We start from the raw sequence: 72,089 nt of genomic DNA, 5'->3' as shown, positions 1-72,089 counted from the left end.
AAAATAAATAAATAAACATTAAGAGAAAACATAAATACATTAAAAATAAGAGGTTCTTAGAGTTCTTAACTTTTTAGGGCTCTTATTTGATCTTCTCTCTCTATCTCTCTCTCTCTCTCTCTCTCTCTCTCTCTCTATATATATATATATATATATATATATATATATATATATATATATATATATATATATATATATATATATATATATATCAAGTCTTTAGTCTTCTAAACTTTAGGGTATTCAATATTTTTGTTCAAAGATCTCACTCATAAGCCAAATAATTGTCCATTTCGTTCATTCAACTTATAATCATTCATTCTAGATAGTAAAAAGATTCATGGAACATCAAAACTTCGTGTGGTCACCTTTTTTTTTAGGTATGGTTTACACATACACACTACTGCACTCTTAAATTTATACATTTTGTCTACAGAGGAATTTGAATCCTCAATTTTTGGTTGAGTGACACTTTTATATATATATATATATATATATATATATATATATATATATATATATATATATAAGGTTTGGTTATTTTGTTTTCACTATCTATTGTGTGCATGTATGACTGATTATGGACCAATCATTTTAGTTATTTTAAGAAAGTAATTAATGCATATTACATGTTGAAGATATAATAGATATTAATTACATCTTCAGCATTTAATATGCATTAATTACTTTTTTAAAATAATTAAAATGATTGGTCCAGAATCAATCATACAGGCACACAATAGATAGTAAAAACATTTGAACCTAACTCTCTCTCTCTCTTTCTCTCTCTCTCTCTCTCTCTCTCTCTCTATATATATATATATATATATATATATATATATATATATATATATATATATATATATATATATATATATATATATATATATATATATATATATCAGCTCATATCATCGTTAGGTCAAATGCTTTTTGGTTGGTCTTCTCAGATTAGATAGACCATTGGGACATGTACGTTAGTATCTTTGTCATATTGAACCCTTAGATGTACATGGTCACAGTTATATTGTTTGTTTATGCTAAAGATTTTATCTTCTTAACTTTTAGTTTACAATAGAACCACACAAACAAAACCTTGTAACAAAATTTGGAGACTAGCTCATATTTGTTGTATCTTTCGATCCTAATTTAATTTTACCATCAGTATCTTTTGCAAATTGCAAAACGATTATAGACAAATTTGTGTCTTTTCGACCATGATTATAGATTATTTACAAAACTAGGTGTGATACCCATATGTTATACGGGTTTGATATAATAAAAATTAAATATAAAAGTTTAAACAAAAATTTATTTAAATTTAAAATTTAAAATTTAAAATTTGAATTTAAAAAGAAACATATTAAATACTATATGAGTACTAATATTGTAATTTATTAGTTATTTTCAATTAAGGTAATTATTAATTGAGGTGTAAATATGATGTGTTAATTAAAAAAAGATAAAAAAAAAATAAGAAAATGACAAATGGAATAAATATTTAATCAAAAATACCAAAAAATGACAAGTGTCTAAGTTAATGAGAGAATAATATATGACAAAATGATTTTCATTTATTAAGGAGGATTCTAAGTTGCATCCAAAAAAAGTCAAGTTGACTTTTCTTTCATGCATGCCGTGTGGGACTTGGACAATGTCACCTCATGATAAACATGTTATAATTTTCGTAACCTAAAAAGTCTAAATGGGTAAATCATAAATGGTAAGTTATGAGATCAAAATAGGGTTCGAACTTATTCCTAACTTTTAAGATCCATATTTTCATTTTAAGAGAATATCGTCCGATTTTTAACATATAGTATGAATTGGAACCATATCAATTAAATAATTAGATTCGAAAGTCCAATTACGTTGAAAAGATCGATTTTATTTTAGGATGCATTCAACGCCGACGACGAGGAAAAGAATAAAGGAAATTGCAAGGATTCAACCTCCTTTTTTCTGCATATATATAAACCATTCCCCCAATTCAATCTTAATTCATCGTCTCCTATCATTGCAAACATATAAACAAATCAAATCGATCACTTCATATTCATCAAACATGAATTCCATCTTCAGTTGTTTCGATGCTTTATCTGCGGAAATCATGAGTCAATCTTTGGGTTCCTTTAGAATCAAGAATCCTGGTTCTACCATTCAAGATGATCAAAAGAAGGTGACGCCGGAGACCACCAAGAACGCCGATTGTCACCGGAGTAAAAGGGGTTCCGGTGCTCGTTGGGCGCCGGAATTGGATGGCCTTCATTGCTTTGAGTCTCTGGTTTTTCATTAAGATTTGATCCATTCTGATCTTCTTTCTTTTTCTTGGTTTTTTGAGAAAGATAATTGATTGATATAGTTGTAACGAGTTAGATCATTTGTACTGATTACTGATTGATGCGTATATAATATTTTTTATTTTTCTTTTACTCGATTCGAGCTTGGTTTGTTTGATTAAACTTCATATACCTTTCATCCATCTTGTTATTGTTTGTGTTCTTGAGGGATAAAAGGAGAAACATATGTGGCTTCGGGACAACGTTTTGCTGGCTTTAGGAATTTCGTTCTAAGAATTATTTTATTATGAAAACACAAATAAAATTCGTTTGTAGAAGTTATTATTTAGGGATGTTTATAATAACGAATCGGTAAATGGTAAGTTATAAGATCAAAATTTAGGTTCGAACTTATTGCTCATTATGAAGTTCCATATTTTCATTCTAACATAATATTATCCAATTTTTAACATATTATCAATTCAAATCATATCGATTTTATTTTAATCCATTAAAAAGTTCAATGTAATTTTGTATATTTTTTAAACACTAGGTGTAAGATTCATGTATTATATAGGTTAATTATAAAAAATTAAATATAAATGACTAAATTTTTAAGAACTTTGGGGGTACTATAGATATATCATAGCTCGTTGATTTATAAAAAAAAGTAGACGAACGCTCGCGCGTTGCGAAAAAACACCTATATAGTTGTAGTCTTTATATATATATATATATATATATATATATATATATATATATATATATATATATATATATATATATATATATATATATAACAATAACGTTATTATTAAATTTGATATAATAATTCGTATACTAAATTGATATAATATATTAATTATTTTGAACCATATAATAATATATACATCTATTATAACTGTATAATCTCAATTGTTTGAATAACTTCTACCCGCGAGTAAGACATGAATAAAATTAAATATAATATATGGTTTAATTTTATTTATAGTTGTTATTGTTAATTAATTTTTAAAAATTTATTTGCTTAATGTTTTAATTTCTATCATTATAATTATTTAAAACATCAATTTTTTTTTTTTTAATTTTAAAGGTAACAATATAACCATTTATATAGAGTTATTTTTAAATATTATTATCGTAACTTATTTTAAGCTATTTATTTGAAGAGTTTTAACGATTATAAAAATATCTTTAGGAAATATTTTAGTTAAATTGAGATTACAATTTAGTTTTTGCATTTATCACTATAATTTATCATTTTTAACTATTTACAAAATATTCTTTGTTTTTTTAAATAGAACTGAATTTTATATTTAAGTTGGCACTGTAATGTTATATTTAAATTAACAATTTAAGTATTTTGTCGAAACTGTTTAAAAGTTTTAGCTTTAAACTGATAATGGTTTACATACAACAATATTGTAAATCTAATAAATTAAATATATAATATGTTGAAAGTTAAATACATAACTTTATAAGTAGAAGTAAATATATTATTTTAAAATTAAAATTTAGTTTATTTATGATTACACTTTAGGTTTGATATTTATTTAACCTTATTAACGAACTTATAATCATTATTAGAACGACACTAAAATTTATCATTTTAAACTATTTATAAAATATTATTTGGTTTGTTTAAGTTAAACTAAATTTTTTATTTAAATTAACCCTGTAATGTTATATTTAAATTAATAACTTAAGTACTTTATACAAATTATTCAAAAATTATATTTTAAAAATGATAATGGTTTACATCCAACAATATATTAAAACTAATAAATTAAGTCTAATATGATAAACCTTAAAAAAACATAACTTTATAAGTAGAGGTAAATATATTATTTTAATATTGAAATTTAGTTTATATATGATTACACTTTAGGTTTGATATTTATTTAACCTTATTCACCAACTTATAATTATTATTATAAAGAAATTGAAAAGTCATATGAGTTTCAAATGAATATGGTGAAAAGAAAAATGCATGAGAGTTTCAAATGAAAGTGGTGAAAGAAAAAATGTTTCATTTATAAGTATATATAGATAGATAAGAAAAATAATGATTTAATAAAATTTATTTTTTTATCTTTTAAATTTAAATAAATAAACAAAATAAATAATAAGCTTTAATTTGAGAATTTTGAAATAAAAAGGTAAATCTAAAATTGATATTCATTTATTACTATATTTATTGTAATTATTACATTACCGTATTAAGAAGAATTTCGTATATGCATTTGCTAAACATCAAAATATCATATTTATCCAATCTAATTTCTAAATATCATATATATACTCCTCATAAGCTTTCAAAATATCAAATTTGCCCAAATCCTTATTTTTAATATTTTTAAACATTTTATAATCATTTAAAAATCCTTATTTTTAACTATTTACTATTATACCATCTACCATTCTAATAAAACAATCCTAACTGCCACGTGTAGCTTTAAAAAACAATCCTCCTTCAATGTTAAATTCCTAATTTGCCCTCCTTCATTAATATGCCGATTACATTACATGTGATGTTCATGTGACATTATAACTAATATCCTATTTTATATGATTTTAAAACTTACCATATTTTCACTCTAATAAAGTCTCTCTATAATAATCAACTCCGTCAAAATCCTTTAAAATAAGGAAGTGATAATCTTATAAATAAGGAACTTTATTACTCATTATCGTTTACTTTTCCGTGTTATTTCTTAAATTTACGTATATGCTCCCTATTTCTTTTAATAAGTTTCATAAATGGTCCCTATTCATTAAATAAACAAATTCATTTTCCTAAAATTTGTATGAAATTTCGTGGTTACAAAACAATTTATTCACTCCAATCAACTCACTGAAAATCAGGAAGTGATGACCTTTGGTATCTTATTTTTTTAAATTTAAATTACATTTGAGTTGATTTACTTCCCACTTTTCATCTTAATTCACTTCTATGTAAGATTAAAAATGTTTTGACTATCAATTTACACGAACATTTCTCATTCTTCCTTTGCTGAAAACAAGAGCAAAGGTTCTCCAACATTGTCATCAGTCGGATATGTCTACCAACTGTATGTACTTCTTACTTAAAACCTTTCTATGTTATCCCTTTTGCTCTATTTCTCAATCAAGAAAAAAAATTACTTAAGCTACATATGTGTGTTTTGTTTGAGAATATTTTGTTGTCTTGCAAAACATTTTCCAATTAAACATAAAGTAGAATCCACGTTAATGTATTTATGTTTTGTTCTTTTTTTTAATACAGTGACAATCTATGCCTAGAACATCAATTTCATAAACGAATTGGATAATATGAAAGATGATTACACGTTAAAAGTCTGTATTATTCGTTTGTGGCAATCATTCTCGGATACAAACCCAAATATAGTAAAATCACTAGATATGATCTTGATAGATAGATGAGATGGTAAAATCCACTTTTATAATATTGTTTTAATAAGTTATATTTTGAATTCTAACTTAATTTTTTTATTAAATTTAAATTTTCTTAACTAAATTTTTTTTGTCATATTTGAATAGAGTATAAAAATCCGAGCAAACGTATATCCAATGGATTTTGATAGATTTCAATCAAAACTTAACGTAATTTTTGATATTCAAACAAATATTAATATTCATGTTAAAGAATCAATAAAAAAAAGTCTTTGTAAAATCATAAATGTTATTAATAATTTATTTATTTTATAAATATTTTTCTGGTGGTTTCCAAGGGTTTTTATAATAAATCTATATCTCCATAAACATTTCATAATCACCACTAAACCGCCGCAAATTAACATCGACATACATTCTAACCATTCCCACCTCCACCTCCAGTCACATTTATTGACATTTCCACACAAATTATCACAAATGTTAATTTCCATATAAAGAAACTTCATTCTTTCAAATCTGTAGCGCTTCCTGCAAGTGTATATTTAGAATCTTGGAGATAAAGGTGTCTACTTTCTTAGTTTTGTAATTTCAAGAGAATGTGATCAATTTCATTTTTATACTATTAATTAAATTAGCTTTGCACAAATCATTTGTGAGAAAAACCTTCAGTGAGTGTCCTGCAAAAACTTACCATCCAAACTAACTCGATCCAATAACTCACTGGAAATGGGGCCAACTCACAAGATTGATTACAATGACTTTTGGGAATGAATTTGGTAACAATGCAATTGGAGAATGAACAAGTTCCACTCCAAATCATAATCTCTGAAAATTCAGTTGTAATCAGAACTCTACATATAAATGGATTACTCATGAATACCTACAAAACTACAAAATAAATGGATTGACTTCGATAACTTTTGATGAATTACATAGCTAAAGTTAAAACTCCATAAGAGGATGAACTAATCTGGACATTTCTATCTCTGACAACGAGTCCATGGAGAGAACTTCAAATGATAGCATCACAAACAAGTTTTTCGTAATTCTCGGGCTATCCTGTGAGGATCAGACATTAGGGTTTTCGTGAAGCTTTGTTGTGAGGTGATTTCGGGGCAAAATCATTGAGAATTTGGGTGAGTTTGTGTGGAAATGTCGATAAGTGTCACCGGAGGCGGAACTCAGAGCGGATAAAATGAATGTAGTGTTGATTTGGGGAGACTGAAATTGGATGAAAATTATAATATGTTATGAAGTTATAGATTTATTATAGAAGGGGATTAATAGTAAATTGATAAAAATAAAGATTTTTTAATGATAATAAAATATTTAACAATATGATTTGGGTAAATCTGATATTTTAAATGTTTATAGATGGAAGATATGATATTTATATTTTAGGCTAGACAAATATGATATTTTGATGTTTAAGGAGTGTATATATGAAAATTTTCCAAAGTATTATGTGGAATTTATTAAAATATAAAAATTCATAAAATGACATGTGGAAAAGAAATTAATTCAATATAACCACAAAATGATATTTGATAAATTGAATGAGAGTGTGACATGTGACAAAAAAAAACTTCATTCATTAGCGTCGATTAAAATATTATATTTGTTAATTGTTATTAAAATATTATATTTGTTAATTGTTATGTTTAATATTGGGTTAATCTCATAAAAAACTTATATTTTGTGTTTTTTTATCAGATTAAACTTTAAATTTATCTTTTGTCTGAAAAAAACCTTGTATTTGTTCAGTTTTTCGATTCGACACTTTTAGTTATTTTTCTTCCATAAAAAAGGAAATCTACTACAAAGTCCCATTTTGACCTCATATTCAATTAAATTCTTTTATATATATATATATATATATATATATATATATATATTTCTATATTAAGTATCGAATACCGATAAATATATTTATTTTCATCATTTTCTCAGTTATGAGGTCGTCCCCGCTTTCAAAATTTATATTTTTGGCTCGGTTATAAATTTTATTACAAATTTAGTAAAAATTTTAAACTTTTGGCCTAGCTTTCAAAATTTTGTTACAAATTCATCTTAAATTTAATTTTTTACATATTGTTTTTCAAAATTTTGCTTCAAATATGTTATTTTTTGCTTTATAAATCATATTTGTATAAAAAAAAACATATTTTCACATAAAAATCTTATTTTTTCTCTATAAAATCTTTTTTTTTTAACAAAATAATTTTGTTAAAAAAAAGGTTTTTATATGTGAAAAATATGGTTTTTATATAAAATTTGTCTAATAGGTTTTTCGCGTAGAAGGTTTTGTATTATAAAAAACAAATTTTCACATGAAAAACCTTTTTTTTCAAAATATATTTTTTTTCACATAAAAACGTATTTTGGTTTGTGCACCTATATAATTCGAAAACGAATAACATGTCAAATATATTCACATAGGATGAAATAATTATTTTCACAAATCTTCACATATGGTGAAATTTTTTTTATGCAACTATATAATTCGAAAACGAATAACATGTCAAACAGTATTTTTTGTAAATATCTTGGTTTTTTTATGTGAAAATATGTTTTTTATTTTAGTAAATCGGGGCTCGGATACCAACTTGTAATGTTCCATTTTCACAAACATTTTTTTTTAGTTAAGATAAAAAACACTATTTTCATTAACCCAAGTTAAGAAAACTCATTTGTTTCAAAATATAGTTGTTTGTAATTAGAGTAATATAATAAAAACGAAATCTCCAATGTAGTTGGTGAGTGTGTACAATCACGCCTTTGTGTTCTTATGATCCACAATGGTACCTAAAACATTTAATCCACAACTGCAATCTAAAGCTTAGTGAGTTTCCCCAAAATATCACATACAATACAACATAATAATCAGTTATGGGTTATCAGCAACCATTGGACTATCAATAGTCCTAACGACTATAAACTATCCTACTTACCACGTGCAGCACAATAGTATAAACAGTTATGGATTATCAGCAACCTTGGGACTATCAATACTCATATGGGCTCATAGCGGCCTTATGGGTTATCAGCAACCCTACAGACTATTAGCAGTCCTGGAATCCTCAACAACATCAAAGATACATATAACATAAATCAATGGACAAGAACAACGACACATGCGACTATCTACGCTAGCATACATGTCTACTGCACACTACCATATTACAGACTTTATACATTACTTTACATCACCACTGGCAGATCACTAATGAATGCATAGTTATATGTAATCAGAGGTGAGATAAATAGTCAAATAGGTGATCCCACTCTAAAGCCACAACCAAAAAAGGAACAAACAAAAAAAAGCCTAAATCAAGAGTTCTAAGGCTATCATACATGATTGCATATAGCCCCTAGAGAACTCAACTAGACGATTATCGACATCCTGGTACTCTAATCAACATACCAATACCCCTATGTCAATATAGCAGTTATGAGTTATCAACAAGCCTGGGATTATCAGTAGTCCTAAGGACTATCAACAGTCCTGGAGTTATCAGCAACTCGGTAAATACCCATAACAACCATCAGCTACTAAGACTCAACTAGTTTAGCATGCACCCTACTATGACATAGGTAATATAGTGAGAAAACTCACCCGAATCAAAAACCCACGGAACACATCAACACGCTCACTCACTGCATTGATTGCTCCTGTGAAGCTGACTAAGACCAAACCAAGATAGATCTTTAATCAAAACTTAAGTTCTTCAAGTTTCACCCAAGGTCAAACTGGTCAAAATTCAATGGTCAACCTAGTCAACACCCACCACAACATGGAGACCTCTTGTCCATATCATGAGGACATTAAGACAAAACTATCTCTTATATACACCACGTCCTTCCTGTAAGTCCTTTCGGTCCCACTCCAACTGTATTGGTTGGCACCCGTCTCTTATCATGAATTACAATTTCCATCACAAGTTCTTCACTAATATTAAATCATCAATCATGCAATACGATAGGAAATAAGGAAGCGCCCTGTCATTGTTTCCATTAACTATTTCTATATGTTGGTTTTCACTTCCAATGAGTCTTGAATTCAAAAGATTTTTGCTCATAGCAATTGCATTTTCAATTTGTATGCCTTCTTCAAGTGTGACTTACATAATTTTGGCTTGATTCTTACTTGAATGAAGAAACGACATGTCCCATAAGCAGATAAATTGTTATCCTGATGCTCGGGGTGTTCCAAAAATGATGAGTTTCTAATAGATATCAATCTTTAACAACTCTATAAGCTATTCAAATTACCGAAGAATTCTTATTTGAATTGTATAAATAAACCCAATGCCTATTTATTTATACAATATATAGTTCATAAAAACTAATAACCCGCTGGCTAAAGGCCATGGTTTTCTACAATGCTTTTGAAATCCTAAAGCCTTTTGGATACCAATGCTAAGTAGAAAATGATTGAAATTTGAATACATGAACTAGTCAGCCATTGGAAACTTAAAAAAACCATAACCTTGATGTAATTAATGCATTATATAATGGAAATTGAATACCATGACTTACTAGGTTTTAGTTACATAACATGAGGAATCACATTCAATCTCCAGTCACTTATATTTTAATTAGTTATATGCAAGAAGGTTAGTGATACCACACTGGTTTCCTAGGTCTATGTGATCTTTTTGAATGTTTGAACATAAACTACTATTTCTACAATATACTTATAACATTTTATAAGAAAGAAGCCTCCAAAATATCATCTCTAAACCATCAAAAGACCTGTAGAATAAGTGTTGGGGTGTGGTTTAAATTTGATTACCCTTTGGTGCTGCTCCAGTTTTCAAATTTTTTTGTCACTTAGGGTTGCTCTGTTTCTCGATTTTGCTTAACATTTGGGGCTACTCTGTTTTTCAAAGAGAAAGACCTAAAGAAAATTGGAGCTTTGATTTATCTCATACTTGAATTCCTCCTTTATTCCGACTACATCATCCATCAAATTAAGGGTTTGATTCAAATCTCAATATGTTACAGAAACAGATCGATAAATGATCAAAAATATGCTTAAAGCTCTTTTCTTAAATTTATTACAGAAACAGAACGGTAATTGAAAAAACACACTAAATGGAAAATAATGCTCTTACTTCTAAATGCCAGGATATGTCACAATTCACACGTTAAGATTTACAATTGTAGGTTTCCCTCTTCCTCATGATGCATTAACATTGAAGTCGTCTTCCTTCTTCCTTTGTTGTTTGCAACCACACATATCAGGTAATTGTACTTGGACCCTATTCCTATTCTCCCTCTCTCCAACTTTGTTCATGCTCTTGACTGATTTCTTTCAAATCACTAATTGGAAGCATGGCATGATCTGGAGTTGTCATAGACGTTATTTTTCTTGATTTTGTTACATTCATGTTGTGAGATGTCTTTCTCCCTTTTAATAATTTAGATTTTGACCTTTTTGGCCCTTAAATTGTTGCAAATCAGCCCAATTTTTTGTCAACGCTTTTCACAGATGAAGGTGAGGAAAGACCTTGACTTGTATTGTTCTAATAATTCTATCCTTTCTTTCAATTCAGTCTTTCACTAACGTTTTTTTAGAAGAAAAAAAAGTATTCTTACAAGACCTCCATGATTGCAGGTGTTGAGTTGTATTAGAGGACTACACAGTCAGTCTTTCAGGAAGACGCATTTCTAGAAGCAGCTAATACCTTGTCTCAAGATGCCTCCTTATTATTGTTGATTGGATTTATAGTTGGTAGCAAATTTTTTTTTGACATTATCGATTTGTTATTCTTGATTGGATTCATAAAAAACCTATACTTTGTTTCTTGAGCAACATACTTTGTGGACAAAGGTTTTTTTTTCAACATCATACTTTCTACACAAAGTTTTTTAACAACATACTTTCTAGAAAAACCTTTTTAGCAACATCTTACAACTTGTAATCCATTACTTGAACCTTAGTTAGGAACATTTGTAACTAAAAATAAGAATATTGTCAAAAGGACCAACTATTGTCAAAAGGACCAACTATTTTCATCAGTTTTTTCATGTCTCTTCATGGTGTCCAGACTCATCACATCGCGGACACTTGAGAGGTGATATATAGTATCGATCTTAAATTGTACTCCAGTGCGTGTAGTAATTTAATAAACCCTAATATGGCTGACCTTCTGTATTATATATTCAACTTTAACCGTACTTACAATAACTTTTTCTAGTAATTAATTTTCAGTCTTTAGTCAATGCTATTTGCACAATTACACAACCGTCCCTTCTTAATCTATGTTTCATTGCTCCCCGTTTTCTCAAAAATAATATTATACTTTTATGAAAACATATAAAATTTTGGAGAAGTTCACTCTTGAAGTTACATGAAATCCCTTATATATGTATTTTTGTTGAAATTCAAGATTGGATTTCAAACTTTATCTAATAACGTAATTTTTTCACTTCCTCAATTTAAATCATTAAACCAAAGTTGTCAAATATAAAATCTAATAAAATTACAAAATACCATATTTACACAAATATATATCGTTGTTCATTGTTTGAAAGACCAACTACTAGAAAACGTTTTTTTATGGTATGATAAATCATATCTCTTGTTTCTACCAGGTGATACCCAACTTTGTTTGTAAAAGGATTGACATTTACAACAATCCAAATGGTATAAGATCGTAATATATTTTAAAATTACACTGTAGTAGTTAGTTCATTTGACTTGAAGTATGATAACTAAAGTAATGTTGTTAAACTCTTCAAAAATATATTAAGTGCTCTAATTATGTAGACTCTTGAAAACCAGTTAAATCTATTTAAAGAATAATATGATAGTCTACTATATAAATGAATATGAACATACTATGGATGAGATATGTTATATTCGAAAAAGTAATTTTTGAAATAAACTCACTAAATCAAATTATCTAGGAGATTTTTTTTTCTGATTTTGTATATAGATTCAAGTCATTGTGAAAACATTATTAATAATTAATAAAAATAATAAAAGCTTGGTGAGACGTGCTAAACGAATTCTTGTTTTTAATTTTCAATTAAGCGTAAAAGTAATTAACGAATTAAGATAAAATGAAGAAATCCAATTCAGTTTGTGTGATATAAAAAGAAAATTCCAATTGAAAAAGTTATGTTTGATAATTTTAACTTGATATATGAGAGAAGAATGTTATAAATAACATTTGAAGAATTATACTTAAAATAAAAGTAATTTAAAAAAGTATTCCACTTGCACAATTACACAATGTCATCCCTTCTCTTTCTACTTTTCTTATTATGTTTTCCTTTAGTGAAGCAAAGGTAAATTAAAGACATGATGTTTTCATTTTAACACTACATAAAAGCCCTTAAGTTTTTACAAAAATGTTGGTTTTATCCTTGGACGTGTTTTATGTCCAGTGAAACCTGAAGTTTTGTTTAATTTGTTTATTTTTACCATTATAGCCGGTTTCCAGGTAACCTGGTAACCTACTGGTTACCTAATGCCATTAAAGCACTTTAAATTTCAAAAATGTTCGGATTTACCCTTAAGTTTTTCAAAAATGTTTGGATTTACCCTTACATTGATTGATTGATTGTTGTTGTTGTTGTTATTATTATTATTATTATTATTATTATTATTATTATTATTATTATTATTATTAATACATTTTTAATTGTATAAAAATATTTTATACATACATTTTTAAATGTATAAAAATATTTAATACATTTTTAAATGTATAAAAACATTTTATACACACATTTTTAAATGTATAAAAATATTTTTACTAATATAAATATATTTTTAAAAATATATGTACTTGCCGTTTCAAAAAAAATATATATACATTTGAAAACCCTAAATCTTCATCTATAATTATTGAATCGAACAAAAAAAACTTGATAAAGTAAAAAAATGTCATCAATGACTGATTTTGCAAAAACAAATGCTTCAGATCAATATAAAAATTGATGAATTTCATGATCTTTTTTGTGAACTTACAACAATCATAAATGAAGTTTACACTTGTATTTGACATTTCGTTATCAATTTTTGAGATAAAACACAGTTAATGAATTATTTTCAGTTGATAATACTTAATTTTTACAGTGATCAAGTGTCTTTGTCGAGGTTTTTTTGGATTATATTCTGTATATTTTTCATTTACGAGTGTTATTTGTTGATCATTTATTGTTATCTACTCACTATTAACCTAATATAGTTGAATAATAGAGTTTTTTTTTCAAGTTTTATACTAAGTCGTATCTGTAATCGAGTGTTTTTATTGAGATTTTTTAATTACGAGGGTTTTATGATTGTTACGTTATGTTTTTAATTAATGAATATTTATTTTGCTTATCTATTTAGTATGATGTTTGATAATAAATACATATTTATATTTGGTAATATGTACAAATACATATAATTATATCATTTATATAATATAAACCATATAAATACATATTTTTATATTTATATGTATATAATATATTTTTATATGAAATAAATATATATTTATACTTATACCTACTAAATACAAATAAATACATTTTTAATATATAAATACATTTATATAGGAATACATGGGCTTTCAAATGTATATATAAATATTAAATATAAGTGTATATATTTTTAAAAATATATTTATGTTAGTAAAAATATTTTTATATATTTAAAAATGTGTGTATAAAATATTTTTATACATTTAATAATAATAATAATAATAATAATAATAAGTATAAAAAAATATTAAAACGTATGAAATATTTTTATACATTTAAAAATATATGTATAAAATATTTTTATACATTTAAAAATGTATGTATAAAATATTTTTATACAATTAATAATAATAATAATAATAATAATAATAATAATAATAATAATAATAATAATAATAATAATAATAATAATAACAATCAAGGTAAGAGTAAATTCGAACATTTTTGAAAAACTTAAAGGTAAATCTGAATATTTTTGAAAATTCAAGGCTTTACTGGCCGCAAACACCCACAAGATATTGATTATTCTATTTTACTATTAGACGACGAATGCAAAAATCCCTCCATGTTTGCTTTAAACCCTCTAATCAAAGTTTACTTCAAGAGCTCGGCTCCTGAAAATAGCTTCGATTTCTACAAAAGATTCAAAAATCAAATCTCATAAACCTGATATAATTACACCTTTACGTTCTTGATCATGTCTGATGTGCAGATATTGGATAAGGACTTGGGTTTGGCTGAACATTGGACTGCATTGAAATACGTGTTGGATGAAGACCCACATGTTCAAAGCGGGTTAATTAATAAATTTGTATGCTGAAATGGGTTTTCTTGGGGACTTAAAGACTTGTTTTCTTGACATCCACGACCCAGATTGGTAGCTCTGACAACAATGGAGGTTGCGGGTGTAAGATTAGGAAGTATGGAATTCGCATGCCAGATGTTTGATGAAATTCCCGACCAAGATGTCATTGCCTAAAACGCGATGATAGCAGGGTATGTGATTCACGGAGCCTTAAAAGGGCTAGAATTGTTCAGTATGATGGAAATGAACGGTTTGAAAGTTAAGGAAGCCACAATAGTTTATGTTATTGTGTCATCTGCTCACAAAACGCACACAAATATATTAATAATAAAGGACTACAAATTAACACTAAGGTAGTGTTTGTTTTTTTCTGCAGATCTGCCTGGCCTCTTCTGTCTGCGTTGTGCAGACCACGCGCAGACATTAGCCTTTGCAGACTGTTTGTTTTTTTGAAGACTGCAGACCTAAAAATGTCTGCGCGCCCTCTTCTTGGCTCAAATGTGGACCAGAGTCTTCTAACATCTTCAGACATCTTTTAGCCTAAAAAAACATATATATCTTTATTTTTTTCAAGTTTTTTTTTTAATTTATATTTTCTCCAACTTTATTAATGATAACAATTTGAAAAAAAATACAAAACTTAAAAAAAAAAAAAACTTTTGATGATACAAACATTATATTTTTGACAAATTTATAAATAAAGATTTAATACAACAATAGTCGTTGAACTTGTTTATATAAATATGAAAAAAAAATCATAATATATTCTTATATTTTTTTGCCAAATTTTTTAAAACATTATTTAATACAGTATCGTCAATTTCTCGAGAAAATATTTGTGGTACGTTTTTAATGGATTTAATTGAAAAAATCGAAGTTTATTTCCATCCATTTTTGTATCAAATTCTTTGAGCACTAATTAAAATGTTTAGTTATAATTTTGCAACCAAAGTTGTTGGTTTTTATCAAATATATACGTTAATTCATACCATTTATATTTTTTATACAATAATACATAAAAGTTGATCTAAATTCGTTAATTATTTATAACAAAATCATAAAAATATTAAAAAATCACTTTGAAGTTTAAAAAAATCAGCTTATTTTAGTAGCCCGCAGATGTTAAAAAAACAAACAGTCTTCTTTTTTCAGACTGCAGACGTTTGGTCCACCTCTTCTACTGCAGAGGTCTACAGATGTGGTCCGCAGACTGCATATATTTTGCCTCAGAAAAAACAAACAACACCTAACTCTCGGTAGTGCACTAGTATATATATGTACACAGAGTGTGGGGATATTAACACGACAATGGAAGTTTTTTGGGGGATGAAATATAAGATTTGGTGCACGTGGAGTGGTACCATTGAAGGACTAGTCATATAAAAATATAGTCAAAATTAAAAAAAATGAAAACATAATGTTTTCGTGCACTTTGCCGAAAAAGCAATGTGTCTTTATATAACATTTTTTCATTAATTTATCGATCAAGTTTTTTTCCATTAGACAAAACAAATAAAACTTCTAAAAAGTACATTATGAAGTCAAATAAAATCAAATATATTTGTCTTGTGTTGAAATTCTAGATGAGATGTTACATTTGTGATTAAATTTCGAGTTTTATCTATATGCTGTCTACTTGCTCAATATATATTTTGGAAGTCATATTCACTTGAGGTAATAAATTGATGTGGCATAGTAGCTAAGTCGTTGTGGATATGATATGACTGTTTATTCTCCTTAACATGTAAGCTAAGCTATCTTATACAAACAAGATCAATTCATCAATAATTAAAGTCAAAGTCATCAAATATAATTTCTTATAAAAACACGAATACCATATTTATGTCGACACATATCATATTATAATTGTTTGATAGGGTATTCCCGTTTTTTACGGGCTAGCTCCCACAAACAAGGTTCACCATTTGGTATAGGGGAGCCACTGCCCTAACCAAGCCACCACGTGATAGTTAAACATTGGTTAGATGTTTTAAATGATTTATTATATTTTATGATTTGATTAAACGTAACAATATTTCAATGAATTAAAATGGAAGAAAGAAACTTAATTCTTTTCGTGCGATATAGAAAGAAAATTTCATTTGGAAAAAGAGATGCATGTATAGGATGCATCATACTAACTTTAAATATGAGGAAAGAATGTTAGGGAAAGAATTTTAAAAAAACACTACTTGAAAGCAAAGCAATCTTGAAAAAAAAAGTAAGCTAATTTCTTGAGACGTGCACATGTTAATTAATGCCTCTTCGACCCTCATTTATATTTTCTTTAACGCTAAGGGTTTACATGTCTGCCATTTTTCATTGAATATGGATATCACAAAAGAGAGAGAAGATATGGAAGAGATTAATCATTTTAGTCATAGCCATCCGTTAAAGTTGGTCAACATGGAGGCGATTCTAGGTGTTAATTTCGATAGCCATGGTGGTGGTGGTGGTCAAGAGAAAGAGAAACCAGGTGTAATTGGTTGCTATGCATGTCAAAACCCTATATCAAGTGGCTTTGTATATGGATGCATCCAATGTCATTATTTTATGCATAAAAAATGCTCACAAGTTGCGCCCACTATCAACCTGCCTTCCTTATATGAGCATCCTCTAACAGCATTGGATTTGGAAGTTATACCAGACCTCTCTTGGAGCTGTTTAGTTTGTCGTAATATAAAAAGAGGGGGGTTTTTTTATTCCTATATCAAACCTGAGTACGACATTGTATTTATTGTTTGCATCGATTGTTGTCTTGTTGAGATTGCTCTCAAGGTAGAAGCTGATGCTATCAAGGAGGTGGGAAGGATCAAGATTGAACATGAAGGCCACCCACAACACACTTTAAAACTCAAATTAAGACCTAATGTGGTGTTGTGTGATGCATGCAAAGCTAAGGATGAAGGCTTATTCTATGAGTGTGATAGTTGTGATTTCTGGATCCACAAGACTTGTGCTTCCTTGTCCTCTACCATCAATCTACCCTATCACCATGATCACCCACTGGTTCTTGTCTATTCGTTTCCTGAAAGATTCTTTAAATTTGCATATTATTGTGAATTTTGCAGCATATACATTCGGTGGAATGACTGGCTGTATCATTGTGCCAACTGTAGATATTTTGCCCATATCAAGTGTGCCTTAACAGCAGAACAACCTTCTATTCAAAGGTAAAACTTGGTTTCTTTTTCTTTGTGTTTGTGAATGCTTAATTGTTCTAAACAAGAATATGTGATTTCAGAGATGGTCCGAGTACTTCTACAGTTGTTGAGGATGAAAATGGTTTGCTACATTTTCCCATGTCATATGAATTTATAGATCCGTTGAAACTACAACATCATGAAAAAATGACTCAAGATGATGATGATGAAAAAACTATGATTGAGCATCAGCATTGGAGTCATGAACATCCATTAATCCTTCATGTTCAACCTCAAGCTAACAACATGTCTAGTTGTAGTGATACAATTGAGGTATGTCACGGGTGTGTACGACCCCTCTCCCTTCCATACTATACTTGCAAAGATGGATGTTTGTTCATTCTCCACAAATATTGTGCCGAGTTACCACTCAAATTACAACATGCACTTCATCAAGATCATTCGCTTGACTTGATAAACACAAGGCGACATAAGGACTACTATAAATGCAAATGCACTGGTTGTGATAGCTTTAGCAACACGTTTTTATACAGATGTGAAACTTGTGAGTTCAACATCGATGTCAACTGTGCATTTCTACCCAACACCATCAAACATAAATCCCACAAACATCCACTTATGCAAGTTATCGATCCTCCAGCTCTTTGTAACGCTTGCAACATGTGGTCTGATTATATCAGTTATGCCTGTAAGGCTTGCAACTTCATATTAGACATGTATTGTGCAGTGAGATCGCCAGATTCCCTTGGTCATAGGTATTGCAAAGGACATGAAATTCCATTGACATATCCACCGGTCATGGATCATCTTGAAGATTTCTATTGTGAAATCTGTGAGAAAGAAATGCACCCCAAGTTCCCCCTTTATTATTGTGGCAATTGCAAAAATTCTTTTCACCTTGATTGCATTCGTCGAATCGATGTTTATGCAAACATTTTCCAAGAAGGCACCTTGAATGTTCCGTATCACAAACATCCATTAGCATATGTTCGGAGAAAGAAAACGCCCAAGTATGTGTGTTCTAATTGTAATCAAGATATTAATGATCGTTTGATCCTTGAATGTCGGGCAAGAGTCTGTAATTTCAATATTTGTTATCGGTGCCATCATAGGAATTTAATGAATCCTTAATCATGTAATATGATTATGAACTAAGGAAAGGCATGTCATTGTTTCCATAAATAATAAAATTATATATATGTTGGCTTTCTCTTCTTCTTGTCCTATATTCAAGCACTCCTTTCTCATCATAGCAAATTTGTACATATTTTCAACGGGTATGCCTTCTCCAAGTGTGGCTTAAAGAACCATTGCAAATCAGATAACAATTTGCAATAGTACATCATTCACTTTATATAACAGGCTTTTCAATTAGATATATTACATTCTTGTATTCTAATTGGGAACATGCACCTGACTGAGGAAAAACAAAGAACAATAAGCCACAGGAATTACATCGAGCACCTGGCAGGCAGAAGAGATGACGAAATCACACATCCATAAATAGAGAAGAAAACCACTTATGTCTTTGTAAGCAAGAAAAAATTAACAACCATTGCTAAATTGCTTGTATATAGAGAATAGCTGCATATTTAATCCTCAGTTTCCTGTAAAGGTTTAATTCGAATTATTTGTTTACTCAAAAAAACAAGTACCATCCGCCATTAAAGAACATAACAGTTTATTCGAGCAGCTCCCCCCTAACTCTGTGTTAAACCCCCACTTTATGATTGTATAGCTAATGCTTGTAGGGGACTAACAGGTCAAGAACTACAATTACATATTCATGAATCCGGCAACTAGATAATGAAAATAAACACATAAGCTTCTTCTAATCAACTACAAATATATCTCGAATTGAATTTTTTTTTTTTAACAAAATTCACTTAGGTTTGATAGTTTGAAATTACCTCTGATTACTCTCTTGGATCTCAAATAAACCATGCTCTGTTGTTGTTCTTTCTTCAATACTTTACTTTCTTTCATGTCATCGATCGATTGCAAATCAGAAGCAATCCCTCAAAATGTGCATACACTCTAGTGTGTGTGTGTTCATCATATGGATACCGCCAAGGAGAAATAAATAAAATAATCCATTTGCCAGGTTTAATTATTATGTTTCCCTTAAAAAAATTACAAATAAATTAAGGGTTTGATTATTTATGAAACAGATCGATAATTGGAAAAACACACTAAATGGACAATAATGCCCTTATTTCTAAATGCCAGGATATGTCACAATTCAAACGTTAAGATTTACAATTGCAGGTTTCCCTCTTCCTCATGATGCATTAACACTGAAGTCATCTTCCTTCTTCCCCTGTTGTTTGCAACCACACGCATAAAGTAATTGTACTTGGACCCTATTCCTATTCTCCCTCTCTCCAACTTCGTTCATGCTTTTCACTGATTTCTTTCGAATCACTAATTGGAAATAGGGCATGATCTGGAGTTGTCAAAGACATTATTTTTCTTGATTTTGTTACATTCATATTGTGAGATGGTTTTCTCCCTTTAATTCAAATTTTGACCATTTTCCCCCTTAAACCGTTGCAAATCAGCCCAATTTTTTGGTATCACTTTTCATGGATGAAGGTGAGTCAAGATCTTAACTTTTATCGTTCTAATAATTCTATCTTTTCGTTCACTTTCAGTCTTTCACTAACATATTTACACAAGAAAAAAAAGTATTCTTACAAGACCTCCATGATTGCAGGTGTTGAGTTGTATTGGAGGACTACATAGTCGGTCTTTCAGGAAGACGCATTTCTGGACGGAACTAATACCATGTCTCAAGATGCCTCCTTTTTATTGTTGATTGGATTTAGGGGTGTTTGACTTATCTTTTGAGATGCCAAAAGTTCTTTTTGGAAAAGATAAAATGCAAAAGATGTTTGGTAAAAACATTTTAAAAGCTTCCTTTTGGATTTTGGATATAAGGAAAACTAACTTTTTGGAAAAGTGAGGAAAACCTTACTTTTTGTAACTTTTGCAAAAAGGACATTTGGCTTCCAAAAAGATAAGCCAAACACCCCCTTATAGTTGGTAGCAACATTTTTTTGACATTATCGATTTGTTATTCTGGATTGGATTCATAAAAAACCTATACTTTGTTTCTTGAGCAACATACTTTGTGGACAAAGGTTTTTTTTTTCAACATCTTAATTTCTACACAAAGTTTTTTAACAACCTACTTTCTAGAAAAACCTTTTTAGCAACATCTTACAACTTGTAATCCATTAATTGAACCTTAGTTAGGAACATTTGTAACTAAAAATAAGAATATTGTCAAAAGGACCAACTATTTTTATCAGTTTTTTCACATAGACCCTTACAAAGCTACCACACGATTATGTTTTCTTTCCACGTCTCCTAAAATGAATAAAAAGATTATTTTCATTGTATAAGTATATATGGTTATCTATTAATGAAATAAGACAAAATAAATGGAAGTTTGAGCAACCTTTTAGACGTAGATGTAAGATGTTTCACTTGGATGAATAACTTTGAGATGCGAAATTTTTGCATGTCTCTTCATGGTGTCCAGACTCACCACATTGCGGACACTTGAGAGGTGATATATAGTATTGATCTTAAATTGTACTCCATTGCGTGTAGTAATTTAATAAACCCACGTTGTAATATGACTGACCTTCCATATTATATATTTAACTTCAACCGTACTTAAAATAACTTTTTCTAGTAATTTTCAATCTTAAGTCAATGCTATTTGCACAATTACACAACCGTCCCTTCTCAATCTATGTTTCATTTCTCCCCGTTTTCTCAAAAATAACAGTGCACTGTTATGAAAACATATAATTGTTAGCGTATATTCTAGTTATCTTGTATCTCTGGTGTCCGTTTTGTATTTCCCATATAGCTTAGGGTAGTTTTATGTATTTTATACCTTTTAGTTTTGATTCTCATCGTATATGTATCTTAGAACGTTCCTTCCTCTATAAGTTGTATCAAATTCTTCACAGCAAAAAAAGCTTGAAACCTTTAATCAAATAACTTCATCTTTCTCACATTTTTATGATTTTCATATATATATATATATATATATATATATATATATATATATATATATATATATATATATATATAGAGAGAGAGAGAGAGAGAGAGAGAGTTAGGTTATTTTGTTTTCACTATCTATTGTGTGCATGTATGATTGATTCTGGACCAATCATTTTAGTTATTTTAAGAAAGTAATTAATGCATATTACATGTTGAAGATATAATGGGTATTAATTACATCTTCATCATTTAAACATTGAATCCATCAACATCCATTAATATTTAACGTTGTTCATCAAGTTAACAACATGTGCGGTGTGATCTCTAGTGATCCAATAGAGGTATGCTACGGGTGTGTACGAGCGTCTGCCTTTCATACTATAGTTGCAAAGATGGATATTCATTCACTCTCCACAGATATTACGCCAAGTTATTACTCAAATTACAACATCCACTTCACCCAGATCATTCTGTTGCCTTGATAAACACAACGAGATATCGTAAAAAACTATAAATGCATTGGTTGTTTTAGCTATGGCAACACTTTTTGGTACTACTGTGAAACTTGCAAGTTCTATCTTGATGTCAATTCTGCATTTTTACCCAAAACCATCAAAAAAAAATCCCTCAAGCATCCTCTTATCCAACTTATGGATCCTGAACCTCTTTGTAACGCATGTGACAAATTTTCTAGAGGTATAAGCTACGCTTGTAAGCCTTGCGACTTCATATTAGACATGTTTTGTGCAATGAGGTCGCCACATTCCCTTGCTCATAGATATGGCAAAGGACATAAAATTCCATTGATGTATCGCCCGATCATGGATCATCCAGAAGATTTCTATTGTGATATTTGTGAGAAAGAAATGCACCCTAAGTTGCTACTCTATTATTGTCACAAATGCAAAAAAAAATTCATCTTGATTGCATTAATTGAATTGATTATCAAGAAAACATGTTGTACGAAGGGCACAAGAAATATTTCCTATCATAAATATCCATTAACATATGTTTGCCAAAAAGAAAACGCCCAAGTATGTGTGTTCCATTGGTAATCAAGATATTAATGGTTTTTTGTTCCTTGAATGTCGGGAAAGAGTATATAATTTCAGTATTTGTTATCAATTTCATCCCGAGTAAATCCTCAATTATGTAATATGATTAAGACCTAAGGAAGGGCATGCCATTGTTTCCATAAATTATTTATATATGTTGAATTTCTCTTATTGTGTGTCTTATATCAAGCGATCTGTAACATCCCAAAAGACGACCCAAAAATTTTTCGTTTTAACATTACAAAAAAATCATATACTGAAAGTTATCTCACAAAACCATACGTCAATATCTCAAACAAAAAACAAGTATCATGATAAAAACTGTAACAAACTGTATCAAATCACATCTAAGGTAAAACTGAACAATCTCCTAGGACTAAAAGCTAAAACTGTGGTGTGTTCGATGCCATCATCCCGAGCTCTTCCCTTTGTTTGTGGAAGTACCTGAAACCAAAACTGAAAACCGTAAGCACGAAGCTTAGTGAGCTCCCCCAAACTACCACATACCATACAAACATATAAGAAATGCTCAAAATTTCAAGATTCACACAAGAAATCCTTCTACTCCCTTGGATCTAGCTTCCTTTTTGTCTTCAAAACTTCAAGATTCACACAAGAAATGCTCAAAATGTTCAAGGAATGGTTAGTGTTTGCTAAATGATGCTCTGAGGGTGAAGGAGACGAGTTTGGGGCTCATAACATGGTTTAAATAAGGTTTCTTCCAGACTGGCGGACTCGCCGAGTCCAGGATATGGACTCGCTTAGTTGCCAACTTAAACGTGCTCAATATCTCGTCTCTACTCGGCGAGTCGGGCCTATAACTCGCCGAGTCCCAGCTAAAAATGCAAAAATACTTAGATTGAAATACATACCAGGAACCAGGTGCTACAAATCTCCCCCACTTATTTTAGACTTCGTCCTCGAAGTCTGTCGCTGCTGCATCTGAAAACAACTCTGGATAGTGCTCCCTCATCTCCTCCTCCTCAGCCTCCCACGTCCACTCAGACCCCTTCTAGTGCTGCCACAGCACCTTTACCAGCAGAACCACCTTGTTCCTCAAGGTCTTCGTCTTTCAATCCAAAATCGCAACTGGTCTCTCAATATAATTCAGGCTGCCATCAACCTGAATGTCCTCTAAGGGTACGACTGCTGACTCGTCCACCAAACACTTCCGCAACTGGGAAACATAGAAAGTGTTGTGGATCTGGCTAAGCTCTGCCGGAAGATCCAATCGATAAGCGACCCGACCCACCCGGGCCAAAACCCTAAAAGGACCGATGAACCTAGGGCTCAGCTTGCCCTTCTTCCGAAACCTGATGACACCCTTCCAGGGTGATACCTTCAGAAGGACTATGTCGCCCACCTGAAACTCCAAGTCTGAACGCCTCCTGTCGGCGTAACTCTTCTACCGAATATGCGCAGTCTGCAGTCTACTACGAACCTGCTGGATCGACTCTGTCATCTTGAGCACCACTTCGGTGCTCCTAATGACACGCCGACCGACCTCGCCCTAACAAATCGGGGTCCTGCATTTCCTCCCGTAGAGCATCTCGAAAGGAGGGCGGTCAATTCTCGCATGGTAACTGTTGTTATACGAAAATTCCACTAATGGAAGATACGTATCCCAACTGCCACCGAAGTCTAAGATACATGCTCGAAGCATGTCCTCGAGAGTCTGAATCGTCCTCTCGCTCTGCCCGTCCGTCTGAGGGTGGAAAGCGGTGCTGAAATGGCGACGAGTACCCATCTCATCATGAAACCGCTTCCATAATCTGGAAGTAAAACGGACATCTCGGTCTGACACCACTGAAACAGGCTACATTTTGCCATGGGGCTACATTAGTGATGAAATCCATGGTGATATCTTCCCATTTCCACAATGGAATGTCTAACGGTTACATTTTGCCATGGGGCCTCTGGTGCTCTGCCTTGACCTTCCTGCAGGTCAGGCACCTCTCCACATACCAGACGACATCCTGCTTCATGCAGGGCCACCAATAATCGGGTCGAAGATCCCTATACATCTTCGTCGCCCCTGGATGGATGGAAAATCGAGACTTATGAGCCTCGTCCATCAACACTTGTCGTACTCCGCCCCAGTACAATACCCATACTCTCCGATGAAGGGTCAACAATCCTCGACTATCGTAGTCAAAAGAAGCTACTCGACCCACAATCATCTCACACTTCTGTCTCTCCTCCTTGAGGCCCTCGACCTGAGCCTTTCTGATCTGGTCTAATAATGGAGTAATCAATGTCATCCTCAGACATATGTCCTTGATCGAGGTTGTCACTGCCTTGCGGCTCAGGGCATTGGCTACCACGTTGGCCTTCCCTGGATGATAAAGGATCTCACAATCGTAATCCTTCAAAACATCCAACCATCGCCTCTGCCTCATGTTCAGATTTGGCTGATCCATGAGGTACCTCAGACTCTTGTGATCCGTGTAAATGGTACAACGGAACCCATAGAGGTAATTTCTCCAAATCTTGAGGGAAAATACCACTGCCCCTAGCTCTAAATCATGCGTAGGATAATTAGCCTCATGAGGCTTCAACTGTCTCGAGGCGTAAGCTATCACACGACCTCGCTGCATCAACACTGCTCCCATACCTGTGATCGAAGCATCACAGTATACTACGAAATCCTCCACTCCCTCTGGCAGGGTAACAATCGGTGCCTCGCATATTCTCTGTCTGAGGGTCTCGAATGCTGCCTGCTGCTCAGGCCCCCAGCTAAACACCACCGACTTATAAGTTAGTCGAGTGAGCGGTACAACTATCTTGGAGAAATCCTGGATGAATCTCCTATAGTACCCTGCCAAACCTAGGAAGCTCCGAATCTCAGATGGAGATCTCGGGACCTCCCACTGCATCACAGCCTCTATCTTGGCCGGATCTACTAAAATACCCTTCTGGTTGATGAGGTGTCCAAGGAACTGCACCTCGCGCAACCAAAACTCGCACTTGGAGAACTTGGCGAAAAGGCTCTCATTCCTTAAAATCTCTAGCATCTCTCTCAGGTGCTCTTCGTGCTGCTCCTGAGTCTTGGAATAAATCAAGATGTCATCAATAAATACTATCACCGACCGATCCAACAATGGCCTACAAACGCGGTTCATGAGGTCCATGAACGCGGCTGGAGTGTTGGTGAGCCCAAACGGCATCACCACGAACTCATAGTGACCATACCAGGTCCTGAAAGCAGTCTTCTGCACGTCCTCATCTCTGACTCGCATCTGATGGTACCCAGAGCGTAAATCGATCTTGGAAAACCAAGACGCTCCCTGCAGCTGATCAAACAAATCATCTCTATCCTCGGAAGTGGGTAACGCTTCTTCACCGTTGCCTTATTTAGCTTCCGGTAATCTATGCACATACGGTGCGACCCGTCCTTCTTCTTCACGAACAGAATCGGTTCTCCCCAGGGCGAACTGCTCGGCCTGATAAAACCCTTGTCTAGCAGCTCTTGCAGCTGTGTAGACAACTCCTGCATCTCTGGGGGAGCCAACCGATACGGTACCTTGGCTATCGGGGCCGCACCAGGGGTCAAGTCAATCCTGAACTCGACCTGTCTCTCGGGAGGTATCCCAGGCAACTCCTCTGGAAATACATCCGGGTAGTCTCGCACTACCGGAACATCATCGACTGCAGTCTTGCCCTTCTCCCAGGCATATAAAACATAGGCAATATAACCGACGCAACCCTGCTGGAAATAGCGTCTCGCTCTCGCTGCTGAACATAGAACTGGTCCGCGTTGTGGCCTCTCGTCCTAGATCACTAACTATCCCCCACTGGGAGTGCGAACCCTCACTAGCAGCAGCTCACAATCTATCACCGCCCGATTGGGGCTCAACCAATCCATACCTACTATGACCTTATTCCCTCGTAGGGGAATAGGGACCAAGTCCGCTGGAAACTGCTCATCGAATATCTGTAGGGAACATCCTCTGTGTACTCTTGCAACCCTAACGGTCCTGTCAGCTGCTATCTCTACCTCAAGTGGACAATCTAGCTCCCCTGGAGCTATACTAAACCTCTTGCTAAGTGCAAGAGAGACGAATGATCGGGTAGCCCCCGAATCAAACAATACTGTGGCTGAAATGCCTTTCACTGAGAACGACCCTATACAAAACATATAACCATAAGAAACAATCAATAATAAATGCAAGGATAGGGGAAAAATACATACTCGTCACCACGTCAGGAGTCGCTCGCGCATCCTCTACTGTTAACTGAAAAATCCTACTCCTCGCCACCGGCATCTCAGCTCGGCCCTGACGACCATCTGTAATCCTCAAAGTAGCAGGGGCAGGTGCTGACACCTTTCCTGTAGCGGCTATACTCGGACACTGGGACTTTTTATGTCCCCTCTGATTGCACTGAAAGCAAATCAGATATGATGTTGCAATGTCACTAGTAGTAGCTGTACAATCTCTGCTCATGTGCCCAGTCCGGCCGCACTTATAGCAGCCGACACTCTCTGCCTTGCACGCCCCATCGTGCAATCTCCTACACTTTCCACACCGACTGTGGCTCTACTGACTCCTGGACCTGTGATCTGAAACCTTGGGCTTTTTGCCCGAACTCCCTGTACCCGAAGCCGCCTCCGACTTCCTCTTCTTCTCCATCTTAAGGTCAATCTCTCTCTCTCTCTCTCTCTCATGCCCTAGCAATCATGTCATCCAACGTTTTACAGCTGGACCGGCTCACAAACTGGCGGATATCACTCTACTTTACCTAGATTGGTAATTATGTGTGACTAGTGGGTCTTATGTGCTTATCGAGTTATGCATTGTATATGTGATATGTGTTGTATGTTATGAGATACTTAGATCGGACTGGAGGGTACAACGAATTAGATCGGACCGGATGGTCCAACGTACTATGAGACTCGAGGGTCCTCACTGAGACCGGGCCGGAGGGCCCAACAAGTGTGAGACCTAAGGGTTTTCGCCTAGACCGTACCAGAGGTTCCAATGAGGCAGGGGATTGGAAGGTCCCCCTGAGACACATCGACCGGAAGGTCCTACAGAGTTATAGCCTCGAGTGGCTAATATGTGCATGTGGTATTTTGGGAAACTCACTAAGCTTCATGCTTTCCGTGTTATGTGTTATGTGTTTCAGGTTTTCTCAGGATCACGGGACGGCACCAGCTTGATTGTACACACCAGAGAAGGAATTATGTTTCGAGGATCCTGGATTATTAATTAATTAAACATGGAGTGCGTTTTCTAAATTAAACAAATGAGATTTTACGAAATGTGTTATGAAGATTATATGAATTAAAATGAAAAATTTGTTTGAAAATTTACCTTGTTACAATGTTATCTCTTTAGTTTATTTGACATATAAAGAAGATAGTTGGCAATGGCGTTTGGGAAGTAATGGTATTTATACTGTAGCAGAGACAAGAAGATGGATTGATAAAAAGATTTTACCGAGTGGGTCCACTATGACTAGATGGAATAATATTGTCCCTCGGAAAATGAATATCTTAGTGTGGAGAATTAGATCATATAGATTACCTATGAGAAAAAACCTTGATTAGCGGGGTATAGATATTCCAAATATCTTATGCCCTATTTGTAATTTGGAAGAAGAGCAATTAGATCACTTGTTCGTTAGATGTGAGGTGGCTATCAGAACTTGGAATGCAATTTTTAAATGGTTAGAAATGCATCTCGATCCTTTTCATAATGTTAACGAGCTATTTGATCAAGTGGGAGGGATTAGAGGTAGTGTCATTAAAAGAAGGGTTATAGATGCAATGGCAACACTACTCTTTGGTATCTTTGGAAGTTTCATAATGATGTGGTTTTTAGGGATGGTAAGATAAGGAAAGATATTATTTTTTACTCGATTAGAGAATTCTCTTTTCTTTGTATTAGTAATAGATATAGAAATTTTTTTGTTAATTGGAATTGTTGGATGCAATTCCCTTTAACAACTTGTAATCTCTTTTTGTGTTTCGCTAGTGTCTTGCTAGATTTATTTTCTTTTTAGTATATGTGGCTGGTTATTTCTTAAAAAGTAGGAAAAATAGATGAATAGTAACTTTATCATGTGAAGTTCATATACGTACAAGAAAAGAATGTTTCAATAAAACATTTTAAAAATACTACTTCAAAGCAAAGCAAATATAAAACTAAGTTGATTCCTTGAGTTGTGCACATGTTAATGTTTCGTAATAATTTTCTTTAAAGTTGAGGTTACATGTTTGTTATGTACCATTAAAATTGAATTTACAAGAACAACACAAAAGATAGAAAATATATGGAAGACATTAATCATTTTATCCATAAAAACCATCCATTAAAGCTAGTCAACTCGGAGACGATTGTAGGTGCTAGTTTCGACGGCCATGGTGGTGAGAAACAACGAGTAATCGACTGTTATGCTTGTAAAAAACCCATATCATGTAGCCTTGTATATGGTTGCATCTAATGTTGCCACTTTATGCATAAAGCATGTGCACAACTTCACTTCACTATAAACCGCCCTTCCTTTTATGAGCATCCTCTAACACTATTCGATTTCGGAAATGTGGGAAACCCAATCTGATCTTCTCATGTTTGTCATATTAAAAAAAATTGGGGGTTTTGTTATTTATATGCACAACATCAATATAGTGTTAACTTTACAGCTTGCATTGATTATTGTCTTGTTGAAATTGCACTCAAGAAAGAAGTTGATGTTATAAAGGAGGAGGCAAGGATCAAGATTGAACATGAAGGTCATCCAAATCACACATTGACCATCCAATCAAGACCACATGCATTCCATTGGATGCTTGCAAAACTAGGGATGATGGTTTATTTTATCAATGTGAAAGTTATGGTTTTTGGATCCACAAGACTTGTGCTTCCTTAGCCCCTACCATCCATCTACCCAATTACCATAATCACCAACTTGTTATCATTTATTCCTTTCTTGGAAAATTCGTTAAATTCTCGTATTATTGAATTTTGTGGCATATACATCCGACATAATGATTGGTTGTACCATTATGCAAACTGTTGATATTTTTCTCATATAAAGAGTATTCTAAATGTAGATATTTTACCCATATAAAGAGTATCTTAAATGCAGAATAACCATCTATTCAAAGGTAAACATTCTTTCTTTTTCTTTGTGTTTGGAAATGCTTCTTCTAAACAAGCATATGTTATTTCAGAGATGGTGGGAGTACTTCTACTGTTGATGTGGACGAAAATGGTTTGTTGCATTATCTATGTCAGATGCATTTATAGATCCATTGAAACTACTACATTTTGAGAAGATTACTCAGGATGATGATGATGAAAGAACTGTCATTGAGCTTTGGAGTCATGAACATCACATCCATTAATCCTTCATGTTCAACCTCAAGCTAACAGCATGTCTAGTTGTAGTGATCCAATAGAGGTATGTTTCCGGTGTGTACAACCCCTCTCCCTTCCGTACTATAGTTGCAAAGATGGATGTTCTTTCGCTCTCCACAAATACTGTGTCGAGTTACCACTCAAATTACAGCATCCACTTCACCCAGATCATTCTCTTGGCTTGATAGACGTAAGGCGACATGAGAAGCACAATGAATGTGTCGGTTGTTATAGCGATGGCAACACGTTTTTATACAAATTTGAGACTTGTAAGTTCAATCTCGATGTCAACTGTGCATTTATACCTAGAACCATCAAACATAAATCCGACAAGCATCCTCTTATCCAAGTTATCAATCCTCAACCTCTTTGTAATACTTGCAACATATGGTCTAATGTTATAGGCTATGCTTGTAAGACTTGTAGCTTCATATTAGGCATGCATTGTGCAATGAGGGCATCACATTCCCTTGGTCATAGGTATTGCAAAGGACATGAAATTCCATTGACATATCCCCCCACCATGGATCATCCTGAAGATTTCTTTTGTGATATTTGTGAGAATGAAATGCAACCAAAGTTATATTGGGATGATCTTTATGTTTAGGTTAGCCCACTCTTGTTTTATTCTATTTGAAATAAGGCCCAAGACATTAGTTAGTTTGACTTGGTAATCCCTATTACTCAGTCATATCCTTTTTCTTTGTAGAATTAGGGATTTAGCTATTTGTTTTGATCTTCCATCATTTTTCGTTTTTTTGTTTTGTAATGGCTATAAAAAGCCCTTTTGTTCTTGAATAAAGGTTTGGAAAATTGTGAGTTGAATTAATTGGCCATCACTTGTCTTCGTGAGTGTTTTGAGAGTGTTTAGAAAATCGCTGCTATGGGGGAGGAAACAAGACAGTTTCATGGTCCCAGTATACCCAAATTCGCCAGAGATTACGACCGTTGGAGTATGGTAATGGAAACTCTTCTCCGATATAAAGAATTATGGCGAGTGGTAGATGAGGGGTATAACGTAATCAGACCAGGAGAGCAGGCAACAACGACACAATAGAAGAACTATGATGAGAGCAAGCTTAGAGACTTAAAAGCCTGTATTTATCTGTTCCAATCGACTGACAAATCAATTTTGAAGACAATCAAACAGAAACAGATGGCCAAAAAGATATGGGATGCTATGAAGCTCAAATATCAGGTAAATGCTAGAGTAAAACAAGCTCAATTTATGACGACTCCGTAGGGACTTCGAGATGCTACAGATGAAAGTAAGAGACACTATTACTGACTAAATTAGTCGTGTCATGGTCATTTCAAATGATATGCGGAATGCTGTTGAAGATATGAGTGATGTGAATATTGTAGAAAAGATATTGACGACTATTCCAGAAAGTTTCAACTTTGTGGTTTGTACCATAGAAGAATCAAGGGATCTTGATACCATGAAAGTAGATGAACTTCAAAGCTCATTACTGATTCATGAACAAAAAATTAGAAGAAAGGTGAACGATGAATAAGTCCTAAAAGTTGAAAGCGACCAGAGTACTGGACGTAGAAGAGGCTGAGGTAGAGGGAAAGAAAACAGAAGAAGAGGGCATAGTCGAGGAAGATCACAAAACCAGAACATGCCACAATTATACAAGTCTCACATTGAATGTTATAAATGTCATAAGTGGGGGCATTTCCAATATGAATGTCCAAATGATGTCTGGGAAAGTAAACTGTGCAGAATTTGAAGACAATGAATCAATTTTGTTGATGGCATCTGTTGATGTTCAAGAATACGAAAAGGAAACTAAAAGGTTAATGGCAACAATGAAAGATAAAAGCACGACAAAGAGGCATTCTAGTTTTTGGACTCGGCTTGCTCAAATCACATGACAGGATTCAAGGAGTGGTTCATTCGCATTGATGATACGTATCAACACAAGGTCGGATTGGGAAATGAACACAAGCTGGAAGTTAAAGGAAGAGGCGACATTTGCATTACTATAAACAGAATGACACAAGTGATTACTAATGTCTACTATGTACCGTTACTAACATCAAACCTCTTTAGTGTTGGACAACTTCAAGAATAGTCCCTGACTTTTGTCATTCAAGGTGGCGTTTTGATGGTCTTCCACCCTCAAAGGGGTTTGATCATTTCATCCAATATGACAAAGAACAGTCATAACAGGATGCTCCCTGTGTATGTTTCATTCCGACCTCAACAACTGGAATGCCTATAGAGTAGTTATGGTTCTAAGACTCAAATTTGGCACAATAGGATTGGACACATCAACCACAGGGATATTAGAACCATGTTGTATAAACAAATGGTGAAAGGACTATCCTTAGTTGCTTAGAAGCATGCTATATGTGAGACTAGTGCCATTGGAAAACAAACAAGAGAGGCGACACCCAAGAAGAGCAACTAGCACGCTACATAGAAATTACAATTGATACATACAGACTTATGTGGGCCCATCACTCCTGTCTCAACCAACGGAAAGTGGTACATACTCGTGTTCAATGATGTACGCTCGGAAGTCATGGGCTTATGTCTTGTCACAAAAAGGTGAAAGTGTTGAACTGTTTAAAAGTTTTAAAAGATCTATGGAAAACGAAGCTAGCATGAATAACAAGTGTTTGAGAAGTGACAGAGGAGGTGAGTTCACCTCAAATGTATTCAATGAGTTATGTGAAGTTCAAGGTATTAAAAGGCAACTTACAGCCACCTACACCCCACAACAAAATGGGGTTTCAGAGCATGAAACTGAACCCTCATGAACATGGTTTGATGCTTATTAATGGAAAAGTCAATGCCTACGTATTTTTGGCTAGAAGAAGCAAGGTGGGCATGTCATGTGTTAAACAGGTGTACGAGTAGGAGCCTTGACGAAAAGGTACAAGAAGAGTTCTGACAGGGTCTAAACCAAGTGCTGAGCATTTTAAGGTATTTGGATGTATTGGATATGTACATATACTTTCCCACTTACGAACAAAACTGAATGTAAGAAGTCTCAAGTGTGTGTTTCTAGGAGTTAGCCAAGAATCAAAATCTTATCAATTGTAAGACCCATTAAGCAAGAAAATTGTGATCAGCAGATACGTGATTTTTGATGAGGATGCAGCTTGGGATTGGTCTAAAGAGAACCAGAGAGCACAAGAGCTAATTATAGAAGATGATGAACAGGTTCAAGGAATCAACATCAAAATAAATATACAGAAGAACCACAAAGTCCTCCAAATTCAACGCAAAACTCTAATGTTGAAACAGGCTCACCGGTTCATGGCATGTCCCAAAATGAAATTATACATGAAGATCCTAACAGTCCTGTCTCGGCTACTCAAAAAATACACATGATCAAAGCACACCAACACCCCAACCTGATTCAACCAGTCACACTCGAAGACCACCCATGTGGATGAATGGCTACTACACAAATCAAGACCTTTTCAATGAAGATGAAGTTGGTCTTACAATGTACAGTGCACAGATGACCCAGTAACATATGAAGAGGCCTACAAAGATGACGTACAAATGGGTATAAGAAATGAATGTTGAGATGACTGCCATAGAAAGGAACCATACATGGGAATTGATTGGCCCTCCAGCTGAAATTAATTATATAGGAGTAAAATGGATGTACAAGACAAAACTCCATGAAATTGGAAAGGATGACATCTACAAAGCTAGATTAGTAGTCTAAGGATATGCCCAACGGGAAGGAGTAGATTATAAAGAAGTTTTCGCTCCAGTAGCTCGTTAGGACACGATCAGAACTCTAATAGTAGTGGAAACACAAAGAGAGTGGAAAGCATACCAATTAGATGTCAAAAGTGCCTTCTTTAATGGTGAGCTCAAGGAAGTGGTACATGACACTCAACCAAAAGGTTTTATAAAGAAGGGAGAGGAAGCCAAGGTGTATAGGTTAAAGTGTGCACTGTACAGATTAAAGGAAGCGCCTCGAGCTTGGTTTAACTAGATTGAAGGTTACTTGAAACATGAAGGGTTCAAGAAAAGCAGCCATGATCACACACTGTTTGTAAAGAAGGTACAAAATAAAGTCATCATTGTTAGCTTATAAGTTGATTATTTGATTGATAATGGAAATGATTTAGTGTTGTGTGAGTCATTTAAAAAATCTATGCAACGTGAATTCAAAATGACCGACCTCGGCAAGATGATGTTCTTCCTTGGTGTGGAAGTAAACCAGAATTCAGAAGGAATTACATTGTGTCAATCGCAGTATGCAAAGGAGATCTTAAAGTGTTTCAAAATTTGGGAAGCAAATAGTGTAAAGAATCCAACTGTTCTGGGTACCAAACTCATGAAGCTCACAACAGGGAAGGACGTGGATAACACCAAGTTTACGAGTCTTATAGGAAGTCTCATGTATTTAACAGTGACACGACCGTATCTCATGTATATGGTCAGCTTGCTAATGACATTTATGGAAAAAACCAAAGAGGAACACATGGGTGTGGCAAATCGAGTATTGAGGTATTTAAAGGAAACTATAAATTATGTATTGCACTACGAAGAGTGATAAAAGTCAAAAACTAAGGGTGTTCACTATAGTAATTATGTTCATGATCTAGAGCACATGAAAAGCACTTCTGGGTATGTATGCTTGTTTAGTGGTGTTGTAATATGTTGGAGCTCATGTAAGCAAGAAGTAGTCACCCTATCAACTCATGTACTATACGGGTCTCACACCTAGTGTGTGTGTGTGTCTATATATATATATATATATATATATATATATATATATATATATATATATATATATATATATATAGGTTCAAATGTTTTCAATAAGTATTGTGTGCCTAAATGCACCAATCACAATTTAGCAAATTATTAATTAATTTTTTTAATCCATAAGGGTAATTATGTAATCTTTCATTTTAATTCCTTATTTAATCTGGATCTTATCCCTTTATATTAGGCAATTTTTTTGATTGATTTATTTATCTTTAATGTAATTTTCTCTATATAATTAATTTTAACGTCCGATCCACAAACACAGATCACAATTCTCGAATACATACTCTGCCGATCAATTTGTGTTACTCATTCGATGGATGTTCATTCTGGAAATCAGAACCAGGTATTGATACATATTTACAAGCTTCTGTCAACGATAATACTGATTTTGTTTCAAACTTCCCCCACACACCCTTTTCTTCAATTTGATAATATTCCAGGCAAACGATGATCAAAATCCCGGGAAGGATTTGGGTAATGTCAATGATTCCAAGAATCCAGTGAATAAAGTTGTGAAGAAAATAAGAAGATGTAAAACATGCTTTGGAGTTGGTCATGATAGCAGGAATTGTCCTTCTGGATTGAAGAAATCATAGAACTACAAGAACTTCATCAAATTGGACGTTTTTAGATATTATTTAGTTTGATTTCAGTAAAATAAAAGTAATTTTTGATGAATTATATGGTATTATCAAGTTTCAGTTCAGTGTAATAAAGTTGTCGTTTGATGAATTCTATGTGTTTTTCTTTAAATATTATGGTTAAAATTAATAAGTTGTTCGTGTTCTATGATATATTTATGTGTTATATGATCATACAGGTTATCTTTCCAATAGAATATCATAGTAGAGTCGAGTTAACAAGAGTTGTTGATGCGTGCATTGATTCAAGTTAACAAAAATTGATATGTTTTATAAGTCATACTTGCGATAGTATTCTGATAGAATTATTTCATTCCGATAACATGCAGAGTTTTGTAAGGCATATTTATATATCATTCTAATAGAATACTTTCGTCAATAAAATATTCTACAACTTTTCTTTAAAAAAATACATAATTTTATTGTTAAGTAGTTAATATAATGTAATGTTGGAATTTTTTTATATTTGGAATGTGAATATAGTACCGTTTTCATGTTTTCCCTTTATCATGTTTTTTAAAAAAAAAATCAAATCAGAATCATTTATTTTTATCAATGATCCCTAATATCAAGGCTTTTAATATGCATAGAATCCGTTTTCATCCCTATCTAGTTTGTATGACATTTTTAAATATTTTGAATTTTCAACTAACAAAGCATAGACAAACACTCTCGGAATTTCTTAGCAATGGGCGATCAAGGAGCAGATGTCAATAATCATATGTATGAGGAACATTATTTGGCTAGTGATGATGGCAATGGAATCGAAGATTTCGATTTTCCTGATAATGATACACTATATAATGACGGATTTCAAACAAGAGAAAGCAGTAATCCTAATTTAGGTTAGTTTTTTGATTTTTTGTTTAATTTTTCATTCTGTTTTTCAGATTCTATATTGTTAATACTTTCATTGCTGAACATACAGAGGACGCAAATAATGATGAAGACGAAAATCACTTCGTTGATGAAGATATAGAGGTTAATATTGATTACAGTGAAGGTAATAAATTCAATTCATGATACTGAAGTTGCTACAGAAAAAAGTTAATGCTTTCAGAATAATATTTATATAATTCTTTCAGAATGATTATGTATTTTCTATTTTAAACAGGACAACCACATGTTACTCATGAAGATATAGAGTTTAATATTGATTTCATTGAAGGTACCATTTTCAATTCAGAATTTTTTTTTTATTTTTTACAGAAAAAATAAAATTGTGTCAGAATAAAAGTTATATAATTATTTCATAATAATTTTGTATTTGCTATGTTTAAGCAGGACAACCACATGTTACTCATGATTATGTTTCTCCTGGTGGCACCTTGTATTAGACTCCGATTGTTTTAGACGACATCAAACCAAAAGTTTCATCAAAATTTAATTCATATGGTGAAGCAGAAACAATGTATAGAAAATATGCATTAGAATCTGGTTTTGATGTCAGGCTTGGAAGAGTCCAAAAAATGAAAAATGAGATTATTACAAATAGACATCTTGTGTGCAATCGGGAAGGTAATCCGAATACTAGTAAACTAGATACTTTAGATATTCAGCATAAAAAGACTCAAAGAAGGAAAGATCTATTTAGGAGGAATTGTAAAGCGAAAGTTGTTTTAGAAATAATTCTCGGTACTCTTACATATGTCGTGAGTGATTTTGTAGAGCGACATAATCATGAGTTGTTTAGCAAAGGCAATATGCACTTATCTCGTTCAAAAAGAAAACTTGATTATTCTCAAGAAATTTTCATTCATAATTTGTCAAAACAGAACATTGGTCCTGTAAAAGCACATAGACTGTATAGTGCTCTTCAGGTTGGTCCTTCGGTTCGAGGTGGATTGGTTACTGATTTCAAGAATGCTAGGAGGAATCTTAATTATTACATAGGTGGGAGGGACGCGAAATTCCTTGTTGACAAGATGAATGATAGGAAGAAAAATGTCCCATCATTTACTTTTGAGTATAAAGTGTCGAACAAGAGATTGAATTCTTTATTCTAGGCTGACGAAACAACAAAGTATAATTACAATTCATTCGGAGACGTTATATCACTCGATGCCACATTCAGCATGAATAAGTATTTATAACCTTTAATACTTTTCAATAAGAATTTCATTATTTCCATTTATGTAAACTAATATTTTATTTTTTAAATAGGTATGATATGGTTTTTGTACCATTTACTGGCATTGACAATCACAAAAAATGTGTAACATTTGGTGCTGGTCTTTTAAGTAAAGAAGATGGAGTTTCTTATGAATGGTTGCTTAGAGCTTTTTTGAAAGCTTTTAGAAAACAACCTCAATTGGTTTTATCTGATCAAGATCCAACTTTGAAAAAAGCTATAGATAAGGTTTTCCCATTGGCACATCATAGGTTATGTATGTGGCATATAACGAAGAAGTTGCCAAATAAGGTATGCATAAAAAGAAGGGATATATACAGTAAAGTCTCAATATTTTCATCGATTTGACAAGAAAGTCCTAAACTTTATTTTGTTGACAGTAAAGTCCAAATTACCGGCAGTTTTTGACACTTTTACCCTTTTTCGCCAGTTAGCCGGTAATTAGGACTTTTTTGTCAACAAAATAAAGTTTAGGACTTTCTTGTCAAATCGTCAATTAGGATTTTACTGTCAAAAAAATAAACTTTAGGACTTTTTTTGTCAAATCGTTCAAAATATTGGGACTTTAGTGAATATATAATTTTTTTTGTTAGAAATTTAATGGTATGATACTTTTTAAGCATAAGAGTTATTGAAACCTTCTTTAATCAGCTAGATCTTATTGAAATCCTTTACGTTTGCTTCTTGTTAAATCGTTTTTTTAATCTCAACGAACCGACATTGAAAAAAATTGAGATAATCAAGAAAGAAAGAAAGAACCAGGGTTGTGTTGGCTTTTTGCAGTCTCAAAAATGGAGAAATTAGAAACCTAAAAAAACGAAATTGCCCTAGCTTTATACAAACACAAACAACACATGCCTAGTCAAAAGGGTGTGAATGTGGAGAAGGGAAAGAAGGGCAATTTCGTTTTTTTCGGTTTCTTATTTCTCTATTTTTGAGACTGCAAAAAGCCAACACAACCCTGGTTCTTTCTTTCTTTCTTGATTATCTCAATTTTTTTCAATGTCGGTTCGTTGAGATTAAAAAAACGATTTAACAAGAAGCAAACGTAAAGGATTTCAATAGGATCTAGCTGATTAGAGAAGGTTTCAATAACTCTTATGCTTAAAAAGTATCATACCATTAAATTTCTAACAAAAAAAATTATATATTCACTAAAGTCCCAATATTTTGAACGATTTGACAAAAAAGTCCTAAAGTTTATTTTTTTGACAGTAAAGTCTTAATTGACGATTTGACAAGAAAGTCCTAAACTTTATTTTGTTGACAAAAAAGTCCTAATTACCGGCTAACCGGGGAAAAAGGGTAAAAGTGTCAAAAACTGCCGGTAATTTGGACTTTACTGTCAAAAAAATAAAGTTTAGGACTTTCTTGTCAAATCGATGAAAATATTGGGACTTTACTGTATATATCCCTAAAAAGAATACTATTCTTAATTTTTTGGTATGATTATACAATTGTTTTCTCATATTCTGCCAGAATGTTTTGTTTTAAACAGAATCAATTGCATTAACTCTTAATTTTTCTTACCATTCTACAATTTCTTTTAAAATTCTGTATTCGTTATCTCATATTCTAACATAATCAATTCATGTTAACAAACCCATTGTCTTTAACTCTTACTTTTTGTTATGATTATACAATTATATCATATTCTGACAGAATCAATTGGTTTAATTGTTTCCAATGTCTGGTCTTATGCGGACTAGATCGCTATCTGAAAGTCAGAATTGGTCATTTCAAACCACGACACTAACCGGTTCTTATCTTGTTATGTTTATGATGACATTTGAATCAGTTATGGAATGACAATGACATGACCAAATTCTCAATGATTTTAATACTGCCACCACTTTTCCTAAATTCATTACCCGTACTCCGTATGAACCTCATGCTTCAAATGTATATACACGAAAGATTTTTTATCAGGTTCAGAAGGAGATATCAAGATCTGAAGATAATTGTTTCCAAAAGAATGTGATATCTTCCAACGGTGTTGACACGATTATTGTTATGGAGAAAAGAAAGAACATAACTATTAGGCAAACAAATGATGTCGATGTTGATGACAAAGATGAGGAATACAGTTACGAATGTCTTATAAGGGATATTGAATACACGGTATGTTTTTTTTTCACATTAATTGTCATTTTATTATTTACATTTAAACACTAAAAATTTACAACTTAATTATTTTCACTAATCATCTAATATTTTCCAGGTCACACACTCAACCAAAGATGGTTCGTTCAATTGTACTTGTATGCATTTTGAACATTTAGGTATCTTATGCAGACACATATTCTGTGTGTTTAAGTTTTATGGCATCAAAAAAATTCCTGAAAAGTACATTTTGAAACATTGGCGTAGGGATGTCATTCCAACAGAATTACTGAAAAGACGCTTCAATAATTCTTTCGACGATTCTACTTCCGACATGACTGCTATTGATATTTTTTCAACTGTTGACCGTTGTGTGTCTTTTTTGAGCAATGATGCAGCAAAGTTAAAGTTATACCTTGACGAACAGAATAACTTGAAAAAAAAATTCGTAGACGATTGTCCAAATCATGATCTACCGACCAGAGCAGATCATTTCAAGCAGTTTTTAGGTGTGGTTGTTCCTGATGTAGAATCTGATGTTAATGACATTCAGAATCCTACAAATATTCGTAACAAAGGTTGCGGTAGTCGTGGAAAAAGATTAAAATCTACAAAAGAGATGATTGAGAAGGAAATCTCGAAACCAAAGAGAAAATGTGCTACATGTGAACAGATGGTTCATCATGACAAAAGAAATTGTCCTCTAAAGAACACCAAGAAATAAGTTCCTTGTTTTTTTTTTTTTTGAGTTTATTAGAATGACATTTGATTTAATTCTGTCGATTCACACTTATTGTTATCTTTTATGTGGTTCAATAAAGTATTCACTTTTATTACTATTGACGATGACATTGTCAATCAACATAACAATATTTATATTATCTTCCGACTTAAAAATACTCATAAAACGTAATACAAAAATTCATTCCATCGACTGTATAAATTCATTATTTTCAAAAATTCTAATAAAAAATTTCCATCGATTGTATAATTTACAGCAACATATACAACTTCTTTCAATCATTTTAAGTTTGATTTTAATGTTAACAAAAATGTTTTATTATTTACTGTAATATACAAACGATAAATACAATTTGTAGACAAGAATTCATTATATTTATATTCTATTTCATAATATCTACATAACGTATTCTACCAGAATCATAACAAATACTACCTTGCATCATCATCATATAATTTGTAAAAAGAATATTCTATTCACAATAGTCACAAAACATTATTAACCACAACATTGAATTATATTAACAAGATTATTAGAAACAAAAAAACATCAACACATGCATTAGTAATATTAATTTGCATTATATGAAAACTACATTACTAACAAGAACCTTTAATTTTCACAATGCACAACATCATCATCCCAGAATTTAAACAACGCATCAAGACACCCATTATACGAAAATTAACATTCCATTATAACATATATCGAATACTATTGATAACATTACTTCATAACGTCTGATAGACAATCTACTTTTTCAAACATCTAACATAAGGCAGAGTCATGTTTCAACATTCAAAAAAACAAGTTCAGCTCATGACATATCAAAGTTTATCTGTCAACTTATTAAATACCACGCCAAATTCTTACCTACGACCCTTTGTTTTTCTTTTTTTCTTCCTGTTTTCAGCTGACTCTCTTAGAAGCATATCTTGTTCCAAAATATCAAGCTTATGAAACGCTTCAAAATCTTTAACTATCATACTCTTGAACTTATTGAAATCAGATGTCAACAATCTTGCCATGTATTTCGTCCTTAGCTTAATTGTAGCACTCACATCAGCAGGCATTTTACCTATAAGACCACACTCCCAACGCCCTTCATATTCCCCCATGTACGTTTCCATATGCCTCATGAGGTATATTCCACATTCTGTTCCAGTTTTTTCGACTAGCCAAGATATGTTCATCACACGTGCTGCTTTAAAAGTTAACGTTTTTGCCATTGGATGATGTTGTGATGTCAAGTAGTTGCAAAACAGTTTTTTCTGGCATTAATTACAACAGATACATAAAAAATAATCTTATAATATTCCTTAGAATGGAAAACTATTAATCAGAAATTTATTGATTATCTTACCACCAGGTTTGGTATCATGTCATACTTTCTTTCCAAAGTTCCTATTCTATTCACATGATCTACTATGTAGTACAAACTTGATCTCAGATCAAAGATGAGTAAGTAATACTTTCCATCATCAACTATTGGAAAGAAAACCTTGTACACATTAAAAGAAGAGGTTAAGTTAATATTAATTGATGCCACAAATATTATATTTATAAAATAATCTTACAAGTGCAACGTCTCTAAAACTTGGCTTCACATCAAATTTCTTAGTGTAGATTCGCAATAAAGTAGCAAAAAGCCTACATTTCATATCTTCCGCTTTAGCTCATTCAATATATCTTCTGTCTGAAAAACCCCAACTCAACATCAATATTAATTCTACATAAATAAATTTGAATTAAAATTTTTTTTACAAAATAAATTCATACCACAATAGTTGTATCGAAGAAAAATCTTGAAAGCGATGATTCATCCTTGTAGTTTTCCATTTTATTTAAAAACGCAGCCCAACAATCAATTATTTTAGAATGCAAAAACATTCCATGATTAAATTGATATGCAAAACCCTAGTGCAGCAAATGACCTGTTCCAATGTCCCAAATCTCATCCCTGTGAAAAAAAAAATGTATAACATCAATCTTAAAACATTCATTTTAAAATTATAGAAATATAATAGGTGACACATATATAAACATATATATAAATACATACCCATCATCTCTTGTAGATGCAAAAACTGAATTGCATATCCATGTTTCATCCTTAGACAGTTTTTCCCCAACCTTAACAATTCTTTCAATATAGGGCGAATGAAATACTTTTGCTTTTTTAGGAATACGTTTTTCCCTTTTGTCATTATCATCATATCCTCCAGCATTATCAACAGCTTCTCCTATATTTCTTCCTACCAGATTATCCCCACTGATTACTGACATTTGCTTTTTCTTTTTATACACTTGTAACTCAGTTTCCTCCAACAACTTGATCATTTCCTCATTCACCCCTGGAAGTCGATGAAACTGAGTCATTTTTAAAGAAGTCGTATCAACAGGTGTGGTATAATTGTCTTCCTTTTCAGTATTTACTTCAGTAAGTATCAATCCTCTAACAGGTGAACTATTTCCTTCACCTCCATCACCTACATCATTCATATTTACCTCATTAAAGCAGGCTGGCTCATGCACTTTTTTGTTACCTGCCCCTTCAAACTCTCCCTTAAAAAGATCATTCATTTTCTCCATCCACTCATTCAGCACCACACTATGAGGGAATTTTAACAACCCATCCTTCAACGCAACCTCCATAGTACTTTTCTCTGTTACAATAACCCCATAACTATGCTCTATAACAGTTGCGTACGCCTGAAACACATATAATTAATAAATGATAACATTACAAAAATGTGTACTATATATTCCATTAGAATATATCATTAACTATTACTTTCAGAATATTTACTTCATAATCTACCATAATATTACATCTTCATCTCCAAAATCCCACTTAAAGCTTAGCATTTGTTGTTCTTCAGCTCCTGTTTCATCGCCCATATCGACATCATCATGCTCATCCCGAAACTGCCTCCCGAACCCTCCCAAACTGATTTCTAATTTTTGAACCTCTAACAATTTAGCACCGTTTATATGCCCAATAAAAGGAAGCCTTTTGTCTATCTTGATAGAATACTTCATGTTATACACGTACACTAACTGAAAAAAAAAACATTAACTTAATCAATACATCGATAATAAATCGATACGAAATATATACATTCATATAAAAATATTTCAAACTTACAATCAGAAGCGTAAATAGGACCACTGTAGTAGCTTAATTTGTCATCCCTTTTCCATAGTTTTTTTCTAGATCCCAAACAATCAAGCATATATTTACACCAATTTAACTTTGAGAAGTCTTTTACCAACACCAACTTCCTTACCACTTTTATTTGATTTGTTCCCATCAACATTGACTCTATGAAGTTGTTAACAAATAGGGTCAAAAAATTCAGCCTAAACATCAAATTATCCTTCGTTGTAGCTTGAATCCTTCTTAAATACTCCTCACCATTGAACTTATCACCACTATATTGTCCCCTCCATTCTTCTAGAATTTGATTTCCCTTATCACACAATGGTAACTCATTGATGTCTTCTCCACCAAATGGCAACCCCATCATATCATGCACTTTTGTTCTCTTATCTCAATAACAGAGTTTTGTAGGACAAGTCTTTTACTATCTGCATCATAAACATCTAAAAGATAGTAGCTAAGTTGTCCCGGATAACTTGTAATATTCACTTGCAGAATTGATCCAAAACCCATTCTCAAGATTGCTTGTTTCTGTTCCGGCGACATTCCCATAACAGCTGTAGTGATGTTATCACATTTCATTCTGGTTGGAAGGTAACTTAAACCAGGTGGGTATTCCTTATTTGTTTTTCTAACATTATCTTCTTTTTCTTCTTTGACAGTTTCAACAATTCCCTTATTTCTTAAATGTTTTACAATTAGAACTCTATCAAATTGCCTCTTCGACCTTATCTCTCTTTCCAGAATTAGTGCATTTAAAGGTTTAGGAGTTGTCTTTTGTTCAACTGATTTATTAAGTTTTTTCTTTGACCTTCTTTCTTGGTTCAAATGTTCTTCTTCCTGAATTTGTTCTGCTACAACAAACAATAGATAGCATAAATTTTCATTACAGAGTTAACTAATAAAACAAGTAGGCTAACTCTACAAGAATCATATACATTTAATTTAGAATTCTATCAGATTCATACAATCAAATTTCACACTCATATATAATATCACATTCTATTTAGGAGTGTTTAATAGTCAAACAAGTCGACTTATGCTAGCAGAATATCAACCATTTTCAGTTTCATATACACAGAACATTCTTTTAGAATATGAAACATTTAAGCTTATTCCACATACAAAAACTATGAATTTTTCATTTTAAAATGCTAATTAACTACTTAAATATAGAAATTTAGATTACAATTCTACCAGAATATGAAACATGTAACCTTACACTGAACATTCTTTTAGAATATGAAACATTTAAGCTTATTCCACATACAAAAACTATGAATTTTTCATTTTAAAATGCTAATTAACTACTTAAATATAGAAATTTAGATTACAATTCTACCAGAATATGAAACATGTAACCTTATTCTACATACACTAACTATCAATTCTTCAATATCATTCATTAATCATCTACATACTGTGGTTCCATTAGAATTAAAATTATATATAAAATGCTACTTAACTGCTTCAGTATAGAAATTTATCTTACAATGCTAACTAGTAAAACAAATACACTTATGCTATCAGAATACAAAAACAAGTATACTTATTCTAGCTTATTCTACCAGATTATTAACAATATTCAGTTTCATATACACAGAACATTCTTTTAGAATATGAAACATTTAAGCTTATTCCACATACAAAAACTATGAATTTTTCATTTTAAAATGCTAATTAACTACTTAAATATAGAAATTTAGATTACAATTCTACCAGAATATGAAACATGTAACCTTATTCTACATACAGTAACTATCAATTCTTCAGTATCATTCATTAATCATCTACATACTGTGGTTCCATTAGAATTAAAATTATATATAAAATGCTACTTAACTGCTTCAGTATAGAAATTTATCTTACAATGCTAACTAGTAAAACAAATACACTTATGCTATCAGAATATCAACCATGTTCAAGTTCTTAGACACATTACATTCTAATAGAATGTGTTTTTTGCATACTTATTCCACATACAACAACTATGAATTTTTCACTTAAACATGCTAATTAACTATTTAAATATAAAAAATTAGATTACAATTCTACCAGATTATTAACAATATTTAGGTTGACATACACAAAACATTCTGTTAGAATATAAAAAATGAAACCTTATTCAACATACAATGACTACGATATAGCAACTTAAATATAGCAATTTACTTTACAATTTTAACCAGTAAAACAAGTATACTTATTCTAGCATAATAATAACCATGGTCACGATCATATAAACAGAACATTCTTGCAGAATACCATACACATTTATCTTTCTTTAAAGTTCAGAACATTTTTGATGAATTATATGGTATTATCAAGTTTCTTAATAAAATACGAAAACATGACACATTTTTCTTCCAAATATTACAAATCTACCAGAATATCAACATTATTCTGGTTCATGTACACAGAGCATTATATCAGAATATGAAACATGTAACATTATTCAACATACAATAACTACAATTTTTTCAGTTTTTAGGTACTAAATCATATACAAATTGTGATTCCATTAGAATTTAAAACCTGTAAAAAAAACTAATTAACAACTTAAATATAGCAATTTACTTTATAATTTTAACCAGTAAAACAAGCATACTTATTCTAGCAGAATAACAACCATGGCCACGATTATATAAATAGAACATTCTTGCAGAATACCATACACATTTATCTTTCTTTAAAGTTCAGAACATTTTTGATGAATTATATGGTATTATCAAGTTTCTTAATAAAATACGAAAACATGACACATTTTTCTTCCAAATATTACAAATCTACCAGAATATCAACATTATTCTGGTTCATGTACACAGAGCATTCTATCAGAATATGAAACATGTAACATTATTCAACATACAATAACTACGATTTTTTCAGTTTTAGGTACCAAATCATATACAAATTGTGATTCCATTATAATTTAAGACCTGTTTAAAAGCTAATTAACAACTTAAATATAGCAATTTACTTTACAATTTTAACCAGTAAAACAAGCATACTTATTCTAGCAGAATAACAACCATGGCCACGATCATATAAACCGAACATTCTTGCAGAATACCATACACAGTAACTATTCTTAATAAAATACGAAAAAATGACACATTTTTTCTTCCAGACCACAAATCATACATGCATATAAAAGATTTTCAAAAACACTTCCTAAATTCTAATACATTTTTCGAACTAAATAAACATTAAATAACACAAAAAAATTATTACCTTCAGTTTCAGCAACGTAATCATCATTGTCGTCTTCAAGATTCAACGCCATTTCTACTGTGTTCTTGAACTTTGACTTAAATGAACTGGATCGTGTACTCCTCATTGTTGCAGAATACCGTTAATATAACCCCCAAATGTCGATTTCGTTTTCTAGGGTTAAATGTCGATATTTATAGGGAAAACCTACAAACGATCTTCCGATTTTTGAAGACTGATTACAATAAATCGGAATGTTTTTCAACCTCCTAAGGATTTGGGTTCTTGATTATGAGAGTAAGCGAGATATTTGGATTATCGGTTGATCATTCCATATTATCCACCGTTTTTCTAATTAAATGACGCGGCAAAATACCATTCTACCCTTGTTTGACCGGTCAATTGATTAAACCTCATTTATTTGATTTTCTTATATTTAATTTAAAAAGAAAATCACTTTCTTAAATTACCACAAATGATTGGCCTACAATCATTTACATGGGCACACAATACTTATCAAAAACAAAATATATATATATATATATATATATATATATATATATATATATATATATATATATAGAGAGAGAGAGAGAGAGAGAGAGTTAAGTTCAAATGAGAACACAATTTAATGTGAGAACGTGAGAACATTACTTTGTGTTACTATTCTACTATAAATTTTGTATATACAACGATATGGCATTATTCATCAAAAATTATACGAACAATCACATATTAATAATCACATTAAAATTTTGTATGTACAACTTTATGACATTATTCATCACCGAATATATGAGCAATCATATATTTAACATTCACATTAGAATTTACTAAATTACTATATATATATATATATATATATATATATAAATTTTATAGTAGAATAGGAATATAAAATTGAATATATTCATATTATAATTATTACTACAATATTATACACATTAAATTCATAGTAGAATAGTAACATAAAGTAGTGTTTTCGCGTTCTCACATTAAATAGTGTTCTCATTTGAACTTAACCCAATATATATATATATATATATATATATATATATATATATATATATATATATGTTGGCTTTCTCTTCTTCTTGTTGTGTGTTCAAGCACTCATTGCTTATTATATCATATTTGTACATATTTTCAATGTGTATACCTTCTCTAAGTGTTGCTTAAAGAATCATTGCAAATCACATAACAATTTGCAATAGTACATTCGATCGGATTCACTATATATAACATGTTTTTTTAGTTAGATCCATTACATTCTTTTTTATTCTAATTAGAAACATGCAGTTGAGTGACTGAGGAAAAACAAAGAGAAATAAGCCACAAGAATTACATCGAGCACCTGGCAGGCAGAAGAGAACACAAAAGCACACATCACTTCTGTCTTTGTAAGCAACAAAAAATTAACAACCGTTGCTAAATTGCTTATATATAGAGAATAACCACACGTTAAATCCTCAATTGCATAAAAAGTTTAATTTGAGTTATTTGTTTGCTCAACAAACAAGTATCATCCGTCATTGAAAAACATAACAATTTACTCGAGCAGCTCCCCTAACACCTCGTTCCCGAGTTGTAGTAAAGACAAGAAAAGAAGAAAAACAGAAAATAATGAGAGAAAAGAAAGGGAACAAAATTTGTTTTTTGTGTTCCCGAGTTGGAGAGAAGTGGAAGGAAAATTAAACATTTTTTTCTTTCTCTCCAAATCCTTCCAAATAGGAAGGAAAGTTAGGAGGGAAAATGATCCTTCCATTTCCTTCCACTTCCTTCATTTAATGAAACTCGGGAACACGAATTTCTTTTACTTTCCTTTCACTTACACCCATTTCCCTTCTTTTCTCTCCTTAAAATGAACTCGGGAACAGGGTGTAACTTTGTGTTAGACCCCAACTTTATAATCGTATATCTGATGCCTACTAGCAAACAAACGGGTCAAGAAATCCATTTACAGATTCATGAACCCCAAAACCATATAATGAGAAGAAACACATAAGCTTCTTGTTATCAACTGTAAATATATCTGGAGTTGAAACCGATGATTTAACAAAATTCACTTAGGTTTGATAGTTTGAAACTACCACTCATTACTCTCATGGATCTCAACTAAATCATTCTCTGTATTCATTGTTTCTTCAATACTTTACTTTCTTTCATGTCATCGATCGATTACAAATCAGAGACAATCCCCTCCAATGTGCATACACTCTAGTGTGTGTGTATTCATCATATCGATACAGCCATGTAGAAATAAAGAAAATAACCTATCTATGAGGTTTAATTATTTCCCTTTCCCATTAAAAAAATTACAATTAAATTTTTGTACAACATTTTTTACATTAATCTATCTTTTAGGTGGGATGGGGATTGTAATTCTTTCTACCTCTCAGGGTGAGAGGCTCGACTAGAAAAAATAGGCGGAAAATTTTTGTGTTATATATGGTATTCCTTCTAATATCCGAACTCAATAGGAAACTTCTTATTTGTGAAAAAGAAAAAAAGAAAGGGTGGGTTGTTTAATAGGGTTCTTCCTCTATTAGTTGATACTTCAAGGGGGTTTTACCTTTAATGAAAGAACAAAAATGGATTCATGAATGTTTAATTATTGAATCGCTTCCCAACGGTATGTTCCAGGTTCGTTTAGATAATGAAGATATGATTCTAGGCTATTTTTTAAAGTTTTTCTCCAAAGAATAAACAAATAAAACTTACGACAAAGCCCATTATGAAATCCATATATATGTCTTTTGTTGAAATTCTTGGTGTTACATTTATCTTTATTCTTTTCTTTTTTCGAAAACAGCAAGCAATATGTTAGGAAAAAGAGGCCAGCGAGAGCAAAGAGAACATGGAACTGAATGCAATTATATATAAACCCTAAAATCTATAGCAGCATGCATGAGATATAGCAATATCTTATATAAAAGGCCACCAAAAAATTAAATAAATGGACCTTGAGAATGGCTTTGTAAAAGGTAAACAAATCAGGAGCACCATATAGAGCAACTGCCCGCTAACATCATCAAAGCAACTTCCTAAACTTTTGAGATCGCATAGAGATTCTTCAAAACAACCAAAAACCGATACAAATTCTACATTCGGTCAAGAAGCACCCGTATAACATGTTCGAAATAACTTCTACAAGAGCTCCTAAATAGCAACGAACTTCATGTTTGTGGAAATAATCCCCCTTAGGATTGCATTGTATTCTCATCCTTATATATACAAAGTACAATATATAAAAACACAAAGGACCCTATAGTATACATGTGTATGTAACCTACACTAGAATATACAAAAAAAATCGAAAAATAGTGGTGCAGGCGGTCGTTTGCTGACCATATCTGCAAACTGATGAGCCGATGGAACACGCAACATGCGAACCTGGCCAATGGCAACATGTTCCTTGAAAAAATTTAAGTCTATTTCTGCATGTTTGTTTATTTGGTGTTGAACTAGGTTAGAAGCTAAATACATGACACTCAAATTATCACAAAAACACAACCGTGGATTGAGTTTGAGGGCACGAAAGTTCAAGGAGAGATTTCGATGCTAGGCAGTGTCGGCAACTACACTAGCTACCCCTCAATACTTAGCTCATTAACGAAAAACAATGAATCTTTGAAATCCATGATTGAAGCTTTTTTTTCATAGATAAAACCACCATAAATGGATTAAACAAGCCGTATAAATTCACAAGCTCGTGTTCTGTTTTGATATGAACTTAACTAAAGAAAACCAAAGATCAATAAGCATTCGATCAAGCACTTGGTTGGCAAAAGGTGAAAGTACACATCCACTGATTGAAAACAAAAGCGAAAATCCATGACCACGTTCTCTTCTCTCCCTCTATCTTCAGACACTTCTCTCTTGGTGAATCGGAATCCATGACCAAGTTAAAAAATTCTTGAGTATCCCAACAACTTCTATTGTAGAAATATGCAAAACCAATGGAAAATTCAACAAAAATTCACTCGTAATTGCTGCTTAATGGTTTCATCAACGACCTAGAACGTGTATCCAAATTTGCTGCATCAGTTGACCGCAAACACCCACAAAAATACTGATTCTTCTATTCTACTATTAGACCAATGCGAAAATCCCTCCATGCTTTAAACCCTCTGATCAAAATTTAATCTAAGAGCTCAACTCATGAAAACTGCTTCGATTTCTATAAAAGAATCGTAACATCAAATCATAAACCTGATAATTACACATTTACGTTCTTGATCAAGTCTGCTGTGCAGTTATAGGATAAGGATTTGGGTTTGACTGTACCTGTGACTGAATTGAAATAGGTGTCGATGGAAACCCACATATTCAAAGAGAGTTAATTAATTTGTACGCTGAAATGGGTTTTCTTGGGGGGGTTAAAGACTTGTTTTTTGACATCCACGACCCAGAATTGGTAACTCGTACAACAATGGTGATTCCTTAAGATTATGAAATATAGAATTCGCACGCCATGTGTTTGATAAAATGTCCGACCGAGATGTCATTGCCTAGAACACGATGATAGCAGGGTATATGATTCGGGGAGCCTTAAAAATAGATAGAATTGTTCAATATGATGGGAATGAAATCAATTATATTTGTCTTGTCTTCGAGATTAAATTTGTCAAGATTAAATTTGGAGTTTTATCTAATAATGTATATATATTCTCTATTTGTTCAATATGAATAGTTTGGAAGTCATATTCACTTCAGGTAATAAATTGATGTGGCCTAGTAACTAAGTCGTTAGCTTATACAAAGGATTAATTTATCAATAATTAAAGCCAAAGTTATCAAATATAATTTATGATAAAAACCCAAAGGCCATATTTAAACATTTGCAAATAATAAACATTAGTAAGACGTTTTAAACGATTTCTTATATTTTACTATTCGATTAAACATAAGAATATTTCAGCATATTAAAATAGAAGAAAGATACTTAATTCTTTTCTTGTGATATAAAAAGTAAACTCCATTTGGAAAAGTAATGCATATATATATGATGCATCATGTTAACTTTGTATATGAGAAAAGAATGTTATAAAAAGCATTTTTTGAATCACTACTTGAATGCAAAGCAATCTAAACAAATATAAGTTGATGTCTTGAGATGTGCACATTTTAATGCCTCTCAAACCCATATTGTATATATTCTCTTTTAATGTTAAGGGTTACATGTCTGCCATTTTCCATTGAATTTAAACTTGTATGGATATCAAAAAAGAGAGAGAAGATATGGCAGAGATTAATCATTTTAGTCATAAAAGCCATCCATTAAAGTTGGTCAATGTAGAGACGATTCTAGGTGCTAGTATCCACAGCCATGGTGCGGATGAAAAACCAGGTGTAATTGGTTGCTATGCATGTCAAAACCCAATATTAAGTGGCTTTGTATATGGATGCATCCAATGTCATCATTTTATGCATAAAAAATGCTCACAAGTTGCGCCCATTCTTAATCTTCCTTCCATATATGAGCATCCTCTAACAGTATTCGATTTCGGATATGAAAAATCCAGTCATTGGTCGTGTTATGTTTGTCGTAATCAACATAAAATTAAGGGGTTTTGTTATTTCTATAGCAAACCTGAGTACAACATTTTTTTTAATGCTTGCATCAATTGTTGTCTTGCTGAGATTGCTCGCAAGGCAGAAGCTGATGCTATCAAGGAGGAGGGAAGGATCAAGATTGAACACAAAGGCCATCCACAACACACTTTAACCCTCCAATTAAGACCTGGTTCATTTCGGTGTGATGCTTGCAACACTAAGGATGAAGGCTTGTTCTATCTTTGTTATAGTTGTGACTTTTGGATCCACAAGACTTGTGCTTTCTTAGACACTTCCATTAATCTACCCCATCATCATAATCACCCACTCTTTCTCATATATTCGCTTCCAGAAAAGTTCTTTAAATTCGCGTATTATTGTGAAATATGCAGCATATACATCCGACGGAATGGCTGGTTGTACCATTGTGCAAACTGTAGATATTTTGCCCATATTAGGTGTGCCTTAAATGCAAAGTTCTCTTCTACCACTGCAAGGTAATATATATATATATATATATATATATATATATATATATATATATATATATATATTTTTACATTTTATTGTTTTTGTTTGTGAATGCTTATTGTTTCTAATCAAGAACATGTGGTTTCAGAGAGGGTTCGAGTACTTCTACAGTTGATGAGGATGAAAAGGGTTTGTTGCATTTTCCTATGTCAGACGAATTTATAGATCCATTGAAGCTACTACATATTGAAAATTTAACTCAAGAAAATGATGAAATAACTAATAGTGTCCATTGGAGTCATGAACATCCATTAATCCATCATGTTCAACCTCAACATCAAGCTAACAGCATGTCTGGTTGTAGTGATTCAATAGAGGTATGTTTCGGTTGTGTACAACCCCTATCCCTTCCATACTATACTTGTAAAGATGGATGTTCATTCGCTCTCCACAAATATTGCGCCAAGTTACCACTCAAATTACAACATCCACTTCACCCGGATCATTCGCTTGACTTGATAAACACATGGGTTCAAAAGATTTACCATAGATGTAATGGCTGTGGTAGTTTTGGCAACACGTTTTTATACAGATGCGAAACTTGCAAGTTCAACCTCGATGTCAATTGTGCATTTCTACCCAACACCATCAAACATAAATCCCACAAGCATCCACTTATGCAAGTTATAGATCCTGAACCTCTTTGTAACGCATGCAACATGTGGTCTGACAATATGAGTTATGCTTGTAAGGATTGCAACTTCATATTAGACATGTATTGTGCAGTGAGATCACCATATTCCCTTGGTCATAGGTATTGCAAAGGACATGAAATCCCATTGACATATCCCCCGGTCATGGATCATCCTGAAGATTTCTTTTGTGATATTTGTGAGAAGGAAATGCACCCCAAGTTCCCCCTCTATTATTGTGGCAATTGCAAAAATTCTTTTCACCGTTTCTGCATTAATCGATTTAAGCGTTTTGCAAACGTTTTCTATGAGGGCACCTTGAATGTTCCATTTCATAAACATCCATTAACATATGTCCGAAGAAAGAAAACGCCCAAGTATGTGTGTTCTAATTGTAATCAAGATATTAATGGTTGTTTGATCCTAGAATGTCGGAGTAGAGTCTGTAGTTTCAATATATGCTTTGAATGTGCTTATGATAAGTAAATGGGTCCTTAATCATGTCATATGATTAGGAACCAAGGAAGGGCCATATATGGGAATGTTTCAATAAATTATATATATATATATATATATATATATATATATATATATATATATATATTAGCTTTCTCTTCTTCTTGTCTTATATAACTTCTCCAAGTGTGTGTTAGTGTGTTAAAGAACCATTCCAAATCACATAACAATTTGCAATAGTACATCGGATCTGGATTCACTACATATAACATGTTTTCCGATTAGATCCATTACATTCTTCTATTAATTGAACCGGAAAAAAATCAAAGAAGAATAAGACATAGGCATTATATCTAGTAGGCAGCAAACGAAAGCACACCTCCACTCATGCAGAAGAAAGGCGCACATCCGTTCATGGAGAGAATAAAGCCACATCTGCCAATTGCACATTAATCTAAAGATCATCACTTTAATTTTATCTTATTTTTATTTTGTAATTTCTTCGTTTACTTTTTTACAACTATTTTATATTTTACTATTAAACTGGTTGTGAGACCCATGTATTACATGAGTTAATTTTAAAAAAAAAAAAGTTAAGTATAAAGGTCAAAATAGTTAAGAACTTTGAATTTATAAGAAAAAAATAATGAATTATTATAATGCAAATGTTTTTTATCTTTTAAATTTAAACAAATAATTTAAATAATAAAAAGAAACTAATTAGTTTTAATTTTAGGAATTTTGAAACTAAAAGGTACGTTTATTAATGAAATTGATATCCATTTATTGGTATATTTATTGCAATTATTACATTAAAATATTATATGTAATTTAATAAAATATAGAAACTAATAAATGACATGTGGAAAAAAAATTAATTTAAAATAGTCATAAAATGACATTTGGCAAATTAAATGAGAGTGTGACAAGTGGCAAAAAAAACATCCATTTATTAGAGAGGATTTGATCATTAGGTGTTATATAAACCAAAACCAAGCTCAAATTAAATGCTAAAAACAATTCTTTCTAGTTCACCTATGAATATAAAATGTGTGATTGTGTAAACCATGTATTTCTTGTGTTTTCTTAGTATTTATTTGTATCCTTTAATTGTGTGTTTGGCGGTCCATGCAAAATTAGAGGTCATTTTGCTCAAATAAAAAGATTAATAATGATTATTTTTTAAATTTTTTTCCACAAAAACAGTTATCTTTATGATTTCACTCCATTAGACCTCCCAATTATCAAAAAATTCATTTTCTAAAACACTAATATCTTACACATATTTCCTATTCTTTTGAACCCCTGAACCATGAAAGCCATCCACAACACACTTTAACCCTTAAATTAAGACCTAATTTGGTGTTGTCCGATACATGCAAAGCTAAGGATGAAGGCTTGTTATATGAGTGTAATGGTTGTGATTTTTGGATCCACATGACTTGTGCTTCCTTAGCCCCTACCATCCATCTACCCCATCACCCTAATCACGAGCTGGTTCTCGTCTATTCGTTTCTTGAAAATTTCTTTAAATTTGTATATTATTACGAATTTTCAGCATATACATCCGACGGAATGACTGGCTGTAGCATTGTCCAAACTATAGATCTTTTTTGCCCATATCAAGTGTGCCTTAAATGCAGAACAACCTTCTATTCCAAGGCAAAACTTCTTTTCTTTTTCTTTGTGTTTGTGAATTTTTCTTTTAAACAAGAATATGTCCTTTCAGACCAGTCTGAGTACTACTATGGTTGATGAGGATGAAAAAGGTTTGTTGCATTTTCCCATGTCAAGCGAATTTAAAGATCCATTGAAGCTACAACATATTGAAAAGTTAACTCAAGAAAATGATGAAACAACTAATATTGGCCATTAGAGTCATGAACATCCATTAATCCTTCATTTTCAACCTCAAGCTAATAGTATGTCAAGTTGTACTAATCCAATAAATGTATGTCACGGGTGTGTATGACCCCTCTCCCTTCGATACTATAGTTGGATGTTCATTCGATATCCACAAATATTGTGTCGAGTTACCACTCATATTACAACATCAACTCCACCCAAATCATTTGATTGTCTTGATGAACACAAGGCGACATATGAACAACCATAGATGCACCGATTATCTTATTATTATCAACACATTTTTATATAAATGTGAAACTTGCGAGTACTACCTCGATGTCAATTGTGCATTTCTACCCAACACCGTCAAACATAAATCCCACAAATATTCTTTTTTCAAAGTTATTGATCCTGAACCTCCTTGTAACGCATGCACCAAATATTATAAAGGTATAAGTTATGCCAAAAAGGCTTGCAACTTCATATTAGACATGTATTGTGCAATAAGATCGCCAGATTCCCTTGGTCATAGGTATTGCAAAGGACATAAAATTCCATCGACGTATCCCCCCAGTCATGGATCATCGTGAAGATTTCTATTGTGATATTTGTGAGGAAGAAATGCACCCCAAGTTCCCCCTCTATTATTGTAACAAATGAAAAAATTCTTTTCACCTTAATTGCATTAGTTGAGTTGATTATTATGCAAACATTTTCGAAGAGGGCACCTTGAATGTTTCATATCACAAACTTTCATTAACATTTGTTCGGAGAAAGAAAACGCCCAAGTATGTGTTTTCTAATTGTAATCAAGATGTTAATGGTTATTTGATCCTCGAATTTCGGGCAAGAGTCTGTAATTTCAATATTTGTTCTCAATGTCATAGTAGAAAGTAATGAATCCTCAATCATGTAATACGATTATGAACTAAGGAAGGGTCATGCCATTGTTTTTGTAAATTCTCTTTATATGTTAGTTTTCTTTTCTTCTGAGTCTTAAACTCAAGCGATCTCTGCTCATAGCAAGTATATTTTCAATTTGTATGCCTTCTTCAAGTGTGACTTAAATAATATTGGCTTGATTCTTATTTGAATGAAGAAACCAAATGTCCCATAAACAGATAAATTGTTATCTTGATGCTTAAGGTGCTCCAAAAATAATGAGTTTCTAATAGATATTAACCTTTAAGAACTTGATAAGCTATTCAAATTAATGAAGAATCTTATTTGAATTTTGTAAATAAACTTAACTCCTATTAATTCTTACAATATGTTGTTCATAAAAACAAATAAACCAAGTGTCTAAAGGGCATGATTTCTGCAATGCTTTCACATTGACCTGAAATCCTAAAGCCTTTCGGATACCAATGCTAAGTATCGACCATTGAAAACTTATAAAAGACCGTAGCCTTAACAGTGACGTAATTAAGGCATAGGAGTTTATATTATGGAAATTGAATACCATGACTGACTAGGTTTTAGTTACATAACATGAGAAATCACATTCAATCTCAAGTCAATGATATTTGAATTAGTTATATGCAAGGAGGTTAATAATACTACACAAGTTTGCTAGGTCTCTCAAATCTTTTTGAAGGTATGAGCATAAACTACTAACAAAAAGCGCTGAAAATCATTGTGGCAGAAAGTCATATGATTTTGTTGTATGTATATATGAACTTAACGAAATCGACCTCTATTTTGTACGCAAGAAAATACTTTAGCCAACACAAAAATTTACATAAAGAATTCGGATGTTGTAGAAAACCTTACCTTTATCTATTGGTAATAATATACATATGACCATATGTGGAGTTCTTTATTCTAGCTCAATTTCCACAAAATGATTAGCTATATACGAAAACATGCAATCTCGCTAGCCTTCATTTGTTCAAGGAACAAACTTATTTCTAAATAGATTTAAACCGTTTTAGTAACAATCAAACTCCAAAATATCATCTCTAAAACATCAAAACACCTATAGACTATTTGGGGCTGCTCCGATTTTTGATTTTTGTTGTCACTTGGGGTTGCTCTGTTTTTCGGTTTTGCTTAACATTTGCGGCTGCTCTGTTTTTCAGACAGAAAGATCTGAAGAAAATTGATGTATGATGTTTTCGAAATGTTTTATCAAAATGTATGATTATTAATCAGTCAAATTCTCAGAAAATTATTGCCCAGCCGTTGTTCATTTGATACTTCATTTTCCTTTGGATGTATGATGTTTTTGAAATAATTTTTCAGCCCATGTTCAACTTGTTTGATATCAGAACTTCAATAATCAACATTCATAATGCATTAGTTTGGAGAAAGCAAATGGCCAAGTACCTGTGTTCTAACTGTAATCAATATTCAATATATTAATGGTTGTTTGATCCTTGAATGTTATGGAAGAGTATGTAATTTCATTATTTGTTATGAGTACCATAGTGATAAGTAATGTATTGTTAATCATGTAATATGATTTGGAAGTAAGGAAAGGCTATATATGTCATTATTTCTGTATGTTGGCTTTCTCTTCTATGTGTCTTAAATTCAAATGTTCTTTATTAATAGAAATTATATTTTCAATTTGTATGCGTTCTTCAAGTGCTACTGAAATAATATTTGATCACTTCTTATTTGAATGACGAAACCACATGTCCCATAAACGGATAAATTGTTATCTTGATTCTCCAAAGACAATGTTAGAGCTTTAACAATTTGATAACCTATTCAAATTAATGAAGAATATTTTTTTTCTTGAATCCCAAAAATACACCTGATGCCTATTGATTCGTATAATATTTTGTTTATAAAAACTAATACACGGAGTGTCTACAGACCATGACCTTCTACATTGCATTCATGCGAACGCATCACGCCTAAGTATTGGGTTTGACGACTCTGTCGTTGATTAAATGGGTGCCAGAGAATTGTCCTCGCCATTTTTTGAGACCTCAGCGAAGCAGAATCGTGTGTGTATGTGTGTGTATACTAGGTGTGAGACCCATTTATTACATGAGTTTATTTAAACAAAAACTAAATACAATTTTCTAAATATTTAAAAAGTATGAATTTATAAGAAAAATAAGAAAATATTGAATTATAAAAATTAAAGTTTTTTTTCTTTTTTAAATTTAAACAAATAATATAGATAAATAAATAAAGAAAATTAATGAATCTTTAATTTGGTAATTTTGAAATTAAAAGGAAATTTCATTAATGAAATTGATATGTATTTATTATTGAATAAATACTATCTACAGTTTAATAAAATAAAAAATTCATAAAATGACATGTGGAATAAAATTTAATTTAAAATAACCAAAAAATTACATGTGGCAAAATAAATGAAAATGGGACATGTGGTAAAAAGATATTTATTTATTAGGGAGGATAGGGTTGAGTTAATGTGTGAACCAAAAAAATATGTGAACTTGCGAACTCATAATCAGCTCATCATTTTTCAACACCAAAAATACCAATCTTCTCCAAATGGTGCGTCTAAGTCATATCTAGGCTCAAAAAAAAAAAAGATTTAACAATTTTTTTATTTATTTTTGAAATTTGCATGTATGCACAATCAGCAATCATACGGAATGCTGATAAGCACCAATAGTCATATGGACTGCGGATATGCACAATCAGCAACCATATAGACTGCTGATGAGAAATCAGCAGTCCATATGACTGTTGATTGTGATCATCAGTAGGTCATACAACTGTTGATTATGCTTATCAACAGTCATACAAAAAAACCAGAAAAAAATCGTCAAATCTTTTTTTTTTTTAGCCTAGATAGGGCTTAGACGCACCATTTAGAGAAGATTTGTGTTTTTGTTGTTGAAAAATAATGAGTTGATTATGAGTTCACAAGTTCTTACAAATCTTTTCGTTCTTAAAAGAACTTAACTCTCTCTCTCTCTCTCTCTCTCTCTATATATATATATATATATATATATATATATATATATATATATATATATACTAGCAGTATACTCGTGCAATGCATTGGGATATAATTTTTTATAGTAATTAGATGGTTCCATTGATGTATTATGTAAGATTCATTAAATTCATGAAAATTTGAACTTTTAAATAAAGCCAAAAACCACAATTGTTTACGAATAGTTTTCAAAACAAGTTCATTATCAGAGTAATCCGGAAATCATGAAACAAAAACATGAGGAGGTGCACGATCATGCATTCGCCTTCCCGCTATCCTCTGAAGTACCTGAAACATAATCCAAAACTGTAAAGCCCAAAGCTTAGTTCCCCCTAAAATACAAATACATAGCAAACAACATAAATATAATACTACATACTATGGGACAATCAACCATCAGGTTGGAATACCCCAGGCCCCCAACCATCGGGTTGGAATGCCAACATACTATGGGTCTAATCATCCTCCGGATGGAATACCCTAGGCCCTCAACCATCAGGTTGGAATGTCTTGGCCTGTTGGTTTAAGCACAAAGCAGTGAAGCCTCAGCCACCAACCAATCATGTGCAAAAAATACAGATAAACATACTAGTAACTAGTCAATAAACAGACAGATAGATCTCACAGATCACTAAGCATAGCAACATCCTAATACCAGGATACTAATCTTAACAGATCACTACAACACTGTAGCATGCATAGCAGGATATCAAATCTAAAGGGCCGGCCTTGGTGCCTTTGACCTGCAAGTACAGTGAGGAAGACTCACCTCACAAGTAGTGCAGAACTAATAAGGTCTGACTCCAAATCTCAGCTCCCGACTCGATGTCTACAACCACCATGACCAATTCCATCAAAATCCTGAAATAACCAAAATGCCCTCAAAAGTCAAACTTGGTCAACCATGATCAAAGTCAAGGTCAATGGTCAAGATCAACAGTCAATGTCAACAGTCCATGCTACCCAACTCGTCGAGTGCACCAATAAACTCGTCAACTTCTTACAGAAATCAGAAAGTCGGGAAAATCCTAACCAACTCACCGAGTTGGCTTGCAAACTCATCGCGTTTACCCGAGCTTAACACATTCAATTGATTCTTCGATTCTAGGGTCTCTAAGGCTCAGATCTAAACTCAAATGTTGTCTAAAAGGATAAAGTTTCCAACTTTATCCTTTGGGGCTACTTCAAGTTCTCAAAATCCACTCCACAGGGCTTGAAAACTCAAGATCTTGACCAATAAGCATAAAACCCTTGAGATCTGGAATCCAACCTTTCCAAAATAGATCCAAACCTCAAAATAGACCCAAAGGTTGGTGCTTTATAGACATGCATGTCCAATGCATGTCTTTTGAAACCAAAATGGGTCAAAAAGAGGAAAATATGACCTAAAATCCATGCATGGCATCAAGACTTGGCTAAAGACCAGATCCAAACCACTATAAGGTCACTTTAACCTAGACATTCATAAAGTTGCAGCCTTTATGAGATTCATCCAATGCAACATCTAAGAATAAGGAGAAAAGGGACAAAACTCAAGATCTAGCTACATAAAGGAGTAAAAATCAGATCTTGGACACTTATAAAGGTCCAGAAGAGTGTCAAACTGAAGATGGCAGCTTTGCTTGCAAGATCCTTGCCTCCTTATTCTTACTTCTTCTCTTTTTGCTCCAAAAATACCACACTAGCTCACAAAATTATAGGGAAGGGTGATTGGGGTTCACAAGGGTTGATGTAGGGGTTTGGAGGCTGATAAAAGATCGGCCTTAAGGACATAAGTAGGTTATATAGGATGCAAAACCCTAAAATTTAGGGTTTCCCACCTATCCATCAACACGACGAGTTCCCTCACCAACTCCCCGAGTTGGTCCATAGAAATGCGCGACCCAAAAGTCCTTCAACACATCGATTTGAGGCTATCAACTCGTCGAGTTCCAAAGGAAAACTTGCTTTAAAGAATAAATCTCATACCTGGAAATCGGGAAGTTACATATTATTTCCTTCCGTAATTCAACCTTGAAAGGTATTAGCTATAGATTTTATGATTTTCTTGCATTATATGGTAAATCTTAGGATCGTTACAAGATATAATAAGTACTAAATAATGAAAAATAAATAGATTTTATGATTTCTTGCATTATTAGGAAAAACATTGGAATATTAATTTTCAAGTTTGTAAGTGGCCCATCATAATTGTTGGATCAGATGTCTAAGCCCATAACTATAATTGGTATGTACTTGAATTGATAGTAGCAATGTCCTTTTGGGTTGCCTTCAAACCAGTCAATTGAATAGGATAACTGTTAGAGAGAGAAGAATGATTTATTAATTATTACTTGGTTAATAAACTAATTTGAAATCAAGATAAATGATTTATTAATGTATTATGGATATGATATACTAATTATAAATCATATTGTTTAATTAATATTTAATCAGAAATTATTTGCAATTAATTTTGGGATTAAAGGAATTAATTGAAATTGTAGGGACTAAAGGTGACAATGTTCAATAGTTGAGCATTGAGCATTTTAGAACCTCCATAATGGGGGGGGGGGGGGACGAGTTCGAGGGTGTTTCTACGGTTTCCTTGGGCTCTAAGGGTGCCTTGGATGCCTTAGGGAGGAAGTTAATGGATTAGCGTTATCTTGGATACACTTGCCTAATTAAATACTTTCCTAGAACATATATAAACCTTCTTAGGGTTAAATTTCGGCCAATGCACACCAAAAAGAACCTAAGGGCTGAAATTCTACTATACTTCTCTCTCTCTCTAAAGTATTCCTTGGTTGATAGGTTTGTTTGTGAGCCATTAGAGGCGCGACACTTGTGGCGCTTGCTACCAAAGTTCAAGATCTTCAAGTATTTGATTGTTATTATAGTATGGCAATAAAGGTATGTATCCTAACTAATTATATGTTAATTTCAAAAAAATTACATGTGCCTCCTCGGGTTTCTAGTTTTTGTGTTCAATGCTTGTATGTATAATAGTGAAAATATAGATCCTAAAATTCGGGTTGCATGCACACATATGATTGTTTGCTATGTATAAAACCCATCAATAATTATGACAACTTATTATAACTTTTGGCACTGTAATATAGTTAACTTTTGAAAAATCAAAGGCAGTTGAGTGATTATAATTTTCTAAAAACTTGATTTTAACTTGTACAATGACTTTCAAATAGGAAAACCCATACTCTAACAATAGCAATCGTTTAAAGAGCCACGATCCCTAATCAAAAACTTTCAAATGGTCATTTTTCACAAATTAAAAATTTCGTGTTCAAATATATTTGGTAACTAATCGAGCGCATTATAAATGCAACCACTTCCATATATAATAACAAAACCTACACGATATAGCTAAATTTCATTCATAATCATTTCACGTCACAATATACTATAAACTTAATAGATGGGCAACAATAAGGCTGTGCATGGGTCGGTTTTGGACCCAAACCCAAACCAACCCAACCCATAAATGATCGGTTTCTGGTTTTCAGAACCCAATAGGATCGACTTCTGATTGGTTCGGTTTCTTGGGTTCTGAGGTCGGTTTGGGCGGTTTTGCGGTTTCTTAGGTTTTGAGGTCGGTTTGGGCGGTTTTTCGGTTTCTTGGGTTCAACCCATACACTCACGAGTTCTAGGTTTAAACCCATGGGTTTTGGGTTGAAACCCATTTTCCAGAAATGCAGCAAGATGTTAAATACTTCAAAAAACACCAAATTGAAGTAAAATACTTCAAAAAACATGAGTCTTACAACCAAATAGTCTATTACAATTTACACCCAAAGCCCGAAATAGTTTATTACAACCAAAACACAATCAAGTATGGGTCGGTTTCTTAGGGCGGTTTGTCGGTTTTAAGTATGGGTCTGTTTCTCGGGTTGGATGGGTCGGTTTTTGGGTAAAAACCCAAAGCTAACCCGATTTTTCGGCTTTTAAAAATTCAAACCCTAACCATCGATCTTGCTTCAATTTCAGTTTTTTTGTCGGTTTCTTGGTTTTGGTTTGCTCACCCAACCACAACCTCCAAATAATTCCTCCTTTTTCGAATCATCAATGCTTCTTTTTCCTGAAAGATGTAAAAGATTCTATTTATTATTGAAAGTAACATCCTTTGGTCTAAATTTAGTATACATATACCACACAAAATCATCAATTAGAAAGAAAATAGACAAACTAATTTATACAAAATGACATGGATGCTTTCTGCTCATATGTTTAGCAATGAATTTCAGTTAGTTATGGTATTAGAGGTATAATTATTTCATTTTTTCTTTGCAGTTTCTGATTCATTTGGTCCACCTAAAATTATGTTGGTTGAGTATAAGAAAGTCGCATACTCTCAGTTAAATGTTACCGTCTACATAGCCATGCATATCATAACCACTCACCTTTGTTTTGTTCGTGTTTTATTTTTGTGACTGCATCATATATTAACATGGGAGGAGAAAAAAGTATTTACCATTTTTTTCCATACATATTTTTATGAACATCATGAGATTGAGGAGAAAAGAATATTTACCATTTTGTCCAAACATATTTTTTTTATGAACATCATGAATAATGATAATAGGGATCAAACAAACTTACCAATATCCAAATACTTCTACATATGACGCAAAAACTTAGTCATATAATATCACAATTAACATATTTTTTTTATGAACATCATGAATAATGATAATAGGGATCAAACAAACTTACCAATATCCAAATACTTCTACATATGACGCAAAAACTTACCAATATCCAAATACCTCAAACCATCAGGATTGACGGGTTTAGCGTCAACTGTAAAGGCGACAGTGGGTGAGATGATGGTTTGATTTTCATGAGAAGATTTATAGTCGATACCGGAATTCGGGATATAAATTGTCCGTGAAAAAATAATTCATGATTCCAAATTTGAATTCAATAAACATGGGTTCCGATTTAAGATATATAATTAAGAATTATTAGTTTTTTCATGCACAATGAGATTGTTCTTTATATTTAATAATTTGCACTATTCAATTTTATAGCTTAACCAATGGTTACATGAAGTAGAGAAATAAGTAAAATTAGATTTTCTATTCTAAATTCCATAATTACTTCCACAAATTAAGGGATCAGGTTTTTAATTGGTGATTAGTTATTGGCAACATTAGGGGAATTGACTTTTTTAAAACCTAAGATATAGGAGAGTCGATTTATGTATTTTCTAATTATACGATATGCTTTAAAATTTATACCTCTTAATTTTCAAGAATCAGCTAATATGTTAAAATGTAAGATGATTTATCATACCTTAAAAATGTTTTCTAGTAGATAGTAAGAGCCATTGAAACAACTAACAAATTATATATATATGTACGTGTAAATATGATATTTTGTAATTTTATTAGAAATTATATTTGACAAATTTAGTTTTAATGATGTAACATCTTGAATTTCAACAAACAAACATATGTAAGGCATACGACTTTAATAATGGACTTCTTTGAAGTTTTATATGCTTCTTTTATGGAGAAAAACGTTACCATTAGTCTATTATAATATAATAAATATTTGTAAAAGAGTACTACTATTTTTAAAAGGAAACACAAAATATTAAAAAAAATGAGAAGTGAAAATTGCATAGTTTTGTAAGTGTGCAAATATCATTGAGATTAAAAACTATAAGAAAGAAAAGTTATTTTAAATACGGTTGCAATTGAATATTTTTTGTGGGTAGCATTTGGAAAGTTCAAAACTTTTAGAAGCCAGAAGCTCGGAGTCAGACGCTTCTTCTATTGTTTTCCCTGGCGCAATTGGGCCATCCTGGACTTGAACCAGAGACCTCGCCCGTGAAGTAAATCATCGCACCTACTGTCCAACCAATTCGAAGAGAATCAATAGATTCCTTTTCGGGTCATTCTTCCCGAACACAACATACAACTCTCTCTTGTACTGCGCTCTCCAAGTGTGCTTGTTCCCCCTTTCTTCCTTACCATGACAAGTCTTTGTGAAATAACTTCGATGAGAGGAAAAAAGAAGGCATTAAGAGACCTTCCTGGCCCAACCCTAGACACTCTAAGATCCGTTTTCAAAACCGGCTCCTATTTCGAGTCAAGAGATAAATAAATAGACACATCCCATTGCACTGATCGGGGGTGTTCGTAGTGACTGAGGGGGTCGAAGACCAAGAAGTGAATTATTTATACCAAGCATTCTTCTACAGCTAGATCCAATCTCCTAGTCCCTACGGAAAGGAAAAAGATTTTCACGCTCTTCCTTTCGATAAGGGAGGATCAAGGAAATCCTATTGAATTCAGTTTTCTCCAGACCTCAGGGAAAAGCATGAAAAAAAGGTTTGAATGGTATGATCCCTCCGTCACCCCAGAATGAAAGGGGTGATCTTGTAGTTTTTGGTCTGTGAAGATGTGTTGTTAGGTGCTCCATTTTTTTCCCATTGAGGCTGAACCTAGACCTGTTCTCGAAAGATAGTTGTCCATACACTGATAAGGGATGTATGGATTCTTGAGAAGAAAGGAGCCATGGTGGTCCCCCCGGACTGCCCGGATCCCACGAGTGAATCGAAAGTTGGATCTACACTGGATCTCACCTAAAGCGCCCCATCTATCGTCTGGAAGAGAAGTTTGGTTTCAAAACCCGGTTTGAACAGGAGGGGTACGCCATGCTAATGTGCCTTGGATGATCCACATCTCAGGTTCAGGTGTCGATGAGCATTGAACTATCCATGTGGCTGAGAGCCCTCACAGCCCAGGCACAACGATGCATTTATCAGGGGCAAGCTCTACCCACTGAGCTAATAGCCAGTCGTACGAGCCCCCCATTGGGGGCCCACTATGCCAAAAGTGAGAGAAACCCAATCTATCTCTTTCCTTTTTCGCCCCCATGTCGCCACATAGGGGGCATGGGGACGTAAAAAAGGGGATCCTACAACTTGTTCCGACCTGAGATAATAAGCTCATGAGCTTGGTCTTACTTCATTGTCGAGAAACGAAAGAAGACTTCCATCTCAAAGTTTAACTTCGACGTAGCTCCCTTCTTTTTTGGGTGTGAAGCAGTCTCAAACCAAAATACCCAACAAGTATTATCTCTCCCTGAAAAGGAGGTGATCCAGCCCCACCTTCCAGTATGACTACCTTGTTATGACTTCACTCCAGTCACTAGCCCTGCCTTCGGCATTCCCCTCATTGCGGTTAAGGTAACGACTTCGGGCATGGCTAGCTCCCATAGTGTGATGAGCGGTGTGTACAAGGCTCGAGAATGGATTCATCGTCGTATGGCTAACCAACGATTGTTATCGATTCCAGCTTCATGTCGGCGAGTTGTAGCCTGCAATCCAAACTGAGGACGGGTTTTTGGAGTTAGCTCACCCTCACGAGATCACGACCCTTTGTTCGGACCATTGTAGCATGTGTGTCGCCCAGGACATGTTAGGATTAAAACCCTAATTGTGATCTAATGAACAAGATGCGGAAAATAAGAACAAACACAAATAAAGAAGATATGTCGAATGATCACTCGATTTATTCAAACATGAGGAATAAATTACACTCTCAGCATAGACTAAAGAATCTAACACTACATAAGAAACCTCACAACGTGGCGGCTATATTTTGCCTCACCATTAACCCTAATAATGAATAATACATGACTATTTATAGGGAAAAGACAAGTCTTGGGCTTTTAACTTACACTACATCAAAGGGACCCATTGGTATCATCCATGAAGTGCTTTGAAACCCTACAATCTCCCCCTCAAAGTATGCAATGGATGATAATGCTTTAACTTCCAAAACAAGCATCTAGCAAATAAAAAGATCTTGGAACGAGGAATAGATGAAGCAATCCACGAATCTTGATTCTTCAATAGTCTTCAAACACGAGCTCTAGGATATATAAATCAAGCATTGAAGTAATGTCTTTAAACTTCATTTTCGAATGTAATGCCAAAAAATCTTCATGAAAACCAAACCCGCCATAAAAACCCATTTCAGAACAAAGAAACCAAATCACTTCTTTTCTTTGAAGAGCTCCCCCTCCAAGTCACAATGATCTTCAAATAAGCTAATGATTTAAGCCATCAAAAAATATCATGTAACAACCCAAAATTTAAGATTCGTAATGCCACTTGATCGAGAAAATACTAGAAGTTGGAGATATAACAAGCCCTAAGCAAAGCTTGATAAAGAACTTCCGCTATAAAGGATACTTCCCTGTAAAAGCTTTAGCGGAGCTCAATGAAGAACTTCTACTGTAAAAGCTACCTTCATAATTCTACCACAAGATTTATAAAAAATCTTCAAATTTGAAAAGTTACAAATCCAATTTCGAATGGCCATATCAAATTCTCCCCCGATTTATAATCGAAAACGTGATTATAAAGTCTACAAATGGTCATGAGAATGATCTTCAATGGATAAAAACTTATTGTGCTCCCCCGCGACAAAATGATATATACAATGAAGTATAAAATCCGAAAAAATTCGTGAAAGTTTGTCGTTATCACGAAAAACGACTTTCCGAACTGCCAAGACTTGATGGAATCTTTATTTTTCTGTTCACGAAAAAATATGCGTGTTAAAAAAATCCACAACTGTTCACCGGCCCCCAAAGTTGAAAACTTTTCTAAATAATGGACCGAAACTGTCACTTGCTAAAAGACAAGTCTTGGGCTTTTAACTTACACTACATCAAAGGGGCTCATTGTCATCATCAATGGAGTGCTTTGAAACCATACAAGACACATGGGGCATGATGACTAGACATCATCCTCGCCTTCCTGCGACTTATCATAAGCAGTCTATCTAGGGTTCCAAACTCAATGATGGCAACTAAACACAAGGGTTGCACTCGTTGTGGGACTTAACCCAACACCTTACGACACGAGCTGACAACAACCATGCACCACTTGTGTCTACGTTCCCGAAGGCACCCCTCTCTTTCAAGAGGATTCCCGGCATGTCAAGCCCTAGTAAGGTTCTTCGCATTGCATCGAATTAAACCACATGCTCCACCACTTGTGCAGGCCCCCTTCAATTCCTTTGAGTTTCATTCTTGCGAACGTACTCCCCAGGCGGGATACTTAACGTGTTAGCTACAACACTACACGGGTCGATACACACAACGCCTAGTATCCATCGTTTACGGCTAGGACTATTGGGGTATCTAATCTCATTCACTCCCCTAGCTTTCGTCTCTCAGTGTCAGTGTCGGCCCAGCAAAGTGCTTTCGCTGTTGGTGTTCTTTCCGATCTCCACGCATTTCACCACTCCACTGGAAATTCCCTCAGCCCCTACCATACTCCAGCTTGGTAGTTTCCATCGCCTTTCTAGAGTTCGAGCCTTAGGATTTGACGGCGGACTTAAAAAGCCGCGTGCTGCTTGCCGAACACGCAAGTTTACTACTATCAATTTGGGCTAGAATAAAGAACTGCCCATATAGCCATGTATTTCATTCCAAAACATTGACGTAATATTTTGGCGTAATTATTTTCTTGCATAAAAACGAAGGTCACTTTATTTTCAATCAGTAGATACGTACTATCACCTTTTGCCTCCTAGGTTCTTGATGAGATGATTGCATCTTGTTGATCTTTGAATTTGTTTAGTTAAGTTCATATACATTTATAAAACAATCATATGACTTTCTACAACAAGGATTTTCTTTGGTTTTCGTTTAATTACATCAATGTGAAGGTTATAGCCTATTATAAGTTTTGACAATGTATTAGTGCCGGCTAGTGCATGTATTCAAATTTCAATGATTTTCTACTTAGCATTGATAGGCAAAAGGCATTAACCTATTTAAGGGATGTTTCTGTTTATTATTATAGTAGTGATTTTTTAAAAATAATATTTTGTGGTGTTTATTTTTTAATTTTAAGAAATATTGTTTTTATAAAATATAACGATTTTTTTATTGAAATTCAAAAGAAAAATGATAGAATTTTTTATAATACTATCTTATTGAGTTTATAAAATAAATTTTTTAAAAAATACATTGTCAAGGATACAAACGTTTTGTTTAAATAATTTTTAAATTTTTACAAAAATATGACGTGAAAATTGTCCTTCTAAGTAAAAATCTTTTTAAAGGTTTATCATATATCATATATTTTGATTTTTTTTAAAAATATATTGAACAAAATATGATCAAAATAAGATGATTCAAAATATTTATGATTCAACATGTTTATTATCCTTAATTTGTTATGATCTAAAATTATTTTGATTCAAATATTTTATTATCATTAATTATTATTTTTATAATTCAAAATTAAAGGATTCAAAATCTATAATGATCCAAAATTATTATTGATTCAAAATCATATGATTCAATATAACTTAATTCAAAATTTTATGATTCAAAAATAATATGAACAAAAAATATTATTATTTAAATTTTTTTAATTGTTAAACATTAAAAACTCGAACAGATATTTAATTTAAAAAATCAAAAAATAAAAACAAAAATAGACAAAGACGTTGTAAAGACATTAAAAGAATGAAAAAAAAACGAAAAAAAAGAAAGAAAAAAAAATATATTTTTTAAAAATAGCGAAACAAAGTAAAAAACCTGAAAATCGAGAATATACATGTTTAGATTTTTTTTGAATATTTATAAAAATGTAAAATAAATAAAAAACAAAAATAATAATAAAACTCGCTTAAAGGACGTTCCATAGACATTCGTCGTACATGATTAAATCATCGAATCCGTATTAATTATCACGGGCGTGAATCGCATGCGAACGCGTCACGCTCAAGTATTGGGTTTGACGTTTCTGCCGTTGACGAAATGGTGGTGGAAAATTGTCCTTACAGTCATTACATTTTTTTGAGTCCTCACTAGAGCCAGACCATATATATATATATATATATATATATATATATATATATATATATATATATATATATATATATATATATATATATATATATTATTTGACTTAAATTATGATAGCTAAAGTAATAGAATTAAATTCTTCAAAATTATATTAAATTCATTTTTTAGGTATAAGTTTTCTGGAATTTAATTAACTTAACATTAGGGCTTTAGGGTTTTGACCGACTGCGACATGTTGGTGGAGACCCATTGTAGCGCAGCCATGTCTTTTAAGTGGCGGCTGGACACTAAACCGTAAATCTCAGGCCTTATGCTCTATTTAAGGAAATTAACTCCTAGGGTTTTAGGATCCCATGAAACCCTAACCTTCTTTTTCTTGTGTTCTTGAAGACTCTTTGTGTCTGTGAAGCTTAAAGAGGAAGGAAGTCCATTGTGGTGCTAAGGAGCCTTGTTTAAAGCTTAGATCCATTTATTGCTTTATATTTCTATAACATTATAGGTATAAAGTCTTAAGCATGATCATTAGATTCTTAGATTTTGATCTTATGTCATTTTGGTCCTTTTAGCCCATTTCTTTGGAGTTGTTGGAGTTTGGAGAGCTCCATAACATGAGACTAAGTTTTAATAACTTTTGTACTTGATGATTGATGGAAAATGTGTATGCATGCTTTTCTTTTAAACCATGCTTGATTTTTGGTCCCAAATGTAGTTAGGGCTTATGATCTTTACTTATTAAGTAGAGGAAATGGATAAAGTTAAACACTTTATCCATGCACAATGTAATCCACATCTGAGCTTTAGAGCTCTAGACTTCAGGTATAAGAGCTTGATGGAATAAAGTTGGAATATTAGTCTTTTAATAACCGCAGCGCGACCAAGGAGCTGGTCACAATGCAATGGTCGGTGATGGTTGACCGTTGACCTTGAATTTTGACTCATTTAACCTTTGGTCAAACCTAAGGATTTTAGGTTGTAGA

The 72,089-nt window shown here is 32.6% G+C and overlaps 4 protein-coding genes across 4 annotated transcripts; all 4 read left to right on the top strand.

Annotated features, from left to right (window-relative positions):
• The first annotated feature begins 17,269 nt into the window (after positions 1–17,269).
• LOC145058638 (uncharacterized) lies at positions 17,270–19,338 on the top strand. Its single transcript, XM_079006524.1, has one exon. The coding sequence runs from the start codon at positions 18,267–18,269 to the stop codon at positions 19,257–19,259; it is 993 nt and encodes a 330-aa protein (XP_078862650.1). The 5' UTR covers positions 17,270–18,266; the 3' UTR covers positions 19,260–19,338.
• LOC145060208 (protein VACUOLELESS GAMETOPHYTES-like) lies at positions 17,293–18,112 on the top strand. Its single transcript, XM_079007913.1, has 2 exons — positions 17,293–17,920; positions 18,036–18,112. Exons 1-2 carry the CDS (start codon positions 17,293–17,295, stop codon positions 18,110–18,112), a joined length of 705 nt encoding a protein of 234 aa, XP_078864039.1.
• A 17,317-nt stretch (positions 19,339–36,655) lies between the features above and the next one.
• LOC145060206 (uncharacterized) lies at positions 36,656–40,925 on the top strand. The gene is made up of 8 exons (XM_079007912.1): positions 36,656–36,812; positions 36,896–36,970; positions 37,082–37,135; positions 37,252–37,297; positions 37,418–37,933; positions 38,131–38,389; positions 40,028–40,219; positions 40,320–40,925. The coding sequence occupies exons 1-8, from the start codon at positions 36,656–36,658 to the stop codon at positions 40,923–40,925; spliced, it is 1,905 nt and encodes a 634-aa protein (XP_078864038.1).
• Positions 40,926–52,475: 11,550 nt separating this feature from the next.
• Positions 52,476–54,572, top strand: LOC145056948 (uncharacterized). Its single transcript, XM_079004689.1, has 2 exons — positions 52,476–53,372; positions 53,495–54,572. The coding sequence occupies exons 1-2, from the start codon at positions 52,534–52,536 to the stop codon at positions 54,522–54,524; spliced, it is 1,869 nt and encodes a 622-aa protein (XP_078860815.1). The 5' UTR covers positions 52,476–52,533; the 3' UTR covers positions 54,525–54,572.
• Positions 54,573–72,089: the final 17,517 nt, after the last annotated feature.

This window comes from Lactuca serriola, chromosome 6 (assembly GCF_051521515.1).
Source record: "Lactuca serriola cultivar US96UC23 chromosome 6, Lser_US96UC23_V15, whole genome shotgun sequence".
Taxonomy (NCBI): Eukaryota; Viridiplantae; Streptophyta; class Magnoliopsida; order Asterales; family Asteraceae; genus Lactuca; species Lactuca serriola.
This window is presented reverse-complemented; position numbering and strand designations above follow the sequence as displayed.

Bases quoted from the DNA above. Each gene is read 5' to 3' on its own strand.
- LOC145060208 (XM_079007913.1), top strand. From the start codon at position 17,293: ATGGATATCACAAAAGAGAGAGAAGATATGGAAGAGATTAATCATTTT. The intron at 17,921-18,035 runs GTGCTTCCTTGT...TGAATTTTGCAG, and splicing joins TTTCTGGATCCACAAGACTT to CATATACATTCGGTGGAATG.
- LOC145058638 (XM_079006524.1), top strand. From the start codon at position 18,267: ATGTCATATGAATTTATAGATCCGTTGAAACTACAACATCATGAAAAA.
- LOC145060206 (XM_079007912.1), top strand. From the start codon at position 36,656: ATGGGCGATCAAGGAGCAGATGTCAATAATCATATGTATGAGGAACAT. The intron at 36,813-36,895 runs GTTAGTTTTTTG...CTGAACATACAG, and splicing joins AAGCAGTAATCCTAATTTAG to AGGACGCAAATAATGATGAA. The intron at 37,136-37,251 runs GTACCATTTTCA...ATGTTTAAGCAG, and splicing joins TAATATTGATTTCATTGAAG to GACAACCACATGTTACTCAT.
- LOC145056948 (XM_079004689.1), top strand. From the start codon at position 52,534: ATGGATATCAAAAAAGAGAGAGAAGATATGGCAGAGATTAATCATTTT. The intron at 53,373-53,494 runs GTAATATATATA...ATGTGGTTTCAG, and splicing joins TTCTCTTCTACCACTGCAAG to AGAGGGTTCGAGTACTTCTA.